General features: G+C 34.8%; 2 protein-coding genes across 2 annotated transcripts; one reads left to right on the top strand and one right to left on the bottom strand.

Annotated features, from left to right (window-relative positions):
• Window positions 1–37173: 37173 nt before the first annotated feature.
• Window positions 37174–60598, top strand: LOC108472009 (uncharacterized). Its single transcript, XM_053021281.1, has 5 exons — window positions 37174–37382; window positions 37853–37961; window positions 38059–38178; window positions 59607–59785; window positions 59939–60598. The coding sequence occupies exons 1-5, from the start codon at window positions 37174–37176 to the stop codon at window positions 60393–60395; spliced, it is 1074 nt and encodes a 357-aa protein (XP_052877241.1). The 3' UTR covers window positions 60396–60598.
• A 5305-nt stretch (window positions 60599–65903) lies between these two features.
• LOC128283863 (uncharacterized) lies at window positions 65904–66788 on the bottom strand. Its single transcript, XM_053021280.1, has 4 exons — window positions 66717–66788; window positions 66324–66641; window positions 66213–66275; window positions 65904–66098 (listed from the first exon to the last, which is right to left on the bottom strand). Exons 1-4 carry the CDS (start codon window positions 66786–66788, stop codon window positions 65904–65906), a joined length of 648 nt encoding a protein of 215 aa, XP_052877240.1.
• Between the last annotated feature and the right edge of the window lie 5301 nt (window positions 66789–72089).

Here is a 72089-nt window from a genome sequence, read left to right as displayed (position 1 = left end):
AAATTTTTGTACAAATTATAATGATTTTCAAAAAACAGAACAGGGGATTTCGGAGTCATTCTGACACTGTCCCACACAACTTTAAATATCTCTTTATAGGAAATTTCTTTGCTTCCACGGTCTCTTTTATAAGAAACTAGACTAACTAAGATTGGATTACATATTTTATTCAGCCTATAATTCCACACCAACAATTTATAGTGATTTTCTAAAATCACGTTACTGCTGCTGTCCAAAGCAAATTATTACAATTTGCTCTTAAATTTCCAAGTCCAAACACTTATGAACTTACCATTTGAGTTTAAGACATATCATGGCCACATCATATCTTATTAAATCAACTCATTATGTCCTATTATGATTGAATTTACTCAACGTTTAATCACTTAAAACTTACCTCGGAAGTGGTCGACGATTAGATGTCCACGGCTATTCGTTTACTTTCTCTTTTCCCCTATCCGACTTTGATCCTCTTTGCTCTTAAGCTTAAGTAAAACAATAGATTGCTTAAGTACTTAACTAATATTATTCACTTAACAATCACATTTGGCAATCACATATCATTTAATCTTTGATTAACCAATTTAACAAATACCAAAATCCAATCATACATCTAACCTTTATCTCAATACCAAACCGAGTTATAAGATCATACATTATACTAAGCATATCATTAAACATACCTATTCAATTTAGCTAATTTCATAGCCGATTAATCACCTTACCCCACATTACTCAATGCCGAATATTAACCCAACATCACAAGCATAATCACCATGAAACTTACCTTAATACACATTTTATCCTATTGCCGAATACATATATATATATCATCAAACAAATATTTATTCACATAACAACAATTCAAGCACATCAAAGCATAATCGAATGTATCATTCTTCTTAAATTCAAAAGTAAATACATGGGCTAACTTCAAAATCTATTTAACAACTCAACTTTATAAACACATATTCGGCTAGGAAGAAAGATTGATAATTTAACAGCCTTAGCTTAACATATAATTTGTTGTGACACATCTTTAAGCATTCTTTTATTCCATCAACTCAAAACACATTCATCACTCTCAATAACTAAACTCATATTCAGCAATGGCCTCCAATATAGTGACCGATTCTTCTCAACTAGCACCTAGTGTACACACATGATCATTTGTTTGATTCAAGCACCTATCCACCAAAAATTCATCCAAATTAACAAGAACAACAACCACATTCTTTGTTATCTACCATGACCGAAACCCATATTCATTCACCAAATATCAAAAATTTATCATCAATTTGACATATAAGGACATAACCAAATGTTTCTTGCAACACAAACTCAAAAATTAACACATGGATCTTGTTATGAGCACCAAAACAAACTCAACTTCACAAAATTTCCAAAAGAATCACATGATATCATACCTTAATTCCCCACACAAGATGGCCGAATGCCTTAGGTGTGCTTTCTTCCATTTCTTGGTTAGTTTCGCTTGAGAGAGGTAGGAGAAGAAGATGAACATTTTTTTCTTTTCTTTTTTTCTTCCTTCAATTCACGGCAATGGAGGGGGGGCATGGATGAGACAACTTTGTTTTCATCACCCTCTCTTTTCATTACTTTATTACTAACCTCTTATTTTATTCTTTCTAACATAACACACTAACACAACATGTTTCCAACATGTTTCACCCCATAGCATGGCCGCCACTAGCTCTAATTTTGGGTAATTTGACATGCAAACCCATCATTTTCATAACATGCATTAATAGGCCACTTTACATTTGCCTAGCACATTTCTAAATTTTCTCACATAAGTCCTAATTAATAAAATTCACTTACAATTAACAAAATTCAAACATGAAATTTTTACACATGCATATATACATATAATAAGCATCAACTATGACGGTTAATTATTTTTATGACTCGATTTTGTGGTCCCGAAACCACTTTTCGACTAGGGTCAAATTAGGGGTGTCACAACTCTTCCCCCCTTTAGGGATTTTCGTCCCCGAAAATTTCTACCAATGCATAGTTTAGGATAACGTCCTCTTATTGAATTATATTCATATATGTAATTCATTATTGATTTCGCATCGATCTATAAAATCATTTTCTTATCTTAAAACAAATACATAAACATTTCTACAAGTATGCACATATATCTCATTTTCTTGATTTCATAAGCAATAATCACTTAATTTAATTCACAAATGCATTTCAAACACATATTAAGCACATATTAACATGTATAATTCACATCATCAACCCACATTTTCATTCATGTATAAGCTGTAACCTGACCGAAAGTACACATATACTCAAACATCCCAATAAATATCCTTTATAACTCCATCATATCTCACTATTCAACTTAACCTATTTCCAACAGAAAATCAACTTCCACATACCTGAACATTGAATTCATTTAGCACATTCAATCATCGTTAACGATACCCGTATACAATCGATTTGGCATAAAGCCTCATATAGTATACCGGCATGGGATTTATTTTAGCACATAACCCATATATCCAAAATTATCAGCATTCATCAAAAATTCTTACAGACTTTCAAATGTCGAACTTAATCGAAATAATTTCTTGAATATGATTAAAAAAAATAGGGGTCATTTAGCAATAGCACATATGACTTCATATACCAAGCATTCCATAGACTAAATCCGTAACACATTTATAACATGAATTCATTTCTTAACAACATATCCACCATCTTTTACGTATTCACTTATTTAGCATACATAACATAATATAATATGAACTCACAAATTTTTACTTTCATTTGATTTTCACATACCTTCCGTACATACCATATCACTTATTCGATCTTACTTTATTTACCATCTTAAATATACCCGTTGAATCATTCAAATCATTACGGATACTCATTAAGCATATATAGCTCTTACAATGCCATATCCTAGATATGGTCTTACATATTCTCACATATCGAGCCGATGCCATGTCCCGACATGGTCTTACACACTATCTCAAATCAATGCCTTCATCCTGCGAGGTCTTACATGAATTCCACTTCACACACTTAGTGCCCATGACCAATCTCGCACTCATAGTGCTCGGTTAAAGGAATTCGCACACACACAAGGCCTCTAATCATTCACACACATAGTGCTCTTATTCATTCGTTATTACACATTGAAATGACTTAACCAAGTCTATAAACATCATGTATGTACACTTTTAAACATATCATCTCATTTAAGTTTGAATTGTATAGTAATGAACACTTAAACTTTGCTCAAATTACAAGACGAAGCCTACTAGGCACGAAGGCTCGAATACACGCCACCAAAGATGATTGCTCTTCGGGACCTAGCCGGATATAACACCAAAGACGAATGCTCTTGAACTTAGCCCGGATACATCACTAGCACGAATGCTCTTCGGGACTTAGTCCGGATACATCACTAGCACGAATGCTCTTCGGGACTTAGTCCGGATACATCACTAGCACGAATGCTCTTCGGGACTTAGCCCGGATATATCACTAGCACGAATGCTCTTCGGGACTTAGTCCGGATACATCACTAGCATGAATGCTCTTTGGTACTTAGTCCAGATACATCACTAGCACGAATGCTCTTCGGGACTTAGCCCGGATATATCACTCTCAATTCTCATGTACATATACACATATGGCAATACACATTAGTGTATCATTTACATTACTTGAATATAAACACAACATGCTTATCGACCATTCAACTTCCAGTTCCATAGCCACATACAAAAATCACATTTATAGTCATAACACTCTTTCAAAATTGCATCACTTATACCCTTATAATTCAATCCAAATCGAAATTCAAATACGAGTACATGATACGTACCTGATCAACTTAATAATTTAGGCATATCTAAGTGAAGTTATATCGCAAATTCTCATAGTCAGAAGCTTGCTCCAGCTCGATCGGGATCAAGATTCATTACAATACAGCAAACACATTTTAATAGTCAAAAATCATCACACTATCATTTTATCACTTTATGGCATGTATAAATAGACTCACGCGTGCTACGTTAGTCCTAGAATCGACTAAACCGTAGCTCTGATACCAATAAAATGTAACACCCCTATCCCGTAACCGTCGCCAGAATAGGTAAGGGGCATTACCGGACTTGTAACTCATGTCAGAACAGTAAAATTTTGAACTTTTTCTTGAAATAAAGATCGTTCATTTAAATAAATACTAAGCACAACCAGAGGTAAAATTTAAACTTCACTAAGTAAACATTCAAAAGATGCCATTTTTGCATGGCTTATATACATTAACCAAAAATATTCTTCCGCCACTAGTCTATTCTATACATGCCATAAAATAATTCTAAACATAACAAGAACAAGCGGTGGATAGTGATAGTGTGACTAGTTGTTGACGATCCCCGAGCACAGAGCTTCGCAATGAGATCTATAAAACAGAGGAAACAGAGTAAACGGAGTAAGCATTACAATGCTTAGTAAGTTTTAAGCAAGGTGTCAACAGATAACAATCAAATTATAACATAGTTGTTCAGATATTTTATTTCACTCTTCCTTCGGCATACCATCCCTTTACCGAATATGCACAACTCATCATATACAATAGGCGCTTAAACTTTCACATAAAAGTGAGCTCATGTGACATAAATATATTGTATGATTTCACATAACCTCTCACACTAATCCGATGTCACATAATCATAGGAATAGTCTCATAGATTGCTCTCGTATGCATCACATAACTACCTTATGATTTAGTTCAAATCAAGCTCACATATAAACTTGGAGTACATACCGCTTAACCTTTCGCATTGAATATATTTATAAGCAATTCTTATTACGAAGTCTTATAGCTTTAACCTCTACTCGGATTATCGGCGAGACCTTTAGCTCGATTTAAATCTCCACACGGTTATCGGGTCTTACCCGGAAAAAATCTCCACACGTAGTCATCGGGTCTTACCCGGACATAATCTCCACACGTAGTCATCGGGTCTTACCCGGAATATATTTCCAAGTTTCATGTACATTTAATCACATGTTACAACATTCACTTCGACTGTCATATTTGTAATTCATTTGCCTCATCAAATATCTAATAATACACACCTTTCACATTGGTCGTTCAGCCACAATATACGCACGTCGCCTACATATTTCACACTAGCCATTCGGCTTTACCACATATACATATCTCATATATATATTTCACATTGACCATTCGTCTTTACCACATATACATATCTCATACATATTTCACATTAGCCATTTGGCTTTACCACATATATGCATGTTCATATTCACCACATTGGCCATTCGGCGTTATCACACATATGCATGCTCACATTCATCATATTGGCCATTCGGCCTTATCTCATATATACACATTCACATTCATCACATAAAATCCTAAATCAAAATATAAATTTTCATGTATTCACATCACAATTATCCAAATATACTTCACATACCACATATACTATCATGTATACACTTTGTCTTGGCCGAATCTACATCAATCGTTTTCCAGTGAATAATTCAATTTCACGCCATACTATCATTTCATAATCACTCATAAACTTACAATTTCACAAATTTTAATATCAAAGATCCGTCTAACACTCATATATCGTTTTACAATATCACGATTTAGAATTCACCTATGGGTTTAATCAATAGTTTATGAGCAACTAAAACAAGTTTTATCCATGTTTACAACAAAATCACATATTCACTACGAGCTGTTTTCCTGAGCAATAGTCACTAAATTATTTATAATTGGAGCTAAAAAACTCCAAATCACTTGCCGTTAATTTTCCCTGAATATAGACTCGTATATCTTCCATTCATAAAATTTCCAGAATTTTAGGTTTGGCCAATCAATACCAGATTTTTCTTAAAATTTCCCCTGTTTCACTGTTTGACTAATCTGACCACTCTTCACTACGAATTAAATTTTTTATTGTACAGAATTCATAATGTGTTATATTTGATTTCATTTGAAACTAGACTCATTAAGGAGTCTAAGCATATAAATATTATCTTATAACCATTTTTGTACAAATTATAATGATTTTCCAAAAACAGAACAGGGGATTTCGGAGTCATTCTGACACTGTCCCACACAACTTTAAATATCTCTTTATAGGAAATTTCTTTGCTTCCACGGTCTCTTTTATAAGAAACTAGACTAACTAATCTTTGATTACATATTTTATTCAGCCTATAATTCCACACCAACAATTTATAGTGATTTTCTAAAATCACGTTACTGCTGCTGTCCAAAGCAAATTATTACAATTTGCTCTTAAATTTCCAAGTCCAAACACTTATGAACTTACCATTTGAGTTTAAGAAATATCATGGCCACATCATATCTTATTAAATCAACTAATTATGTCCTATTATGATTGAATTTACTCAACGTTTAATCACTTAAAACTTACCTCGGAAGTGGTCGACGATTAGATGTCCACGGCTATTCGCTTACTTTCTCTTTTCCCTATCGACTTTGATCCTCTTTGCTCTTAAGCTTAAGTAAAACAATAGATTGCTTAAGTACTTAACTAATATTATTCACTTAACAATCACATTTGGCAATCACATATCATTTAATCTTTGATTAACCAATTTAACAAATACCAAAATCCAATCATACATCTAACCTTTATCTCAATACCAAACCGAGTTATAAGATCATACATTATACTAAGCATATCATTAAACATACCTATTCAATTTAGCTAATTTCATAGCCGATTAATCACCTTACCCCACATTACTCAATGCCGAATATTAACCCAACATCACAAGCATAATCACCATGAAACTTACCTTAATACACATTTTATCCCATTGCCGAATACATATATATATATATATATATATATATATCATCAAACAAATATTTATTCACATAACAACAATTCAAGCACATCAAAGCATAATCGAATGTATCATTCTTCTTAAATTCAAAAATAAATACATGGGCTAACTTCAAAATCTATTTAACAACTCAACTTTATAAACACATATTCGGCTAAGAAGAAAGATTGATAATTTAACAGCCTTAGCTTAACATATAATTTGTTGTGACACATCTTTAAGCATTCTTTTATTCCATCAACTCAAAACACATTCATCACTCTCAATAACTAAACTCATATTCGGCAATGGCCTCCAATATAGTGACCGATTCTTCTCAACTAGCACCTAGTGTACACACATGATCATTTGTTTGATTCAATCACCTATCCACCAAAAATTCATCCAAATTAACAAGAACAACAACCACATTCTTTGTTATCTACCATGACCGAAACCCATATTCATTCACCAAATATCAAAATTTATCATCAATTTGACATATAAGGACATAACCAAATGTTTCTTGCAACACAAACTCAAAAATTAACACATGGGTCATGTTATGAGCACCAAAACAAACTCAACTTCACAAAATTTCCAAAAGAATCACATGATATCATACCTTAATTCCCCACACAAGATGGCCGAATGCCTTAGGTGTGCTTTCTTCCATTTCTTGGTTAGTTTCGCTTGAGAGAGGTAGGAGAAGAAGATGAACATTTTTTTTCTTTTTCTTTTTTTCTTCCTTCAATTCACGGCAATGGAGGGGGCATGGATGAGACAACTTTGTTTTCATCACCCTCTCTTTTCATTACTTTATTACTAACCTCTTATTTTATTCTTTCTAACATAACACACTAACACAACATGTTTCCAACATGTTTCACCCCATAGCATGGCCGGCCACTAGCTCTAATTTTGGGTAATTTGACATGCAAACCCATCATTTTCATAACATGCATTAATAGGCCACTTTACATTTGCCTAGCACATTTCTAAATTTTCTCACATAAGTCCTAATTAATAAAATTCACTTACAATTAACAAAATTCAAACATGGAATTTTTACACATGCATATATACATATAATAAGCATCAACTATGACGGTTAATTATTTTTATGACTCGATTTTGTGGTCCCGAAACCACTTTTCGACTAGGGTCAAATTAGGGGTGTCACATAGACCTTGTATTGTTGTGTGGATTTGTCATGTTAGATGATATGTAGGTTAGTGTAAGTAAAGGTGGTAAAAAGGCTTGGTAAATAGCCTTATTTTGTCTACACGGGTAGACACACGGGTATGTGTCTAGGCCATGTGTGATACATGGTCATCCCCATAGGCGTGTTATCCGACCGTGTGTCCTCTTACACGTTAAATTGTCAAATCAATATGCATGGTAGTAAACACACAGGCAGAGACACAGCCATGTGTCTCAGCAGTATGAAGGGCACGGCCTAGCACACGGGCGTGCCATTACCAAAAATGACCAACATAAAATATCCTAGGTACATGCCATTACCAAAAAGAAATTTACTTCACCACATTTTTGAGTTCAGGATTGACTTTGGATGATGAATCGATAATTTGACTTCAACCTAACCTGCGCACGGAAAACACACCGTATGCTAAGTATGTACTCAGTAGTATTTCTATAATCAGAATACTTTAAATAAATAACATTATATAAAATATACATTTAAACATTTATAAACATTAACTAATCAATAATTCATTTCATCCATTTTTACCTTTATTTCTAATCAGTAGCTTTCTCACTTTGATTCACATAACATTTAGCAATAGCAATACTCTTTTCATGAACCTTTGGTTGGTGCATTTCATTTACACAATTTAATTCAATGTCAAATTTCAAATTCACATTCAATATCAATCTTATTACCAATTCATTTATTTACCCCTATTAACATGACTCGGACTTTGGCGGATACACGAATCCAACCAAAACACACCAGTATAGCACCCAGTGTCTCATCGGATAATCCGAAGTATTAGATTGACACCCAAAGTATCATCGGCCTTGCCGAAGTAATAATATGACACCTAGTGTCTCATCGACTCGTAGTCAAAGTATCCCTAAACTTGTCCAATCCTATAGCATGCCAACTATATCCGAATCAGCTCGATACAGTTAATGGGATTTTCAATTTTAATTTCTCAATTCAATTTCAATCAAAATCCACACCAATCACAAATTTACATACATTCAATTCAATATCAAATAATCACATATACTCATGAATTTAATTCAACTCAATTCAATACCATAATATCAAGTACTCACCTCAATTCACTTATCATACATATTAAAAAATAATTACAACAATTAATTATTAGATTCAGATTATAGAAATACAAACCGTAATTCTCGAGCTACTCCTTGTTAATCTTGTCTTTTCCTTTCTTAGACGAGGTCTCCGGCTGAATGTTAGCTACGAAATTAAAACAATTAAAAATCATCAATACACACAATTTCACATTGAATATTTCAATTTATACACAACTTTTACCTAAATTCCAATTTAATCCTTAATCAAATTTAACCTTATTTTCTTTGCAATTTTATTCTTTATTTTCATTCAACTACCACTTAAACTAGATTTAACTCTCTAATTTCACCATAAATCCCTAATTTTGAAATTCTCTCAATTTAGTCCCTATTACTCAAAACTTATGATTTATTTTACAATTCAATCCCCTTTTCACTTCTAACTTGAAATTCTATCAATTTAACCCTAACACTTTAATTTATTCAACAAAAACAACATCTAAAAATTCACTAGCTTATAAAATTTCAACATTAATCAAGTAATATTTTGGTCTAGGATTCTAAAAATATCAAAATTTCAAGAAAAGAGACTAAATTAACTTACCAAATTAAGCTTGAACCTTAAAACCCTAGTTTTCCCCTTTTCTTTTTCTTTCTTTCTTTTTCTTCTATCTTTCCCTATTCTATTGTCAATTTTATTTCTTTTCTATTGTTTCATTTCTTTTATTTATTTTATTATTAAACTAATATAATATAATATAATATAATAATATTATTTTATATATACTTAAATATTAAGTATGTATTTAATATAAATAAATATATGTATATTATACATACACATAGAATTATAACTTACCATACACTTGCTATGGTTTAATTATTAATTTAGTCCTTTCACTTTTCTCTATTCTATAATTAAACTTTCATCCTTTATTCGATTTAATCCTTATACCTAATTAACCTTAATTCAAACAAATTCACCTAACCAGAACCTAATTAACTACACTACTAACTTCATAAATATTTTTATTAAATATTTATGAATCCGTTTTACCAAAACGGAGACACGAAAATTCACTTTTCTGATAACCATAAATTTCAGGTCATTACATAATTGATGATCCAAATGAAGCCTAAGTAAATAACAATATATTTTCTAAACTCCCAATGCTGTAGCAATTTACTATGTAGGGTAATTATAAATAAGCCTCCTCCTATGCATCTGAGAGCAAGGCCTTGATTACCATCTTCCTTGTGCCTCCCTCATGCATCTGGGCGTAGGGTCTTTATTACCACTTTTCGTAAGTCTCCCCCCATGCATCTAAGAGTAGGGCATTTATTACCTTTCGTACGCCTCCCTCCATGCGTCTGGGAGCATGATCACTTTATTATCTGCAACATTTGGGCCCCTTCACGAATCCTTTCGGCTCTTAACAAAGTTGAGGTATATCTTCATTATTCAAGCCCGTCTGTGAACCTTTTGGGCTCTCAGTAGAGATGAGGCATATCTTCAACATTGGAGCCTCTTTGTGAACCCTTTGGGCTCTCGGTAAAGGTAAGACATATAATCTTCAGATACGACACATTGCCATTGTATATATTCAGATCTTTTAATTGACAATTACACCACTCGAGTATATGTCATACATTTTCGGATTGTCAAGCCAATAGGTATACTGGCCACTAAATCACAAAGAAAAATCTATACGAGTCAACTATGAATCGAAATATCATCCACAAAACGCACTATTAAAAGGGGTAGGCATGAATTTAATAACCTTGTAAGGCGTCGTATATTCCTGAGGTATCTAGCTAATAAATTTTACTTTACACCCTGCTACTTTATTTGTGGCAACTACCACCTGCGAGGACCGCTTGCGGAGGGTCTTGAGGCATGATCACTTTATAACCTACCTCTCGACTGAGGGGACTATTGTTATATCCTTACCTCAATTTAGACCTAGTTGGACCCTCCATTGGGCTACTTCGGGCCCAATAAGTGGCATAATTGTGTAAGAATCTTCATTTACCTATAAATACCCCAAGATATCACATAGAAAGGGGACTTTCGGCCCTAGAACGGGTGAACCAAACTTCTTCATCTCCAACCTCTCTATTTCTCCACTTCCAGTTATATCATGTATCAATAATAACAAATGTCAGCTAATCCAATACCATGTTACTTTGTCTAATTTCATCTTCAACCTTTGGTTCATAAAATAGTGTAGTGATGGGCATAAAATACTTCAGCCTCTCTTTAATCTTTGCTTGATTTGGATGTTACTTAAGTTTTTTAATGAAATTGCTTCGCTTTTCTCATTAAAAAAAAAAAGGAAGAAAAAGAAGAAGGAATTGCAGGCCATGGCCGCTCCTAAATTTCTTTAAATAATTCTCCTGGGGTTAGCTCAACTTAGATCTATCTTTATAATATCATATTCTCCAGAAAATGGGTTAGTATAATATAATCTCATGAATTAAGTAGTGAAAGAAAGAAGTAGTTTACTGGTGAGTGGCTCAAGTCGTAAATCAATTGTTTTAATATCTGTCGAATGTTAAGTCAATTGCTTTGAAGTTTAATTCTTAGCCCATGGACAAAAATTATAATAATTTAAATATAAAAATTAAACCATAAGACATGTGGCTTTCTCTTCTCACCTAGGGACATTTGGTGAAGGAAGAAAGGTATTTGAGGTAAGAAGGAAAAGAAAATTTTATTATTTTAAAATGTTTACAGTATTATTATAAATTTAGTTGAAATTTTTATCAAATATCAATTAATAATTTAATTTATGTGTAATTTTACATACTCTTGTATTTATATTATGTTAAATTATTTTTAAAATATTGTATTTGTATCATTTAATATTTTGCATAATTTATTTACAAATTTTATATTCATATTCCTAGTCTATATTAATGTGATTTTAAATTATTTAAATATTTTGTTATAATGAGAAAAATAAATATTTTATTACTTAATTATTTGAATCGTTTTAAATTGTCTATCTAGAGTTAGTGTGTGCATTGATTGCCCATCGACCTGACCAGCTAGGTGTAATTGAAGAGTTATCTTCATGGTAACTTACAATTGAAAAATAAAAATTAAATTATTCGAATAATTATTTAATATCTATATATATATATATATATATATATACATTATGGTTTCCTTTGATTTTTTTAGATGATGTATTTAAGTAAATTAGTATTGTGGGTTGGTTGATATTATTCAAATTATGTTGATCGGAATTATGTACAAAGGTTGAACGAGACATATGTTTGTTCTGTTTTACTATTATTTTTGTATTGCATTGAGTTTTAATTTTCTCATATCATATTTTTATTGTATATTTGGCATCAATTATCATAATTACTAAATTTATTTACATAAAATATAAATATTAAATATTTTAAAATTAATTTTATTTATAATTAAATTTTAAACCCAGATATAGCCGGGTAATAAATTCTAGTTAGGTTAAAACCTTTTAGTACTTATTTTTATCTAATAAGTAATTTGTTTGTCAAAAAAAAAGTAAGAGTAGTTTGCTCGTTTGACTTTTTACTTAATTAGAGTTACATATAATTTAGTTGCAACTATATTCTGAAATTAAAAAAATTGATAATTAAACTAAATTTAAGAAATAATTAGGCCGCTTTTCTGAAATTAAAAATATGTATTGTATTGATAACTAAATTAAATTTAATAAATAATTAGGCGGCTATTCTGAAATTAAAAAAGTTGTCATAATTAAATTAAATTTAAGAATAACTAGGCGGGATATTTTTTTATATAGTATATATTTTTCAACCATAACATTATGTTTGCACCATGTTTGGTTCAATGTAATAGTTATGAAATTATGGTATGGTTCCAAATTTTACAGTAAATCAAATGTTTGGTTCATTGCAAAGCTCAAACGCCGAATGACGATTTTAACTTTATTCCGAAAATCACTGAATAGCCATTTAGGGGAGGAGGTGCCGAACTGGCTATTACAACCTCTCCATCGAATGGCCCTTCTTTTCTCCTCTGAAAATACCCTTAGACTGAAATTTCTCAATGGTTTCACCTTTTTTTTCTCTGGCCATCAACAATATCATGCTCAAATCAACTTGAAGGCCAAATACCCACACTTTGTTTACCACTCCTAAGCGACTCCAACCCGTCACTGGAGTCGCCTAGTGCCCACCAAGGCCCTACTTATTTTTATGGTCTCAGTGCTAAGCTTGTTGACAAAGCTGGCTTTCAGTATTATTTCACTAGCTGTACCTTCTCTTTCCTTTGCTTTCTTTTCCATTTTTTCATTGATTTAGGAACTTCAAAATGTGAGTTTCCTTCGATTGGACTTGTTGGATCTAAAAGTTTCAAATAATTCACAAAAAAGGCCTTTAAAATGTTAAATGATGAAATTATAAAAACTTAGACATGTAAATGTAAATTTCAAAATTTCCAAATAAAAAAGATTAACAATGGTTGGTTGAATCTTGGTGATTCTCCTATTTATACACATCTATATATCGACGGTGTTTACTCATTGTATACTCATCTTTTAGTTCTCATTTCTCCACTTTCTTTCTTTTATTTAAAGGTAAATTTTTATCCCAAATGATTGAAACTTTTTTATATTGATTAATATTTTGGATTTTGTTGTAAGTTCAATTCATTTAAGGTTGATTTTCCATTTTTATTGATTTTTTTTTTCTAATGATTTTGCATTAGGGATCATCATGTTGTATGGGCTGTCAATATTACTAATTAATTGGTCTTCTTTTTTCATCTTTGATATGGCTTTTGGCTCTTTTAGGTAATGCTTGCAAGCCTTATCAACACTGTTTTAACAGTTGGCCTTATTGCATTTTCTTGCAGGCATTAATAAGTGGTCTCCTTTTGAAGCTACCCTTTATAACCATATTTGAGTATCTTCATGTTGGCTTTAATAAACTTTCATATGACTCCTTGAGGTTCATATTAATGATCTATTGCCAATTTTTATATCTTTACATTTGGGAACTTATAATGCGTATTTTGTGGGTGAAGCTTCAAGTGTACAGCTAAATATGTTTAAAATTTTGGCCTTTATTATATGCTTTTTCCTAAGGGAGCTATCATTTTGGTTAAAATAATTTAAACTCAATGGTCTCTCTTTGCTTTTGGCAACACATAGTGATAGCTTTAGCCATTATTATATGCTTTTTCATGGGTGAGCTACCATTTTGGTTAAAATTGCTTTAACTTAATGGTCTCTTATCTTTGCTTTTGGCAAAGCACAATGATAACTTTGACTGAGGCCATGACCTCTCTATGTTGATGAATGCACTGGGAGAGATATTCTGAAGTAAATTTTAGGAGAAAATATTAGGCACTGTATGTTTTCAGTTTTCTTCAGATTTGGTAACCATATATAGTTCTCACGGTCATAAGATAAATAGCTTTTAAGTATGTTATTTGCTATTACACTGGAATTCATCATATACAATAACCATCTGTTAAGACCTGAATGGTTTTTCTTGCAAGTGAAGATGTCAAGGATTATTGCCTCATCAATGAGAACCCTTAGACCTCATGCAATGTTTTATCTTGTTGCTGCTGTCTCTAATTTTGGAAGAGATTGGTAATGGTTCAATATAATGAAATCATCATCCTTTTCTAGCATGGTAATGGTAATGGTAATAGTTCAATATAATGTATTTGCTTTGCCTTTTTAATGCTATATCTTTTTTTCTTTTCTTTTTTTGGTTCAGGAACTTGTGCCCCTAAAGAAACAGCATGCCATTGCCAAAATGGGTCTTTACCTGCAAAGAAAGAAAAACAAGCTAGAATTTCAGATTCTTTTGAGTCTAGTAGTGAGGAAGGTTCATCCTCGCATGAAGTTATTGAAATATGTATATATTTTAAATTTATTTAGGTAGATAAATCTTATTTGGATAGATAAGTTTTATTCATATTCTAGAAATATATTTTTTTAGTTTACTAAAATAAGGGAACTATTTTCTTTTTATGTTTTAGTAGTTTATTAGAATAAGGGAACTATTTTCCCAATTAGGATTAGGATTTTTTTTTCTCTATTTAAGTTCAATTCTTTAGTTAATAAGTGAAGTACAATTTTATTCAAAGCTCTCTTGAAATCTTTCATGGCATCTGAGCTAGGTTAAAATTTCTAGTAACATCATGGTTAAAACAGCCTTCACTGGAGATAAGAAATCCAGCAATCAAACAGAGGAAAAAAGTTCTACAGTTGAAACAACTACCGAGAGTACAATGACTCAAGGGACAGAGGCGTCTCACCTTTCTTTTCAACTGACATCTCACAAGTTGAATGGCAAGAATTATCTGGAATGGTCGCAGTCCGTAAAATTAGCAATTGATGGGCGCTGCAAGCTAGGTCTTTTAAATGGAGAAGTTGAGCAACCACGGTGGGTGATCCAAAGATGAGCAAGTGGAGGTCGAAAATTCTATGGTAATTATGTGGCTTATTAATTCCATGGAGGCTTCCATAGGTAAACCTTTTCTTTTCTCCCAACTGCTAAAGATGTTTGGGACTCGTGAAAGACACCTATTCAGATTTAGAAAACGCTTCACGATTTTTGAGTTAAAAATAAAAGCGTGGAAAGCTAGGCAAGGGGAAAAAGAAGTTACTCTTTATTATAATGAGATGATGTCTCTTTGGCAAGAACTGGATCAGTGTTATAATGATGAATGGGAGTGTCCCGGAGATGGTGTAAAAGCTATGAAAAAAGAAGAGAATGAAAGAGCTTATTTGTTTCTGGCTGGTTTAAATAAAAAATTTGATGAAGTGATATCTCGGATCCTAGGGAAAAAACCGCTTCCAAAACTTCGTGAGTTTTTTTCTGAGGTTAGAAGAGAGGAGACAAGGAGAAAAGTAATGTTAAAGCCAGGGTTTGAAGCTAATGATGATAATTCTGCTCTTGTAACTATTAAAAATAATGATGATAGTGAAAAAAAGAAAAAACCTTGGTGCGATCACTGCAAAAAATATTGGCACACTTGTGAAACGTGTTGGAAGCTCCATGGGAAACCGACAAATGGAAGGAAAAAGAATGGCAATGGTCGTGGTTCACAATCAGGGGATAGCAGAGCTTTCCAAACAACTAATGGAAATTATGAGGGCCAAAGTTCTTTGGAAGGGTCTCCATTCACTAAGGAACAATTAGAGCATCTACACAAGTTTTTTCAATCACCACAATTTCGGATGAATTCTTCTATTCCTAACTCATCCAATAATCCTTCTTCCTCTTTTGCCCAATCAGGTACTGATTTTTCTGTTTTTTTTCAGTGTCAAGCCTTGTAAAACAAACACATGGATTGTTGATTCTGGAGCTAGTGATCACATGACTAGCAGTCATTTTCTTTTTTCAACTTACACACCTTGCGTAGGAAACAAAAAGATCAAAGTAGTAAATGGGTCCTTCTCGGCAATAGCCGGGAAAGGCACTGTTAAAATTTCATCTTCTTTGGTTTTACATGATGTTTTACATGTGCCAAATCTAGCTTGTAATCTCATATCGGTCAAGAATTATCCCATCCTCAAATTGTCATGTTATATTTGACTCCTCTATGTGTAAGTTTCAGGACATGGTCTCGGGGAGGATGATTGGCAATGCTAAAGAATTTGGTGGAATTTACTTTCTTGAAGACGACCATCTAAGTCAACCAACAACTACTTTATGTTTAAATTCTGTTTCTGATTTTGATAAAGTTATGATTTGTCATTATAGGCTTGGACATCCTAATTTTTGTTGTTTAAGATATTTGTTACCTAATCTATTTAAAAATAAAAGTCCTTCTTCATATCATTGTGAATTTTGTGAATTGGCTAAACATCATCGGTCATTATTTCCACCTCAAAAATATAAAGCCTCCAAACCTTTTTCGTTAATTCATAGTGATGTTTGGGGACCTTCAAGAGTCTCGACTTTTTCAGGAAAACGTTGGTTTGTCACATTTATTGATGATCATACTCGATTTTGTTGGGTGTTTTTATTAAAAGATAAGTCCGAAGTTAAAAATGTGTTTCAGTCTTTTTATGCTATGGTGAAAACACAATTTGGTGTGAAAATAGAAGTATTTCGAACTGACAATGGTGGGGAATTTTTTAGCGACCAATTAGGTATTTTCTTAACCAAACATGGAATAGTCCACCAAAGTTCTTGTACAAATACACCATAACAAAATGGGGTTGCAGAAAGAAAAAACCGACATCTTTTGGAAGTAACTAGAGCCTTGATGTTCACTAGTCAAGTACCATGTTATCTTTGGGGCGAAGCCTTGTTAACAGCTACATATCTTATTAATAGAATGCCCAGTAAAATTCTAAATTATAGAACTCCTTTTAGTCTCTTTAAAGATAACTTTCCTAACTCTAAATTGATTACAGATTTATCCCTCCGAGTTTTTGGGTGTAGTGTTTTGTTCATCTTCACAACCAAGGTAAACTAGATCCTAGAGCAAAAAATGTGTCTTTGTTGGTTATGCTTCTAATAAAAGGGTTACAAATGTTATGATCCAATTGATAGGAAGATTATAGTTACCATGGATGTCACATTTGTTGAAACAAAATCTTATTTTCATTCTAATCTTCAGGGAGGGAATTATACTAAAGAAGACTCTATAATTGATCAAGAAGAGACTAGGAATATACAACATAGGGATTCTAATAATGGGGAAGGCGAATTTATAATTAACACAAAAATTAATGATGTTAATGTTAATGAAAAGGAGGATGAAGGTGTAGAGTGTGATCATGAAAATAAAGAACAAACAAAGGAGTTAATTGTTTACTCAAGAAGAAATCGAAATCAAAAAAGTGGAATCCACCAGATTCATCACCAAGAATCCGACCTGCAAGATCCTGTCAAAAGCCCAGGTAAAGCTCATAATCCAGCCAATGAATTTTCTGATTTAGATATTCCAATTGCTAAAAGAAAAGGTGTTAGAAATATTGTCAAATATCCCATGTCTAACTTTGTATCCTATAAAGCCTTATCTTCGACATTCTCAACCTTTGTTTCATGTCTCGATACTGTCCAAATACCAAAAAATGTGAAAGATGCTTTACAAGTTCCTGAGTGGAAGGAGGCTATTTTAGAGGAAATGCGTGCTCTTGAAAAAACAGGTACATGGGAAACAATGGAATTACCTGTAGGGGAAAAAACAGTGGGCTGTAAATGGGTGTTCACAACCAAATTCAAACCAGATGGATCTTTAGATAGATATAAAGCCCGGTTGGTAGCAAAAGGGTACACTTAAACATACGGGATAGATTATCTTGAAACATTTGCTCCAGTGGCCAAATTAAATTTCGTCAGAGTTCTTTTATCAATTGCTGTTAATCTTGATTGGTCTTTACAGCAACTAGATGTGAAGAATGCTTTCCTAAATGGAAAACTTGAAGAAGAAGTTTACATGGATCCTCCTCCAAGTTTTGAAGAAAAATTTGGAACTCGAGTATGTAAACTCAAGAAATCTTTATACGGTCTAAAGCAGTCTCCTCGAGCTTGGTTTGAACGATTCACTCAAGTTGTTAAAAAACAAGGTTACTCACAAGGACAAGCTGATCACACAATGTTCTATCGACATTCACAAAAAGGTAGAATAGCTGTTATTATAGTTTATGTCGATGATATCATTCTTACAGGAGATGATGTGGGTGAAATAAGACGTCTCAAGGAGCATCTAGCATTGGAGTTTGAGATCAAAGACTTGGGTCCTTTGAAATACTTTCTTAGAATGGAAGTTGCTCGATCAAAGAAGGGTCTTGTGGTCTCTCAGAAAAAATATGTGATTGATCTTTTAAAAGAGGCTGGGATGAGTGGTTGCCGCCCAGCGGACACACCAATTGATCCAAATGTAAAATTTGAAAATAAAAGAGGTCGATTAGTTGATAAAGGGTAGTACCAAAGATTAGTTGGTAAGTGTTGTAGGCCAATTTTGGCCCGTTTACAAAATACCCAGGCCCATTAAACCATTTAACCCATCCTCAAACCCAAAACCTAAAATTAACCTAGCCCAACATCCAAGCCCAATCCCAAAACCCTAGACTCCCACTTGCCTCTTCCCACTCTCCCATGCTGTCTGCCATCAGCACCATTCCCATTCTCCCATGCTGTCTGCCACCAATACCATCACACACTCCCACCGCACCTGCAAAAGACAGAGGAAGGAAGCAAACATGCAACAATAGTAAAAATAGTAAAAATAGTTTGTAAATAAGGCTATAAAAGCCGAATGAAAAAATGGTAAAGAGGGGACTCTTCTTATTTTTTTTTTTTCATTTTTGCAGAGAGAAATGAGCACAAAAACAAGAAAGTGAAACATTCAATCTCAGATTCAATATAGTGATTCAATCAGCGTTTAAATACAGAAATAGCATTCAAGCATAAAAAATACCAAGATCAAAGGATTGAAAGCTTAAAAAAAAACCTAAGGTGATTTCTTTTTCTTTCTATTTTAAATTCAGTTTTAAGTTTTTTTAACCTATATATATATTAAAACATAAAAAAAAAATATACAAAAAGATATACAAAAAAATATACAAAAAAAAAAATTTTTACCTTTTCATGGTGGTTTGCCATGGGTGTTGCTGAAACCTCCGTGGTCGTCAGGTGACCGGCCTGGCCGATTCCTCCCTTCTCTCTCCTCTCTCTTCCCTCTCTTTTTTTTTTCTTTCCTCTCCCAAATGATATTTTTGGTTATTTTAGGCCTTATATAGCCCTCAAAACGCACGCGTCGTTTTGGGGCTACACTTAAGCCCCAAAACGACGTCGTTTTGACTTGGACCGGTTCGACCCGACCCGACCCGCCTAGGATCCGCGTGTTTTTTTAAAGGAAGGGCAAGTTACGCTTTTAGCCCTTCCGCTTTTTATTACTTTACAATTAAGTCATTTTTTGTTTTTTTAATTTGGCCCTGGAATTTGTCACGATTTTCAATTTAGTCCACAATGATGTGCTGCATTTTATGGGAAGGAATATTTGCTATTTTGGTCCCCTGATGTTTCCGCGTGTGTTTAATATAGTCCTTTCCTTTTATTTTTATTTCAATTTTGCCCCAAATATTTTGTTTTAGCTCAACTTAATCCTTTTTAGTTATTTTACCGCTTAAATCAATTATTTTAGTATTATTATTATATTTTATTCACTTATGTAGTGTGTTAATATTTTTTATCATTTCTAATATGTATATATATATATATATATATATATTATGTGTATTATATATATATATTATGTATATATGCCATTAGTTATATATTTCTTATGTATATATTCTTAAATACTATTATATACATATATATATATATATGTATATTTTAAATTCCATATTGTGTATATATTATTATTACAAATTATTACTATTGCTAGTATTATTATAACTATTATTATATTAGTGTATATTTTATATACAAATGTATATATATATATATATATTTTTGCACAAATCATTATTTTATATTATTGTTGTAAATTTTTATGTATATATTTTTTATGTACGTTTCCCAATATTTTCTTTTATTGTAGATATTATTATTATTATTACATACTTTTATTATATATATATACATATATATGTATTTTATGTACATATTATTATTTTATATTATTATTACCAAATATATCATTTTTCCTATTTTATTATTAGTACATGACTTGTTTCTATTTTGTAAATATCATTATTATTGTTATTTTAATATTCTAGTATTCCATGTTAATATTTTTCATTAATGATATCATTTTTTTTATGCTCTTTATCTATTTTAATTTCTCACTTTAGGAATATTTTTCTCATGTTTTAATTAATTTCAAAAATAAGGCAATGTACCGATTTAATATTAAGCTATCGATTTCATCGCTATGTTGGGTGAAATTAAATTACGCTTGTGAAACAGGACACCCTTTCTAAAAAAAATCGAAAACTAAAAATTCCTATTTTTCAATCGATCACGATTAAATATTATATTGAACTCGTATTTTTGAAAATCAAGTCAATACATGTTTATGAGATACCAATTTTGGGCGTCGTGAGGGTGCTAATACCTTCCTCACAGAATCGACTCGAACCCCAATTTTTCTCTGAACTTTCCACGTAGACCTAAATTTGGCCTTCTTTTTGTTTTAAAATAATTTTATTAGGTGTCCGATCACACCTATAAAAAGGATCGGTGGCGACTCCTTTGTTAATAAAATCGGAAGTTGGTTTTCAAATGTTTAATAAATCACCATAATTAGCGACCAAGCGTAAAATTTTTTTTTCGTCAGCATATTTTGGCGACTCACTGGGGAAAAGCTTGCGAGTCGAGTCGAGTTAAGCATGTGTTGTTAAAATTTTCAAATTTCCTTGTTCAAAGTAAATATTTGGTCGTGATCCAAAAATCTCGTTTTCAAAATTCCTGCATTTGTATCTCTTCTAACTTGCTTATTTGTTTGTTTTTCAGTTTTCAACTTTTATGGTTTTGGTTTAGTTCCTTTAAGTAAAACACAAAGGTTTATGAGTTTTTCTCCCACACACCGTGCACTTGCATTTTCGCATAACATGAGTTCTCTACCCGGGCTCCGTCCGTTTAAGTGAAAGTAAACGCTACGCCTTCGTAAGTTAACTCGTCCCTCCGCACAGGCTAGTGAATACTTTCGAGTTACATATGACTTATGCTTTCGTGAGTTAACTTGTCCCTCCGCATAGGCATAATTAAATGTAATCCCTCGAATTGAACTCGTGAGCCTGTGACGGGTTATGACCGAGGCTTCGTGCTAATCTTAGTAGATGATAGTACGAGCAATTCGAGTATCTTTCTAGAACCGAGACTGCATATAATGAACCATACGAGCTATCCAATTAGAGCCATGACAAACCTCTGTCCGCTTATAGTCACCAAAATAAGTACACGGGGAAAATGCCTTTTACCTTTCAAGAGAATTGGATTGGGTAGTTTAATTTGTTTTTCAAATTATAATTGTTGTGTTTACTAACCGAGTTTGTTTGTTTTTATTTTTATTTTCATCATGCATCGTAGGCATCATATTAGGAAGGTGTTGATTAAAGGTTGGTTGCCAAAAACGGGTTTCGATGGAGGAGTCAATTACACAAATGATCGAGAAGAATGCCGTGGTTCGGACCGGTCTCTAAAAACTCGAGGGACAAGGGGATAGTCTTGTGGAAAGGTGTGCTGCCAATTTGCTGAACAAATAATCGTGAATGTTCGCCAAAATAACCTCAAGATTTGGTTCAAATTTGGAATCGATGGGATTCGGACATTAGAGACATTTTCACCGAGAGGTATGGAGATATAGCTCACCGATCACCATCCGTGTAGATGAACAGTTGATTCAAGCCATGGTTCGGTTCGGGACCCACTTATCGTTGTTTCACCTTCAATCAAGAAGACATGACTCAACTATAGAAGAGTATGTCGCTTTACTCCGCATCGACAATGTACAGTTCGGCAAAATATATGTGAAGGAGCCTAAGCCGATGACCTTCAAGAAAAAGTTAGTGAGACTGACAGACATGACTGATGCATGGACTGAAAGACAGATAAAGAAGAAGAACGAAACCATTTGCATTCTATGGTCCTCCCTACGAGATTTGACTCGAACCATCGACATCTTTGAAAAGGGTAAATCTATTCGCTGGCCATTTATGGTTTGGTTATTTTCCCAAAGGTTCTCGGACATCTCGAAGTGGTAGTAGTTGATTTCTTCGAAAGGTTAAAACAAGGAGTCAACCCTGTCCCAACCATCCTAGCGTAAACCTTCGTGTCCCCGAGTAGTTGTCGAAGAAAAGGGAGGACGATTTATCGGATCTGTAGCTTGCTCAATGTTTGGATTTTGAGTCACTTCGGAAGGTAGAGCGCACTCCATTCCATATGTTTTCTAAAACATTCTCCCGCTAAAGCTTTCCTCAAGAAAGAATGGCCAAGGAAGTCACCGAGCAATATTGGGTATCGGTCTTCGAATCTTCGGCGAGGATATAACATGGAGAGCACCACGGATTCGTCCTTCGATTCGCTATACAAATGTGGAAGCCAAGATTGGGTACCTTTACTTGGGTTATGGGAGGAGTTGGATATGCTCCGCTATTGGTTCAAAGGCAATTTATTTCACGACAATTCCTCCCATAACCGGAGGATTAGCACGATTCGAGTTCGCTTTTGCGGGTGAAGGATATATGAAGAGAGTCCGAGACACTGCAAAGTCTTGGAAGGAAATTCATTTCATGGAATTAGCTTTGTATGCTGATACCCTTACCCAAGATTACGGTGTATGGAGGAAGCAACGGGTAAATAGTCAGCAAATCTCGTCAACAAACCACCCCATCCAGAATCCTTTCTCGAAGGAAACACCGTCTGAGCTAGAAGTGGCAAGACAAGAATTCGAACGAGAAAAGGCCAAGATGTTTCGGGACCTTAGTGCCCTTCAAGAAGAAAACTATCAACTAAAGATTGAAGTTCAGGTTGAAAGGTACAGAACTGAAAAAGTACAAAGAGAAGCCGAGATTGTGAGAAACGACTTAAGGGACCTTCATTTGGAAAACAAGAAATTAAGAAGCACTATAAAGAATAGCGGGTTGGGCAAGTCGACAGCAGAATGGAAGGAAGAAATTAGCAATATCAAAGAAGGAATGGAGTTTTGGAAGGGAAAAGCAAAGAAAGAGGAAGAAAAGCATGCTGCTACTGATGTGATAGAGTTAAGAAGGAAAACGCCGAGTATGAAATAGTGATCGAGAATTGGCGAATAGTCATCCAACATCAAGAATTAAAAGGAAAACACGAGATCTAGAAAATATACGCAATCTCGTCAACAACAATTAGATAACCTCCCGAAGACTCTAGAAGAAAAGAGTGAGCGATGCGATAGGGACATTCACGCGTATGAAGGAACTCTCAAAGAAAAGAAATGCAACTCGACTTCTTGATCAATGAAATTCGCAGCGGCTATACTAGTTGTTCAATTATCGATGAAGCAAGCTCTCGGTTGCCAATTCCTCCGAGCGAAGATCGAGCATATCGAGTTTTAGAGCAAGTGAAGAAACAAGGCAATGTGGCTAGGAAATTTGTGTAACCGTTGGAAAAATGGAAACTTTGTGTAATAGACTATGTTGATAAATGAAATGCCTAAATATGGGGCTACCTTGAAATTAACACCAATTTTTTGCATTCCTTGCATAATTAACATATTAGCATTTTGACATTCGTGCATTCATTCATGCATTCATCCATACATTGCATATCCCATACTCGATCGTGAAGACAAAATATATAATTCGCAGCTTGTAATACCACAAGATCGGAACCACGTCATCAAGATAAAACGCTACCGACAAAGCTAGAGTGATGGAAGTGAATTCAATGAGAGAATTGAAAGGATGGAAAAGGCTCAAAGAGAATTGCAAGAGCAACTGGCCAAATCGCAACAAGAGACGAGAGACCTAATGGTGAGATATCGAGAGGAATCACTCGAGCAAAGAGATCAAATGGCCAAGATGATGGAGATGAGTTAAAGGAAAAGGACCCATGCGGAGCCCTGACATCGAGGAGTCTCGATCAAGAATTCACCATGATCAGGATCCACTCTATCCCCCAGGATTCACTCCACCACTCGCATATACAACACGAGAGGGTATACTCAAGGGAACCCACTTTGGATTGGAACATCGACCTATGCCACCTGCTCCACCCACTAATTTGGGGCAAGGAATATTCGCGTCAAACCTAGGGGCTAGTCCTGCTAATCCACTAGTCCCAGATCTGGATGACCCAGCAGAGGTAGCCAAGTTGAAATCGGATAACCATGACGCAAAATATAGGGGTCTAGAGAAAAGACTCAAAGCGATAGAAGGCATCAAGTCTTCTCCGCACTAGGTGCCAAAGAACTCAGTTTGGTACCTGATCTGATTTTGCCCCCGAAGTTCAAAGTGCCTGATTTTGAGAAGTATGATGGGACAAGATGTCCAAAGGCGCATCTGGTCATGTTTTGCCGAAAAATGATGGTTATGTGAATGAGGATAAACTACTCATACATTGCTTTCAAGATAGTCTAACAGGTCGACTCTTGGTGGTACAATCAACTTAGTAGAGAAAAGATTCGATCTTGGAAGGACTTGGCGTCGACATTTTGCGGCAAGACAAGCATGTATCGGATATGGTGCCGAACCGTATGACCTTGCGGATGATGGAGAAGAAACCAAGTAGAATCCTTTAGACAGTACGCGCAAAGATGGAGAGATATCTCGGCCCAAGTGGAGCCTCCACTGACTAAGACTGAGATAATGGTCCTTTTCATCAATACTTTGAAAGCACCATTCTATGACAAGCTGGTGGGAAGTGCTACGAAGGATTTTTCGGATATCGTAATATCCGGTGAACTCATAGAGAATGCCGTCAAAAGTTGTAGAATGGAAGGATCAGAAGGCTCAAAGAAAGCAGCAACCGTAAGGAAAAAAGAACCAGAAGCCCACATGGTGGGAACTGAGAGTCGTTACATTCCCAATTCATATCCTAACCAACCCCGACCTCGAAATTATCCACCCCCAAATTTCTATTATCCCCCTCAAACCCCTTACTACCAAGTACCACATCCGTCCTACCCGTATCGCCACCAACAACCAAAGACCCGTCACCACATTCCCACAAAACACTCTACCCACTCAAAGCCAACCCGAAATGAACCAAGACCAACAAGGCCCAATCCAGAGACGACAATTCACCCCTATTCCTCAGATCATATGGGGAATTGTACCCAAAACTTTGGAGAAGCAATTAATATCACCCCATTACATGGCACCCCTTAAACCTCCATACCCGAAATGGTACGATCCAAACGCTAGTTGTGCATATCACGCAGGAAACCAGGGGCACTCTACTGATAACTGTCTTGCTTTCAAAAGAAGAGTTCAAGGACTCATTGACGCGGGTATCCTACGATTCGATAGTGCCAGTAACACCACGGGGAACCCGTTTCCTAACCATACCGAAGGGAATGTGAACACAGTGGGGAAAGAGGATGAATGGAAGGACGGAGATGTGTTTGAAATAATGACGCCTCTACGAAAAATCTGGAAGGTATTGGTTAAGAAAGGATTGCTCACCACTCGATAGAATTTTTGGAGAAGAAGGTCAAAGTTTTTGCAATTTTCATGGATTGTTGGACATGACATTCAATCATGTGAGGACTTTAAAAGGTTACTTCAAGACCGGATGGATAATAAGGAGATCAAGGTCCTTAATAAGAGAGAAGATGCCAATGAAAGAGAAGTATGCGTCTCTGATAGCCAATCATCGGGCCTCCTTATAGTCTTGATCGACCGTTGATAATTTATTACGACGCGATGAGAGAGCCGTTGAAACCACAGATGGTAATTGAAGTACCGTCTCCTTTCCCGTATAAGGACAACAAAGCAGTACCATGGAGATATGATGTTAATATCGTTACACCGGAAGTTGAAAAGTCCAAAGCCATAACTGAAGATGTTGGGGAGGTAGGTCATTTTACTCGAAGTGGACGATACTATTCTAAAGAAGTTGAGCCGGTAAAGAAAAGTAGCGACTCAAAACAAAAGGGAAAGCGATGATGCACGAAGTCGAGGTCGAGCAAGAAATTCCACCCGTGCAAGAAACTAAAAAGCCTGTGAATGAGGAAGAAGCTCAAGAATTCTTGAAATTTATTAAGCACAGCGAGTATAGTGTGGTGGAACAATTGAGCAAGCAACCAAGACGAATCTCGCCTATCTCTCTCGTTAAATTCAAAACCACATCGAATGCTTTATTGAAGGTGTTAAATCAAGCTTATGTGGCCAACAACATATCTGTCGAGAAGCTTAATAGGTGGGTAAACAATCTGAATACGGACAATTTCATCTCTTTTAGTGACGATGAGATACCGCCAAATGGTAGAGGCTTGGTGAAAGCGCGCATATCACGACTCGTTGTAAGGGATACATAATACCAAACGTACTCATCGATAATGGGTCAGCGTTAAATGTTATGCCATTGGCCACGCTTTCTAGAATACCGATGGATTTGTCCTACTTAAGGCCTGTCATTCCACGGTAAGGGCATTCGACGGACGAGGCGCGAAGTCATGGGAAAGATCGAAATCCCTTTAGAAGTGGGCCCTTACATTTATGATGTCGAGTTCCAAGTCATGGACATTACACCTTCTTATAATTGCCTTCTGGGAAGACCTTGGATCCATTCTGCTGGAGCAGTCCCATCATCCCTCCATCAAAAGGTGAAATTTATCATGGATGGCTGTTTGGTCACAGTCGAGGGCGAAGAAGACATTGTCGCATCTATCTCTGCTGATGCGCCATACCGAAGTAAGCAAGGACGCAGTGGAATGTTCCTTCGATCCCTTGAATTCGCAATGCCACTTTCGTTCTTTGAGGAAACAGAATTCCAATGCCAAAACTGTCGAGAAATACCAGAATGGGTGTCAAGTTGACTGTAGGAAGGGGAGCTCGTGCGAGAAGAGGTTTAGGGAGACATCTGCAAGGAATAGTTAGGGCTTTAAAGCCAGTGCACCACAAGGCCCGATACGGTTTGGGGTTCCAGCCTGACATGCGTCAAAGAAGAAGACAGTGGAAGAAAGATCAAGAGAGAAGAATTGCAAGAACTTTGGGCCGAGAACCAGAAGGGGAACCAATAGAGTACTCTCCTTTGTCAAAAACATTTACATCTGTGGGAATGATGTACACTGGACAAGATGATCCATGAAACATACTGGGGTTAATTGAAAGGGGTTTTCAGAATGTCAGTATAAACGTCATTGACAAAGGGGCTGGTGTAAGTAAAGGTGTCTCGAGGATACGCCCTTGTCCCCAGGTTTCAAGTTGAACAATTGACCGCCGAGGAACTTCTTGTAGTTTATAAGTCTTGAGTAATGCTCAAACGTTAACATTCTGTTATGTCTTTAGATATAATAGAATTCTTTTATAAACTGCTCAGATTCGCTCTTTATCATTCAAATGAATATCAATGAAGATGCATTTCGTCATAATCTTTCACATTATCACTAATTTCATAATCATTTTCTCATTTCATAGCCAATCTTTACATTTGCCTCATCCCATGCCATAACATTTCAGTTGTTGGTTTCAATACTTGGATGCCCCTCTATAGTTCCTTTTTTCATTCAACTTTCAGGTGCTCAGATGTCAACAGCATGAACAAACCCGTTACAAGTCCTAAAATCGATTTTGAGAAGGCTGTTTGTTTAGGAGAATTCGAAGCCGAAGAAAATGCTGAAGACTATGTCTCGTCTCCTGATTTGCTAAGAATGGTAGAAAATGAGGATAAACAGATTTTGCCTTATCAAGAATCCGTTGAAACAATAAATCTGGGAACTGAAGAAAGGAAACAAGAAATGAAGATTGGGACTTCTATTTCAGAGAGTACCAGGCATAGTTTGATCACTTTACTCCGCGAATACAAAGATGTTTTCGCATGGTCATACCAGGACATGCCAGGGCTAGATGAAGATTTAGTGGTCCATAAGCTCCCATTAAAGCCAGAATGCAAGCCCATACAGCAAAAATTAAGACGGATGAGACCCGAAATGCTGCTAAAAATAAAAGAGGAAGTCAAGAAACAATTTGATGATGGCTTCCTACAAGCCTCCAAATATCCAGAATGGGTGGCTAACATAGTCCCGGTACCAAAGAAAGATGGCAAAGTACGAATGTGCATGGATTACCGTGACCTGAATCGAGCAAGCCCAAAAGATAATTTTCCCTTGCCACATATTGACACGTTGGTGGACAACACAGCAAAACATTCATTGTTTTCTTTTATGGACGGATTCTCGGGGTATAATCAGATCAAGATGGCCCCTGAGGATATGGAGAAAACTACCTTCATAACAATGTGGGGAACGTTCTGTTACAAGGTGATGCCATTCGGGTTAAAGAATCTTTGGGGCAACATATCGAGGGCTATGGTGACGTTATTCCATGACATGATGCATAAAGAAATAGAGGTCTACGTCGGCGACATGATTGCTAAATCACGAGGGAAGAAGAGCATGTAATGCACCTCAAGAAGTTGTCGAAAGGCTGAGAAAGTTTCAGCTAAAGCTTAATCCAGCCAAATGCATATTTGGGGCTACCTCGGGAAAGTTGCTAGGCTTCATTGTCAGTGAAAGAGGTATCGAAGTTGATCCAGATAAAATAAAAGCCATCCAAGAGTTACCACCTCCAGCACGCAAAAGGAAGTTAGAGGATTTTAGGAGATTAAACTACATCGCCCGATTTATCGCTCAACTTACCAACCAATGTGACCCAATCTTTCAACTTCTTCAAAACATAACCCGGAGAATGGAGGAATGCCGGTGGCCTTTGATAAGATAAAGCGATATTTGTCCGATCCTCCAAAGTGCTAGTACCACCAACTCTGGAAGACCACCGATTTTGTATTTAAGCGTGTTCGAAAATTCAATGGGTTGCGTCTTTGGGGCAACATGACGAGTCAGAAAGAAGGAAAAGGCGATCTACTACCTCAAAGAAAAGTTCACTGAATATGAGGTAAAGTATTCGTCCATTGAAAAATTTTGTTATGCTCGGTTTGGGTAGCTTAGAGACTCGGACAATACATGTTGTACCATACGACATGGTTGATTTCAAAGTGGACCCAATAAAATACATGATGGAGTCGCCAAGACTATCGGGAAGAATGGCACGATGGCGAGATCCTCCTTTCGAGAATATGACATTGCCTATGTAAGTCGAAGTCGATAAAAGGGAGCGCAATAGTGACTTCTTAGCAACTCGAACGACAAAAGAATATGAGCCTTTAAGATTCGATTTCCAGACGAAGACTTAATGTGCATCACGAAATAGAATTGAGTCATCAAAAGAGAAGTCATGGAAGATGTGCTTTGATGGTGCGTCAAATGCTTTAGGGCATGGAATTGGCGCAATCTCGTATCACCAGACGGAATCATTATCCGTTCAACGCAAGACCGAACTTCTTCGTACCAATAATATCGCGAGAATATGAGGCACAGTATCATGGGGCTTCGATGCGACTATCAAACGAAACATCGAAATCTTGGAGGTGTACGGGGACTCAACCTAGTGATTTACCAAATCCGTGGAGAGTGGAAAGTGAGGACTCAAAATTGATTAAGTACAATGATTTAGTGGTCGGATTGATCAAGGAATTCAAAGAAATAACTTTTCATTACTTCCCACGAGAAGAGAACCAACTGGTGATGCCACAGCCACTTTGGCTTCAATGTTCAAAGCAAGTAGAAAGCGAAATAATGCCCTCAAAATGAGCATATCGAGGTCCCCGCACCTTGTTGTAACATTGAGAAAGAAGTAGACAGACGGCCTTGGTTCCATGATATCTTAAAATATATTAAGAATCAAAGGTATTCGAACAAGCGAATGAGAACGATAAAAGAACAATTAGAAGAATGGCAGCAGGATTTGTTCTTGATGGGGATATCTGTATAAAGAGGAAAGGATCAGACGCTTTTGAGATGTGTGGATGATGTTGAAGCCAGAAAAATACTTGAAGAGGTCCATGAGGGAATTTGCGGAACGCATGCCAATGGTTTCAATATGGCCAGAAAGATCATGAGACTCGGTTATTATTGGCTGACAATGGAAAGTGACTGCATCAATTTTTCCAGAAAATGCCACAAATGTCAAATCTACGGCGATAAAATTCATGTAGCCCCTTCACCCCTTCATGTCATGACTTCTCCGTGGCCTTTTTCTATGTGGGGCATGGATGTTATAGGGCCAATTTCTCCAAAAGCATCAAATGGACATCGATTCATTTTTGTGGTTATCGATTACTTTACAAAATGGATAGAAGCCGCTTCGTTTGCCAATGTGACGAGGACTGCAGTTTGCAAGTTTTTGAAAAAGGAAATCATTTGCCGATATGGTTTGCCTGAAAGAATCATTTCAGATAACGCCACGAATCTGAACAATAAGATGATGAAAGAAGTATGCGAGCAGTTCCAAATAAAGCATCATAACTCCTCGCCCTATCGCCCAAAGATGAACGGGGCAGTTGAAGCAGCCAACAAAAATATCAAGAGGATCATTGGGAAAATGGCTGAGACATATAAAGATTGGCACGAGAAGCTACCGTTTGCTTTGTATGCATATCGTGCAATTTGTCGAACATCTACGGAGCAACTCCTTTCTCTCGGTCTATGGAATGGAAGTCGCTACCTATTGAGGTTGAAATCCCTCACCGAGAGTCTTAATGGAATCAAAGTCAGAAGAAGCAAAATGGGTTCAAGCTCGATACGATCAGCTGAACCTCATCGAAGAAAAACGTCTAAGGGCAATTTGTCACGGACAGATGTACCAGAAGAGAATGATCGCGGCTCATGATAAGAAGGTACGGCCAAGAGAATTCCACGAAGGAGAACTCGTGTTGAGAAATATTCTCCCAATACAAAGAGACCTGCGAGGGAAATAGACACCGAATTGGGAAGGACCATACGTCGTAAAGAAGGCATTCTCGGGTGGAGCTTTGATTCTCACTGAAATGGATGGGAAAGAGTTACCGAATCCAGTGAACTCAGATGCTGTGAAGAAATATTATGCCTAAAAAAATCAAGTTGAAAACCCGAAAAAGGGCATCTTAAAAAAAAAATCAAGGTGAAAACCCGAAAAAGGCGTCTTGATTAACACAAAAGATTAGGATGAAAACCCGAGAGGGCGTCCTAATGAAGTAAACCTGGCCCGAAGAGCGTGGCATTTCGAACAATGGGTCAAACAATGAGACTACAGTATTTGAAGCACTTCTGAAAGCTCGAAATTTTCTACGCAAGAAGCCATACTCGAAAGATTCTTGATTGAGGAACGTGGAAGAGTTCATGTGTTGAATATTTAGAGCATTTGTTGAATACGATCCTTTCTTTCTTTTTGACATTTTTACTCTCGTTGGTTAACTTGTTTTGTTTGCCACATTTGAAGTCAATGAATATGAGACATTATTTTGTTCCTACTTGACCTTTTCATGCATCTCATTATGTGTTTATTTACATGATAAATAGTGAAATGACATACTCTAAACAAAAGAAATGTTAAACATTACGGATGAAAATTTGATAAGCACAAGAGTCTCAAAGTAAGAACAAAGTTCAATCGAGGCGGAAGAATGATATCGAGAAACGTCGATTACTCGTGAAGCTTGAAGATGTATAAGGCATGAAGAGAAAGTCGAGAATTAAAGCAATGAACATAAATCCTCAACAATCGTGGCTAAATAGACATCGACAAAGCAGCTTAAGGAGCACCGCATAATCATGTAGGCATAAAAACATTTAAGACAAACATATGCATATCATGATAACATCATACATGGCATATCTGGTACTCCAACGAGTAAGAAATCTTGAATGAGAGTCGACTGAATCAAAGGAAAAGACACCCAAATTCTACCAAAAAATCAACTCATATTGCGAGAGGTGAGTTGAGCCTCACCACGCTACCGAGGTATTTTCAATTCTGTTTTTCAATTTCATTCATCAAAAAAATCAACTCATATTGCGAGAGGTGAGTTGAGCCTCGGACACGTTGAGGTAATTTTAATTTCATTCATCAAAAAATCAACTTATATTGCGAGAGGTGAGTTGAGTCTCACTCACGCTACCGAGGTATTTCCAATTTCGTTTTTCAATTTACGTTCGTCAAAATCAACTCATATTGCGAGAGGTGAGTTGAGCCTCGGACACGTTGAGGTAATTTTAATTTACATTCATCAAAAAATCAACTCATATTGCGAGAGGTGAGTTGAGTCTCACTCACATCTTGAGGTATTTTCAATTCATTTTTCAATTTACATTCATCAAAATCAACTCATATTGCGAGAGGTGAGTTGAGCCTCAAGACACGTTGAGGTAATTTCAATTTCTTTTCAAAATCAACTCATATTGCGAGAGGTGAGTTGAGCCTCAAGACACGTTGAGGTAATTTCAATTTCATTTTCAAAATTCAACTCATATTGCGAGAAATGAGTTGAGCCTCAAGACACGTTGAGGTATTTTCAATTTCTGTTTTCAAAAAAATCAACTTATATTGCGAGAGGTGAGTTAAGCCTCGGTTCACATGCTGAGGTATTCTCAATTTCTGTCTTTCAAAAAAAAATCAACTCATATTGCGAGAGGTGAGTTGAGCCTCAGGACACGTTGAGGTAATTTTAATTTCTGTTCATCAAAAAATTAACTCATATTGCGAGAGGTGAGTTGAGTCTCAGCTCACGCGCTGAGGTATTTTCAATTTCTGTTTTTCAATTTCTGTTCGTCAAAATCAACTCATATTGCGAGAGGTGAGTTGAGCCTCAGGACACGTTGAGGTAATTTTAATTTCTGTTCATCAAAAAAATCAACTCATATTGCGAGAGGTGAGTTGAGTCTCAGCTCACACGCTGAGGTATTTTCAATTTCTGTTTTTCAATTTCTGTTCGTCAAAATCAACTCATATTGCGAGAGGTGAGTTGAGCCTCAAGACACGTTGAGGTAATTTCAATTTCTGTTTTCAAAAATCAACTCATATTGCGAGAGGTGAGTTGAGCCTCAAGACACGTTGAGGTAATTTCAATTTCTGTTTTCAAAATTCAACTCATATTGCGAGAAATGAGTTGAGCCTCAAGACACGTTGAGGTATTTTCAATTTCTGTTTTCAAAAAAATCAACTTATATTGCGAGAGGTGAGTTGAGCCTCGGTTCACATGCTGAGGTATTCTCAATTTCTGTCTTTCAAAAAAAAATCAACTCATATTGCGAGAGGTGAATTGAGCTTGGATCACACTGCTGTGGTATTTTTTCAATTTACATTGCGAGAGGTGAGTTAAGCCTTTTATTTTGTTGTTCAAAATCAACTCATATTGCGAGAAGTGAGTTGAGCTTGGGACACGCCGAGTGAGTTGAGCTCGGGATCACATATCGAGTAAAGAATAAGATTGGGACCGATTGAAGACACCAGATTTTGTTTCCTTGAAGTTGCAGTGGAGCTGATCAAGGATATTAGATGATGTCCTTTTAAAGTTACAGAAGAGAAGACCACAAGCCTTATCTGACTAAAGCAACAGAAGAGCAAATTGAAGCTGTTAATCTTATATTTCTGAAGTCACAGTAAAGCAGATCGAAGCTACAAATCTTATATCCTTGAAGTTACATTAAAGTGGATTGAAGCCACAAAGCATATATCAGAAGATGCAATGGATTGAACTAAAGCTACAAGATACGGGGAACTAAAAAGAGACCACCTGGATGAGAAGATCACCAAAAGAAGTCAAAACTTAGCGAGACCGGGCAAAATTGGCCTTTCTTTGTATCTTTGCTCTATTCCCGTTACACGACAATAAGCAAAGAGGGGCAGCTGTTATAGGCCAATTTTGGCCCGTTTACAAAATACCCAGGCCCATTAAACCATTTAACCCATCCTCAAACCCAAAACCTAAAATTAACCTAGCCCAACATCCAAGCCCAATCCCAAAACCCTAGACTCCCACTTGCCTCTTCCCACTCTCCCATGCTGTCTGCCACCAACACCATCACACACTCCCACCGCACCTGCAAAGACAGAGGAAGGAAGCAAACATGCAACAATAGTAAAAATAGTAAAAAATAGTTTGTAAATAAGGCTATAAAAGCCGAATGAAAAAAATGGTAAAAGAGGGGGACTCTTCTTATTTTTTTTTTCTTTCATTTTTTGCAGAGAGAAATGAGCACAAAAACAAGAAAGTGAAACATTCAATCTCAGATTCAATATAGTGATTCAATCAGCGTTTAAATACAGAAATAGCATTCAAGCATAAAAAAAATACCAAGATCAAAGGATTGAAAGCTTAAAAAAAAAAAACCTAAGGTGATTTCTTTTTCTTTCTATTTTAAATTCAGTTTTAAGTTTTTTTTTAACCTATATATATATTAAAACATAAAAAAAAATATACAAAAAGATATACAAAAAAATATACAAAAAAAAATTACATTTTCCGCCACTGCGTGGTGCCAGCGAAACCTCGGTGGTCGTCGGTGATCCGGCCCTGGCCGATTCCTCCCTCTCTCTCCTCTCTCTTCCCTCTCTCTTTTTTTTCTTTCCCTCTCCCAAATGATTTTTTTGGTTATTTTAGGCCTTATATAGCCCTCCAAAGCAGCGTCGTTTTGGGGCTACACTAAACCCCAAAACGACGTCGTTTTGACTTGGACCGATTCGACCACCCGACCGCCTAGGATCCGCGTGTTTTTTAAAGGAAGGGCAAATTGTGCTTTTAGCCCTTCCGCTTTTTATTACTTTACAATTAAGTCATTTTTGTTTTTTAATTTGGCCCCGAATTTGTCGCGATTTTCAATTTAGTCCACAATGATGTCTTGCATTTTATGGGAAGGAATATTTGCTGTTTTGGTCCCCGATGTTTCGCGTGTGTTTAATATAGTCCTTTCCTTTTATTTTTATTTCAATTTTGCCCCAAATATTTTATTTTTAGCTCAACTTAATCCTTTTTAGTTATTTTACTATTTAAATCAATTATTTTAGTATTATTATTATATTTTATTCACTTATGTAGTGTGTTAATATTTTTATCATTTCTAATATGTATATATATATATATATATATTATGTGTATTATATATATATATTATGTATATATGCCATTAGTTATATATTTCTTATGTATATATTCTTAAATACTATTATATACATATATATATATATATGTATATTTTAAATTCTATATTGTGTATATATTATTATTACAAATTATTACTATTGCTAGTATTATTATAACTATTATTATATTAGTGTATATTTTATATACATATGTATATATATATATATATATATATTTGCACATATCATTATTTTATATTATTGTTGTAAATTTTTATGTATATATTTTTATGTACGTTTCCCAATATTTTCTTTTATTGTAGATATTATTATTATTATTACATACTTTTATTATATATATATACATATATATGTATTTTTATGTACATATTATTATTTTATATTATTATTACCAAATATATCATTTTTCCTATTTTATTATTAGTACATGACTTGTTTCTATTTTGTAAATATCATTATTATTGTTATTTTAATATTCTAGTATTCCATGTTAATATTTTTCATTAATGATATCATTTTTTTTGCGTTCTTTATCTATTTTTAATTTCTCACTTTAGGAATATTTTTCTCATGTTTTAATTAATTTCAAAAATAAGGCAATGTACCGATTTAATATTAAGCTATCGATTTCATCGCTATGTTGGGTGAAATTCGTCGGCTTGTGAAACGGGACACCCTTTCTAAAAAAAATCGAAAACTAAAAATTCCTATTTTTCAATCGGATCACGATTAAAAATTATATTGAACTCGTATTTTTGAAAATCAAGTCAATACATGTTTATGAGATACCAATTTTGGGCGTCGTGAGGGTGCTAATACCTTCCTCATAGCGAATCGACTCCGAACCCCAATTTTTCTCGAACTTTCACGTAGACCTAAATTTGGCCTTCTTTTTGTTTTAAAATAATTTTATTAGGTGTCCGATCACACCTATAAAAAGGATCGTGGCGACTCCTTTGTTAATAAAATCGGAAGTTGGTTTTCAAATGTTTAATAAATCACCATAATTAGCGACCAAGCGTAAAATTTTTTTTCGTCGCAACAGTAAGTTAATTTACTTATCACATACAAGGCCAGACATAGCTTTTGCAGTAAGCTTAGTGAGTCAATTTATGCACTCCCCAATGGAGGAACATGAAGAAGCAGTGTTTCGAATTCTAAGATACTTGAAGAGTTCACCGGGAAAGGGCTTATTCTTCAAGAAATCCGAACAAAGAGGAATTGAAGCTTATACAGATGCAGATTGGGCAGGCTCAATAATGCATGTAAGATCTACAACAGGATCTTGTACATTTGTTTGGGAAACCTTGTGACTTGGCGAAGCAAAAAACAAACTGTTGTAGCAAGAAGTAGTGCAGAGGCTGAGTTTAGATCAATGGCTCAAGGAATTTGTGAAATGGTTTGGTTAAAAAGAATTATGGAAGAGCTGAGGAAACCAATAACTTCACCAATGAAGTTGTACTGTGATAGCAAAGCTGCCATTAGCATTGCTCACAACCCAGTCCAACATGACAGAACTGAACATGTTGAGATTGATAGACACTTTATCAAGGAAAAGACTGAAGAAGGCCAAGTGTGCATGCCGTTTGTTCCTTCAAAACAATAGATTGCTGACATACTCACCAAAGGACTCTCTAAGACAAGCTTTGATTTTCTTGTAAGCAAGTTGGGCATGATTGATATATATGCACCAACTTGAGGAAGGGTGTTGAAATATGTATATATTTTAAATTTATTTAGGTAGATAAATCTTATTTGGATAGATACGTTTTATTCATATTCTAGAAATATTTTTTTTTTAGTTCACTAAAATAAGGGAACTATTTTCTTTTTATGTTTTAGTAGTTTATTAGAATAAGGGAACTATTTTCCTAATTAGGATTAGGACTTTTTTTTCTCTATTTAAGTTCAATTCTTTAGTTAATAAGTGAAGTACAATTTTATTCAAAGCTCTCTTGAAATCTTTCAGAAGTGAGTGTTACGCCCATGCTTGTAAAAGTTGCATGGTTGCACGTGTTCTTTATATGATTATTTATGTTGCAATTTTTCCCCAGGAAGCCCCTGCTAAGAAAAAAAATACTTGTTGCTAAAAAGGAGTCTGTTCCTGTTGCTAAGACAAAGAAAGCAGATAGCAGTTCAGATTCTTCTGATGATGATGGCTCTGTTGAAAAATAGGTAAGTACGGAGGCTAATTATGGACTGAACCAAAAAATTTTATACAATCTCCTGATATTTTATCTTCTATTGAATTTTGATATAGGAGTCTGCTGTAAAAACAAAGGTATCAGTTGTTAAAAATGGCTCTGCACCTGTTAATAAAGGCAAGTCTTCTAGTAGTTTGGATTCTTCAGATGAAGATAGCAGCTTAGACGAAGATGAAGTAAGTATTTGATTGTTGAACTGTTGAACGATCTTTGGTTTTTAATTTATCAATTTGACAGCTCTTCTGATGAAGAGGATGTGAGTGCCGAGATGCCACTAAAGTCACAAAAGAAAAAAAAATCCATGGAATATTTATCAAAGCTTTCTAATCATGAGCTTTAAAAAAAAAAAGAGCTTTCTACTTATGCAAACATGCCTCGAAAGCCTGTAAAAATATGGGTTTATGATAGACCAAGATGTCCTTAAAAAACCTATAGTTTTATTGGTATTGAATATTATTATGTTTATATAATATATTCTTGTATAGGAACCTTAAAAAGGTTGTTTTGCACAATTCAATTTAAAGACTTAACAAACATCTTTAATGCTGCTAATAAGATCGGGGAAAGGCAATGGAGTTCGTCTTCTGATCTATATTTGGCAAGTTCGATATCCTTGTATTGGTAAAAGAACAATTCAACTTCACCAAATTAAGACATCTTAATTAGAAATCACATATTGCATGCTTTGAAGATGCATTTGTAAAATTTTAATCAGCATAACATTTTTTTTATGGTGGTGATATGTATCTTTTAATCTAAAGAATTATACCAATAACAATGTTAAATACAACCTTAATATGAGACCTTTCTAAATTTAATACAAGTCAATGACATCATGTAATTTTTGTTACGGTATGAACATTATGCTTCGATGTAAAATATAATTCTCAAGCTATTTATTATTTCTAATTTTTACTTTTTAGTTTAGAAGATAATTAAATTATTTATTTAGCTAATAATATTTTAGCACATTAAATATGTTGTTTAAAAATAATAAAGTAGGCTATATATTATTTTTTAATATTATATATTAGTATTTCATATTTTAATAATAATTATATTAAGACTGTTATTAAATTATATATTATTTTTATTAAATTACATTTAATAATAATCCCACTAAAATTTAATAACAATAACAATAATCATCTATCTAAAAAATTCTGCTAAGGGTACTCTAGTCATTTTAGCTTTTTTTCTTATGCTATTACAACATCATTCCATTCAACCAAGCACAAATATATTATTACAGTTTATTCCATTCCATTCAACCAAACAATTGAATTACTGATTATGGGTCTGTTTGTTTACATGTAAAAGGTTTTACGGAAAACATTTTCTGCATTTTCCTGTGTTTGTTTCACAGAAAATAGTTTGGTCAACGGAAAATGACTTACAGGTCAAGGCAAAATAAGTCATTTTTCCTGTAAAATGACTTACCCTTTTAAAAAACGCAAGTCATTTTCCAGAAAAGAGCTCATCTATAAATAATTTTATTTTTATATAAAAATTAACTTAAATCAAGCTTAATATTATTATATTGATAATAAATTTTATTTTATTTTTAAAATTTTTAAAATATTATATTTTCAATACTATTAAACATACATATTTAATTATTTATATTTAGTTATATAATAAATTATTAATATAATAAATATATTTTATTATTTTAATAAATTATTTAATATTTCAATTTTATTTTAATAATAAATTTTAAAAATAATAATTTTAAATAATATTATTCACATATTATTGAAAATATTCAATATTAATATTTTAATAATAAATATTTATTACAATTTTAAATATATTAATAATAAATGTTTTGTAGTATAAAGGTTAAGATATGTCATAAGTCTATATACACTTCATAGATATGTAATTTAGTCTTTGTACTTTTATTTTCAAGAATTTAGTCCCTTTATTTTTCAAATTTAAAAATCAAGTTTAATTATTGACATTGTTAACTTTTTTTGTCAATTTTGTTGATGTCACATTTTAAATAAAAATACTCACTTAGTAATCATGTAATTAAAAAATGATGTTGTAATGAATCAAATTAACATAATATTTTTAATATATGCAAAAACAATGTAAAATATAAAATTATAGATAAAAATAAATTCAATTAAACAATGAAAAATAAGAAAATCTCAAATGTATGTTTGTTTAGTTGAAAACAACTTTTATGAAATATTATTAAGAAATCTACCAAACAACAGAAAATATTTTACACAAATTCATCCAAACACTAGAAAATATTTGCTTTTCCAGAAAAATAAATCATTTTCCAGAAATCATTTTTCGAAAGTCATTTTCAGTGAAACAAATGGAGCCTATAACTCTATTCCATTACAGCGAACCAAACGTAGTGTTGGTTTATTAGAATGGAATAGGGGTGTCATGGGATAGAGTTATAATCAATAATTCAATTGTTTGGATGAATGGAATAGATGTTGTAATAGCATAAGAAAAAAGTTGAAATGACTAGAGTACCCTTAGTAGAATTTTTTTAATTATATGATTATTGTTATTGTTATTAAATGTTAATAGGATTATTATTAAATATAATTTAATAAAAATAAAAATAATTTAATAATATTCTTAATATAATTATTATTAAAATATGAATTAATAAAAATAAAATATATAATATTAGAAAATAATATATAACCTACTTTATTATTTTTAAATTGCAATGCATATTTAATGTGCTAGAATATCATTAGCGAGACAAATAATTTAATTATCCTTGTGACAGCCCAAAATTGACCCTAGTCGGAATGTGGTTTCGGGACCACAAAACCGAGGCATAAAAATAATTTAAAATTTATTTTGATGCCTATAATATGTGTGTGCTCATGTGTGACATTTTTTGGTGATTGATTTAGTGTTATTAAGGTGAATTTCACTAGAAAGGACTTAGTAGTGAACTTTGAAAGTACGATAGGGAATTGTGTGATGACTAATTAAAGCATGCATGCAAAACAATGGACTTGCATGTCAAATTCCCTTTTATAGGTGGTGGCGGCCATGGCAAGGAATTATGGGCAAAGAAAACATGTTATGACATGTTTTGTTAATGCATGATGTATTAAGTGATAAAATAATTAGATGAGGAAAGAAATAAAAAAAAAAATGTGTGTGAGAGTGTAGCAATCCCCCATTGCCGTGCAAGTGAAAGAAAAACAAAAAAAATTGTTCATCCTTGTTCTCTCCTTCTTTTGGCGAAAATTCTAAGAGGAAGAAGAGATTTTTGCTTCATTTTCTTTGTTTAGAAGAGATCTAGAAGGAGATTTGGCTAAACTTGCATCAAGATTAAGGTATGTATGAGGTTGTGTTATGAGTTTCATGCATGTTTTAGTTGCTAACTTGATGTTCATGTTAGCCATGGTTCAAATCCTTGTTATGCCATGGGAATGGTATTTGGCCAAAGTTGTTATTGTGTTAAAGCCATTGCATGCTAAATGTGAAGCTTGCTAATGATGCATGCAATGATGGATTGTCTACTCTTGAAATTTCTTTGTAGCAATCTTGAGTAAGACATTGAGTTTTCTTTTTTGTTTAACCATGACCGAAGTTGAAAGGGGCATGATTGTGATGTATTCGGCCATGAAGCATTCATGAGCATGGTTTATGCTTCTTGCATGTTAGTTAAAATTTGTGCTTTGGATGGTTATGGACACCTTGAAATTTGGCCTTGCACCTATATGTGTATATATGTTTGCACATGATATTTTGGTGATGAAGAAAGTGATAAATATGTTTGTTTAAAGAAGAAATTTGTTGAAGAATGTTGTGAAATTTGCATGTACATTCGGCCTAGTACATGTATAGGGTGAAAAACCTTGAAATTATTTTTGATTTTGTGTATTTATGACCATGTATAATCGGCCACATGAGCAATTTGAGCACTTGATGTTATGTTAAAATTCTTGAGCTTAAGTATATGGATGTATGTATATGTGGCCATATAATGGCGTTTTGGTTCAAAGGTTGAATGATAAATTATAATAAAGTGAGATGATATGAGATGCGAATGTGATTGACTAGTAAACATTATTGAGAAAATATTGAATACTTCTACTTGTATTCGTTAAGCTCAAGAGCAAAGGGAGCTAAATCCGATAAAGGGAAGGAAAAAGTGATCGAATAGCCGTTGAAGCCGTTCGACAACATCCGAGGTAAGTCCTCAAGAAATGACCCTACTCGAATTATGTGAAATGAAATATGGATGTGTAATGATTATTGATTTATGTGTGTATGAGTATTTGAATGATACCGGGCTAAGTCCCGGCGATTATGCAAGTGATATGTTTGTGTTTGAGCCTTAGTAACGAAAATGAAACATGGATGTGTAATGATTATTGATGTATGTGTGTGCATGAGCAATTGAATGATATCCGGGCTAAGTCCCGAAGACATTTATGCTAGTAATTATATCCGGGTTAAGACCCGAAGGCCATTGTGCTAGTGACCACATCCGGGCTAAGACCCGAAGGCATTCGTGCAAGTTGTTAAATCCGGGCTAATACCCGAAGGCATTTGTGCAAGTCGTTCTATCCGGGCTAAGACCCGAAGGCATTCGTGCATGTGGTTATATCCGGTTGTATTCCGAAGAAGCTTGGGCTGAAGGTGAGCGTTGGTTGCTGTAATAAATTTAATTAGTACGCTCGAAAAGCCCAAAGGATAAGGTATGTTTATATGTGCATTGGAAAAGTCGATATGTTTGAGTAACATTCGTTCAATCGACTAACGAATTTTCAGCTATTGAATTGGTTGATATCTTGTGAAAGTATACAGTGATGAAGTGTGAAGTAAGTATGATTATGTGAATGTGTATTAATGGAATGATTCATTTGGCTATGTGAATGTAATGCTTTAGTTAAAGCTGATTTTATTGCTTGAGACTTACTAAGCATAAAAATGCTTACCCCGTTGCTTTGGCTCTCTGTTTTATAGATTTTGCTCGTTAGCGATCAGATTCGGGATCATTAAAGTCGAAGTCATCTACACTATCAAAGCCTCCATTTTGGGTATAATTTTGGTTGAACTTTGAAATGGCATGTATAGGACTACCCTATTGTAGAAGGTCATGTACCTTTCGGTTTTATGTAAGCTTGGATAGCCATGCGAAAATGGCTTATATCGTTGTTAGTATGATTCTATAATCGTTTGTATGATGATCATTATGGGGTATGGAATGGTTTTGAAAAGATTAGCCATTGGAATGGTTAATCATGATCACACTTGTGCTATGTATGCAAAAAGGGCCGATTGAATCGTGGAAATCATGAAATAGGTAAAGGTTACCTTGAAAACAGATGCTGGCAGCAGCAGTGGTGTGGTTTTGAAAAATCACCAAAATTTGTAGGAATGACATTAAATAGTGAATAAGTTATGTAAATGAACCTTGATGAGTCTACTTTCATATGGAAGAAACGAAACGGTCATAGGAGTTACTTGTTAAGAGATATTAAAGTTATTGTGAGACAGGGCCAGAACGGTTTCTGGGTCCCCTATCGCGACTTTAAAAATTTTATATAAATTACCCAGAAATAATTAGAAGTCATGCCTTATATGTGCAGATTCCATTTTGAGTCTAGTTTCATTAGAAACAAACGGAACCAGTATTAAAGCCCTGTACAGAGAGATATTCAAGTTGTAACGTGCGAAGGTCAGAGCAGTCGATCCCTATAACATGGGTAACTTAAACTAATAAACTGTACCAATTGGCCCGACCAAAAATTCTACAAATAAATCCATGGAAGGATATATGAGTCGAAATTCAGGGAAAATTTACGGAATCAGTTTCCGAGTTTTGAAACTCGAGATATGATTTTTAAGGCGACAGTGACGCAGTTTTCCAGCCTGTCTGGAAATGCCAAATTGGTCGGTGCTTTAAGAGGATTTAGCTCGTCAACCCCTCGCGTCCGACACCGGCGATGGTCTCGGGTTCGGGGTGTTACAATCCTCTAAATTAAAAACCCAAAGATTAAAAGTAATAAATATATTGAGAATTAAATTTTACATCCAAACATAATGTTCATACATTAACAAAAACTTACATGATGTCATCAGCTTATATGCCATAACCTATATGTTAAATTTTACAACATCAAAAAGTTATAATAGTCTGTAGCATTCTATAATGTCATTATACAATCCAAATCTTACATATACAAAAAAGTTACCAAAACATCACCAACACAACCATGATTTTTAACTGATAGAAATAAAGCTTCTCATCCATTCCATTCGCACAAAAGGTAGATTTAAGAAAACGAGCATTTGTGCTAGATCGTCTGGTATTTTGTTCAACACAAGAAAGCACTCATCCTTAGTTAATCCTTTACTTCACATAAGGTTGAATATAACTTTTGGGCATTTTCTTGAGTGATTATTTCTAATTTCTCTTGAATTAGCACTTCGAAGGTAATGCTACTACTTAGTTCAAGGCTAATAGCCCATATGTTTTTTCCTAATAACATGGCAGCATTAATATGTGAAGCAGAAGAAATTTGTACTATTAAAGGCAAACGAGCCATTACTACAAGATATTAAAGTGTTACATATATTCACATCATAGTATAAATTAATCTCAAAACAAAATGTGATGCATAAATTTAAATCATAAATACATAAAACTTACAATATGATGTTAATGGAAACAATAGATACTAACTATGACCCTGTTATTTAGTAGTGTACAAAATTCTTCAAGCTTATATTCTTAATTGAATTATTGCTATAAAAGCATAATATACCTTTAAAAGAATACATAAAGATACCATTATTTTCAATGAAGCATCAATATAAACCTTACAGAGTAGCTAGGACAATATCGCAGGGAATTATTATAGTATATCTTAGGTATCCAAGTTAAAGTTATGAGTATCACCACTAGAACAACATAAATCCTATAGAAATTGATTCTTTTTACACACCTTTTACATACATTAGATGGATGAAGATGAGAAACATTATTAGCTTGTGTATAGTAACAAGCCATCAAGATTGCCTTTGCCAATTCAATTTTATATTGACGTGAATAATTAACCAATAATCCACAACTAGAGGCCAATTATGTATCATAAACATAAACAGACACTACCTATGCAACTATTAGATACTATATTTAGTAATGTTTGATACAATACGATCTCACGATACAAACATAACACAAAAAGAACAACTACAAAAGCAATACGAAACACGCACTGACACGAAAGCTAAATATATTGAGAGAAAATGATCTGCTATAATTTGGTGTAGCATATTAAACTAGTTTTCGCACTTTAGGAGCTTGAACATGAGCATTTTAGTTAAGTTTTAATTACATTTCCATAAGTATTATTGTGTTATTTGAGTCTTTTATTTGCCTTAGGGGCTGAATGAGGCCTAAGGGTGAGCTAATATGTTTTGTGAGCATGCAGGAGACGATTAGAAGGAATATTAACTCAATATTGGTCACTAGGTTGCAACATGAAGCATTAGATGACGTAGCATAGGGAGCAGAACTAAAGAAGCCTAAGACTACCTTCAATGTTGCGACATACCCTTGAAGACACCCTGAAGCTGAACATACTACCTTCAATGTCATGACACAAGACTTGGTGTGTTGCGACATCTCCTCGTAAGGGAAATTAATACGAGCCAAGAGCATTTTGGTCCACACAATCCAACTTTAAGCTTAGGAACGTCAGTTGACCTAGGGTTAACGATGACAACCACTCTAAATCTATGAATAGGCCCAGTTAAACATGTTATAGACAACTCTTTCTATTGTATAATTTTCTCTTTAGTTTTATTCTTTAGTTTTTTTTTTTCCTTTCTCTTAGGTTTTAGACTTTATTTCCATTTTTATTATTTACTTTCAGGAAGAAATCAGATTCTGAAATTGTTCTCAAACTCTATGAAGACTTTATGCTTAAAATCAATATAATCAAGCTTCTTCTAAACTCTATTCTTAAAATAATTTTTTATGTTCATTCTTTTTTTCAAGTTTACACAGTTTACTAGATCCATGAAGAACTAATCCTTCTATGGGGGATTAATGAGCGGAGATATGAATAATTAACTATTTTGTGGGGATTTCTTAACAGATCAACTAATCAGGATAGAAAGAACCTATACCCTAGGCCTGACAACCCTAGGAAGTCATCAAGGTGGGAATCAACCCAAAATTGATATGGCCTATCCATGAATACTTCAACCCTAAATCAGTTTGGACTGTAAGGTCAGAAGATAAGTAGTCCTTGCCGATTTCGTATTTCAGTGGGCATATCGAAAGATCCTGTTGGGATATTAACTAGTTGATTAAATAAGAAAGCCCAAGATGACAGTCGATTAGAATTACCAAAGCGAGTTAATCACCCATGTCCATATTTGATACATGTTTCTTTATTTGATTTCTGCTTTTCATTTATTTAATTTTCTTGTTCTTGCTTATTATTAGTATAGTTTATCAAAAACTCTTCTTTTGATTCTTCATACTATAAACTGATTAAAGTATTGATTAGATCTATTTATGTTTAAGTTAGAATTAATTTAGTGCTCGCCTCCCTTGGGTACGATCCTCGGAGTACTCACCTATTCCATTGTAACTATATTACAACCTAACCTATATACTTGCGGATATCGTTTTTCTACATCTTTTGTGCAAGATTTTCTACTCTAGATGTTGGTACGTCCAGAGGCGGTCAAGTTGTTAGCGCCATTGTCGAGAGGCAACATCACTATTTTTATTTTAATCTTCGCATATTAATAGAATAATTAGGAAATATTTAGATTATAGATACGATTTTAATTAGTTAATTATTTATTTATATTACTAACATTTCTCTGCTTTTCAAAAAACCTTTGTGAATAGTTTTGTTCAAAGATACTCAACAGTAACCACGGGAATTAGCTAGTATAAACCATGGATAATTTTGATTATATATGGTCAGATGAGGAATTAAATTATGATGTTGATATTTACAAAGAAGGAGTCAATGGAGAATAAGAAATTCAAGAGAACGAATGACTATTGATGCTTGAATTAAGTCAATTTCGAGAAAAAATTCCTACTCCCTTACAAGATGATGACATCAACATCGATACAAATATGAAGGGGTATTAATACAAGCAATACCAAAGAATGAACAAGGAGAAGAATTTAATGGTAAGCACTCGTGAGGAAGGGCAGATCTTGAATAACTGGTTAACCCTGAGTATGATAGAATATCAAGGTAGAATAGAAAGAATAAATCCCAAGAAGCTATAGAACAGGTTGAGGAAATGGTGAGAGGACACAGGAATCAATTAGGAGTTAAACTCACATGTCTAACAATGTTAGATTCTTTCAACGAAGACAGTGTACAAGATCAGTATGTTATAGATCTACCCCAACAATCAGAGCTACTAATATTCATTGCCAAGTTAATGGAAGAATGCCCGAAGTCTAGGAAACTTGTAAGAAAGAGCGATTATAACCACACACTTTTAGGGGATATACTTAATTTGAATATTTTTTGCAAGACATTAATCCTTAATCAGATGTCCCAAAAGTTTAATGTTTTAGGGATCTTCCAGATGTTAACAAAGATAGAAAAATATACATTGATAGGACTTATAACCACACAGTAGGCATTATCGAAATGATACCACTTATAAGCATGGAAATAGGACTAAAGGAACCACGAAGTACTCGATTACCGCGAGAAACACCTAATATAATGGTAATACAACCTGTAGAAAGACTCGAAGGACTCTAGAACCGGAACTTAAGTTATGTGGTATGAAATGGCACACTAATCGAGATGTCCAAGGAAATCCCTGTAATGCCATTTTTGTTAGAAAGGTTATTTAAGTACTTTATGTATAATAAATATGAACAACAACCCCGAACCTTTTGCAAAACAAGGACGAAAAATGAAAGTTAGGATGGTTGTGTTGTTCCTTAATTCTGCAAGTGATTAATAGTTATGATCTACAGAAGGAATTTCCAGTGATTAGTGCAAGCCAAAAGGGTAAACTCCGAGAGCGGGATAAATGAAGAAGAATAGAATGGCACGATAGGTGTTGGACTAATACAGACAAAATTAAACAGCAAGAAGCACCCAATGGTGTACTAATTAACTTGATCGATGAGTCTGGAAGCAAAACCTAACATGTTTATGTAACTTTCACTAACTGTACAAAATTGTATATTTCACTGACCAATTAATTGAATTGTTAACAAAAAGATCAAACACAGAACTACCATGCACCTGAGGCGCCCAGAAGATGAAAAATTTGTGAAAAATGGAGTCAATGTAGCAACATGGTAATGCAACACCATGAACAACAGCAAAGAATCCAAGAAAATTATCTCGATGTAGCGACATGGTATACAGTTCCAAAAATTCTAAACTACAAAGTGTGTCACAACATCGAACCCTTGCGTCGCGACATCAACAAATTGATAAGGATGTCGCGACACAGAACCCTTGTGATACGGAATGAGATGGATGAATGTGAAAGCGGATCTTAAAGTTTGTCAAAGTCATGGATTTATCTTAGATCTCTAGAAGAACGTAAACTGAAACGAGAAACAACAAAAATAGATTAGCTATCATAAAAGAAAGTCAAACGAAATTAAAATAAAAGAAAGATGAACTGGCTGGTAAAGAGTCCAAAAGAGAATGAATTAGGGTTTTTTGAATGGAAAGAAACTGTCCTTGGACCTCAAGAAAATGCCCTAATCAGATCTGGAAAAATAAAACACAAAAAGATTTGTTAGAAGTGATTTTAAAGACAAAAGCAAACTATTTTGTGCAAGAATGTTTGAAACAAAAAGAAAATATTAAAACTCATAATTTTGATGTGTTTCTTGATGGAACAAGATATAAAAATGTTTTTATTGAAGCAATTTTATCCTAGAACAAAAATCAATAAAATTAGTAAGCCAAAACAGCAAGAACTAACTTAAATAAGCAAGAAATGATAAATTAAGGATAAAAAAAAGAAGATGACGTCCTAAGAAGCCTTAGAAACATTAAGAATCTACAACTCATTTTAATGGCTCTAACTCCCCCTCCAATAAAAAGATCTTGGCAAGAAAAAACTTAAAGATAATTCTCGCAACCTGAAAGATTGTTAAAACAGCTTCTAAAAGAAACTCAAGAGCAATTCTTGAAAAAAAAACACTCGAAGAGAATTATTATTAACTCAAAAAAACATAATTAATTGTGTGTGTATAAGGGTGAACGTCCATGCTACTTATAGACCCCCAAAATAAGTTTTTCCAACCCTAATGGAATAACTAACATGACAACTCATCAAATAAAAAAATAAAATAATTCTAAGTATGAACTTTTAATGGGAATTCATCCAAATGAATTAAATGGGCTCCTTGTGCTAAATTCTTACATGATGATCCACCTATTAAAAGAAAATTGGACCTATAGTTGAAATATTTTACAATTTGGGCCGCTTTCATAATTTGGCTTGATATTCAATAAAATTACTTTCCAAACTTTAGGATGGGCTTGTAGACATCTTAATGGGCCATTTTTACAAGAATTTGGTATTGTGATATGTTTGCTCTCGAAATTAGCTCGTTCAAACTTGTACCTGAAATCCAATGTGCCTTGGCTGCAAGATTCGGTTTCTTGGACTAAGATTTCCAAGATTTGAAATCTTGATTTTCTTGATTCTTGAAATTTTCCAAAACAACAAAATTGGACCAAGATCCAATTTCTTGATTTTCTTGAAAACAAGAAAGTGAATATTGATTTTCTTTTTTGATCGTGTGTATATCTAGGGCCTTGGTAACGAACTCTTGGATGGTCTCATTCAATCTTGCTTAGATTTGCTTGGCCTTCAACCTCGTTATTGGGTCTTAAGGAAATTTAAGCCCATTACATTCATGAGCCTGATTTTGGGCCTTGAAACTCGAATCACCTTGTGTCGTGACATTGCTGCAATTTTCTATAAGGTTAACCCAACCTGTTTGCGTAACCCGGTGACATAAACCTTTTTTCACCTGATTTTTAACTTTATAAACCTCTAATTTTAACCTAAAAACACTTCCAATCACCATCTTAACCCTTCTTAACTACTAAAAACTCTCTATTCTCCTCTATCCACAAACCCTAACTAAACCTATCTCTTTGGTTGATTTCAAAAGTTGAAGTTGGGTAAAAAACCACTCAGGATTCGGAAAAGGAACAAGGGGGTCGAGGTTTAAGTATTTCTTTCTCATTTTACTGTTTCATTGATTATTACTGAATTGTTCTTTTTTTATTTAATATAGAATAGTAGAAAATGCCTCCTAGGAAGAGTAAGAAAACTACGTTCCAAAAAACTCTGGTAGTTTTAAACCCTGCAACATTTGACAATCCAAATGCAGAAAAATATTTTTCCGATTACAGAGTAAGATTTTCATCCAAGAGTGAGGGTTCGAACCCTCAATGGTTTTGTGTAATGAAATTTGGACTTTAGTTAGGTACCATCGCTGGGAGCGATTTTGTATCACTCCTAAGGAAACTATAGTGACCTCGGTAGTGCAAGACTTTTACACTTCCTTTAAAGACCAAAAAATACAAAAAAGACTAAATTGGGACATTATAACAGTGAGAGGTAAAGAGCTGTCGATCACTCTTTGAAAGATATGTGAGTTCTATGATGTACCTTTCTATAGCAAAGACTTCCTTAATAGCACTTATTTAGACAATTTTGAGAATATAAATATAGAGGATGTCATTAAGTACTTAAGTCAAGATAAAGGTACATGGAACTGTAGGCCAGATACAGATTTGCTAACTAACTTCAATCAAGCAATAATGTTCCCAGTAGCAAAAATATGGATGTAGCTCCTAGGCACTAGCACCCGCATTAAATGTTTCTAATGTTAATACTCTTCGAGCTATTTTTTCATGACATGTAACAGCCCGATTCTGGGGGCTAGTCAGAATAATGGTCTCGGGACCAAAAATTCGGATTCAACTAAAATATTTTATTATTATTTTGGAATCATTGCATATTTATATTAGTGTACGAAAAATTTGGTGAGTTAATTTTGATGTTGTGAGCCCAACTGCAAAAAAATGGGACTAAATCACATAAAGTGCAAAAGTCCTAATTTGATAGCTAAATGTGTTATTTTATTAGAGAATCAATATTGGGGGATTTTAAAGGGCAATTAGACCCTTAAAGGAAAGCACAGCCGGCCATAGAGTCAAAGAGGAGAGAAAATTTTCAAATTTGGTGAGTTAGGTGGCTTATTTTTTACTAAAATAGAAATAAATAAGGAATGATGATATCATCCCTTTTTTCATCTTCTTTCTCTACCAAAAATTATCCATTAAAGGGGTTTGAAATCTTAAAATTTTCAGCAACTTGAAGGACTCACAAGTAAGTAATTTCCATGTCTTTTGTTGATGATTTTTATACTTTTGAGACCCTTGAAGCATGAGCTTTCAAATGAGGGGTCTATTTTGAAAAATGGTTGAAAGTCTAGGGTTTTTCCATGAGTGAATCTAGGGTGTTTTTTGAAATTTTATGGAAGAATATGAGTCTTGGGTGTGACATAAACAACTTTTGTGAAAGGTGTTAGCATGAAAACACCTAAAGGGTTTGCATAAGTTGTGAAATAGATGAAAAATGTATGAAATAGTGGGAATTTGGAGTTTCTATAAAAGTCAAAGAGGTTCGACTAGTCTTGAGAAATAATGAAATTCGATAAAAATCAATTTTCAGGTCGAGGGGTAAAATGGTCATTTTGCAAAAGTTTAGGGACAAAATGGTTATTTAGCCCAATTATGAATTGTTGAGTGCTTAGGTTGATAAAGTGACTTACTAAGTGTATTTTGTTATTATAGCTCAAGAAATACCGAGTCCGAACCTAGACCGGGGGAAAGCTAAGCAAACTGACTAAACCGGCTAGTCGCCACATTTTGTAATCCGAGGTAAGTTGTATGTAAATAATACAACTATATTGTTAATTATATGTGCTTAAATTATTACAGCATAAAATGCTTGATTGTGAAATTGAGAATGAATAATGATAAATGAGATAGTAGAATTTTCGTTGGAACCTTAGGAAGTAAATCGGATATTCATGCCATGAAATTTGAGTCATTTGTGTGTGAGCTAGTGTAAGACATGTCTGGAACATGTATCGACCACATTATGAGAGCCAGTGTAAGACCATGTCCGGGACATGGCATCGGCATTAAGACGAAGGCTAGTGTAAGACATGTCTGGGACATGCAACGACCTCGAAACGTAAGCCAGTGTAAGACATGTCTAGGACATGCATCGGATACGAGATGATTGTCAGTGTAAGACCATGTGTGGGACATGGCATCGACTTGAGATATGAGCCAGTATAAGACCGTGTCTAGGACATGGCATCGGCACCTTACCCTATGCTTGAGGCTTATATAATATCCGGTAGTATTCCGAATAGTTCAACGGTAAAAGTTATGTTCTTAAGCTAGTGAGGAAAGTATAACCGTGTTGTTAGTGGTACAGGTACCTAATTGGTATGTATGATATATGAGCTCAATAAATAATATGAGATATGAGATATGAGTAAGTTATGCTTATGCCTACCTTGGTGTTATGAGCATGTTGATTATTGATAAATTGTTGCTGTATACTTACTTATATGCAGCTTACTAAGTTGTTATGCTTACTCCCTTCCCTTTTCATTTCCTTATAGTGCCGCCTAACTAGTTCAAGGATCACCAGAAGTCAGAGATATCGATCACACTATCAACTGAAGCATTCGGTATAGTTGGATTTATATTTTTAAATAGGGCATGTATAGGACTTAGACTTTATTATTTTGTCATTGAGGTTTGGCCATATGTATTGGCTTGGGTTGGAAACCCTTCAATAATTATTAAGCCTTGAATAATGGCTAATATTCATTTGGAATTTATAAAAGATGCATTATCATGGTTGAATGAATGTCTATTACGGCCGATTTGGTTATAAGAATTATGCTTGTTCTGGTATTGGTTGGTATTTGTATAGAACTACATATGTCAAGGTGGCAATAGGGCTTGGTAACTAGCCTTATATTGTCCACAAAGGTAGGTACACGGGCGTGTGTCTAGGCCGTGTGTGACACATGGTCTACCCCTTGGGCATGTGGTTCGGCCGTGTGTCCCCTGCACGTAAAAATTTTAAGTCAGTATGCATGATAATAAACACACGGGCAGAGACACGGGCATGCGTTTCAGTTGTGTGAAGGGCACGACCTAGCACACGGGCGTGTGCCTTGGCCATGTGACATTTTGGGGTTGCTGACATCAGAAACAAAATGTTCTTATTTTTGTACACGGGTGTTTGTGGTCGTGTGAAGGACACGGGCCAAGTACACAAGCGTGTGCCAGGCCGTATGAAAACCCTTGTAGGTGCGCATTTAAAATAAATTCCACATGAGTGGAGGACACGGGCGTCTCCCTATATTTCTTAGGCCGTGTGAGCCACACGGCCTATCAACACGACCATGTTGAATTGGCCACACAGGCGTGTGCCTCTTTCACATGGGCGTGTGCCCCTAAATCAAGTGACATTTTTCTATAGTTCGCAAAAGTACCCGAGTTGGTTCTGAGTGATTTAATATGTGTGTTTTGGGCCTCGAAGGCCCATATTATGGATATGTTGATAAGTTTGAGAAAGTTTTAAATTTTTTCAAGTCTTGGAGACTCGAAAATGGTTGTAAGCATGAGTTTAAGTTGAGTAATGCCTCGTATTCCATCACGGTGTAGGATACGGGTATAAGGTGTTACATGACATTTTGTAACGCAAGCAGATATGTGTGGGTAAACGAAGTTACCGTGAAATGAGGCATTGTGCGTACAGCCAAAAAGTCAGAATCTTCTTTCCCCATTTGGTGATAGAGCTATATTGAAGGGTAGGATTTCCAATGGGCGAGAATGAACAATTCATGAAACTAACAAAAAGCATCATCAAGGATTCATTGTATACACAACACATCAATCTTCAAAGGAAACAAATCATGAACTGGAATCAAAAGAGGAAAGAAAATATGGATGTCCCAGTTTCACTTATATAGAAAGAGAAGACGAAAGCTCGAAGAGGGGCAAGCGGGGGCATGAAGGAGAAGATTGATGGGATAATTAGGTGGATGTAGAAAAAAGACCCAGTACTCTAAAAATTTTCCCGATTGAACGAGTTAAGAACTCCAAATTACAGCTAGACATGTTCGGCCAAACATAAACACATCATGAAAATGTAGAAATGGAGGTAACTCTAGAGAATGAAAGCAAACACAATATTCCTTTCAGCCGCAATATTATACACCAGAAAAGCCTGTCATCTGAAGTCTAAACCGCCATGCGCCTTCGACAGGTGGGAGCTCTCACCAAGAATATAGTTCAAAAAAGGGAAAAGCCCCAATGAAAATGAGGCGTGCGCCACATTGGGATGATTCGAAGGAAGATTAATTTAAACTCTTTAATGTTTTTAAGGATTGTATTAATTATTTTTAAGATGGTTTTAATTTAATTTTTTTAGGAGTAGGATTAATAGTAGATTATTAGTTGTTTTGTATCTTGTTCTAATTTTCTATATAGAAACCCCCATATGGAGGAGGCACAAAAATTAAAGCTTTAAACAATCAACAGAGGAAGTACCCACCAATAGCTTATGAAACTATCATGATCAATCGGGTAACTTCTTTCGTTATCTTTGTAAGGGCTACACATTGAGGACAATGTGTTATCTAAAGTATGGAGAAGGTAACATAGAAAATTTGTTCTTGAATTTTTATGCTTTTCTTTGAATTTTTTTTCTGTCATTTGTATGCTTGAGCTTTTAGAAATACAAGTGATTGCTTAGGAGCATGTACATAGGTTAGTTGTATTTACAAAAACATTGGCATGATTATAAGTGATTTTAAATTTTTGATTATTAGACTATTAAGTTCTATATATTACACTGTAAATAAGCATTAAAGCAATTGAATGTACTAGATGATATAGAGAATATAAGGAAACGAGCATGCTAGTATGAATGATAAATTGTTGAATTTGTGGTTGTTTGGTTGATTAGAGTTGTGAATATTAAGATACCTAAGGATGACCTAAGGCATTATTTGGAATACACCCAAAGCCAAAAAGCTAACCTGTTATCTATCTTTAGTACCTATTTCTGAGCCAAAAGACACTTCTTGAAAAAACTTTATACAAAATCTTAGCCAAAATATAAATTTGTACTTATCCTTTTCCGTTTGTCTTAAACTGCACAACTATAGACATTTGGCCATACGAATTAAGGGTTAAGTAGATACATTATGGAGGATTTTGTAAAAATAGAGTGAAATAGGAGGGATCAGTGTGATATTGTAATTATAAGTTAGCCAATATATACAATAAAATAAAATTTCAAGAAGAGAATCAAAACGAGTAGAAAAGGTACTTGAAAAGTAAGAGCATTTGTAAGTGAGATGTATTGAAAAAGAAAAAAAATTGGGACAAATTCACAAAAGTAGAAAAGCTCATTCATTAGTGCACAAAAACTTGTAAGCTAACCATAATTGTTATATTATGTTGTGACTTCCTATAAGGAAAAATAAGGAAGGAGAGAGAAGTAGACATAAGGTGGTAAGCAGGAAAGGGTTACTAAGGGGGAGAATAGGGGACAATATGATGTGCCAAACTATTTTTGTGCTTGAAACTATTTGATGCTTACTATTATTAAAATCCATACATGTTCTAAGCGTCAGAATGTTACAAGCCGAAAAGTCCTATGATCTAGGTAGATTTATTCACAATTCAAAATTATACTGAATAATTGCATTTATGATTGCTTGCATTCAACTAAGGTAATCAAATTACTTGTATAATTTATTGATAGATTCCTACATTTAAGACCCTTAATACTTTTATGTTTTGTAATATACCGAACTTAGGAGTCTAATATCAAAAGTGGTAAGTCAGTTATATCTCATGCCAAGATTATATGTGAATATGAATTGCCTAGTCATGTGCTCCAAAGCTAACATTTGTATCATAATTGCTCAAGGGTCATCTTTTCATTTGTTTTTTTTTTTTGTTTGTATTGCTCGAGGACAAGCAATAACTTAAGTGTGAAGGAGTTTGATCTATCGTAATTCGGTGTAGTAGATTAAACTAGTTTTCACACTTTAGAACCTTGAACATGAGCATTTTAGTTAAGTTTTAATTACATTTCCGCAAGTATTAGTTAATTCAATAAATTGTGTTATTCAAGTCTTTTATTGGCCTTAGGGGCCAAATGAGGCCTAAGGGTGAGCTAATATATTTTGTAAGTGTGTAGGAGACCATTAAAAAGTGTATTAACTCAAAATTGGTTGCTAAGTTACAACACGAAGCATTAGATGTCACAATATAAGGAGAAGAACTGAAAAAGCCCAAGACTACCTTCAATGTTGCCATACAGCCTGAGGATGTCGCGACATACCCTTAAAGACACATTGAAGCTGAACATACTACCCTTGATGTCGCGACACAGGACCTAGTGTGTTGCGACATCGTCTCTGTAAGGGAAACTAATACGAGTCAAGGGCATTTTGGTCTGCACAATCTAACTTTAAGCTTAGGAACATTAGTTGACCTAAGGTTAAGGACAACGACCACTCTAAATTTATAAATAGGCCTAGTTAACACATGTTATGGACATCTCTTTCTATTGCATAATTTTTTCTCTTTAGTTTTAATTTTTTCCTTTCTATTAAGTTTTAGACTTTATTTCCATTTTTTATTTACTTTCGGGAAGAAACTAGATTTTGAAATTGTTTTCAAACTCTGTGAGGATTCCGTGTTTAAAATCAATACAATCAGGCTTCTTCTAAACTCTATTCTTGAAATTGTTTTTTATGTTTATTCTTTTTTTTCAAGTTTACACGGTTTACTAGATCCATGAGGAATGGGGGATTAGTTAGTGGAGGTATGAACAATTAACTATTTTGTAGGGATTTCTTAACGGATTAATTGTTTAGAATAGGAAGTTTAGAATAGGAAGAATCTAAACCCTAGGCCTGACAACCTTAAGAAGTCATCAAGCTGAGAATTAACCCAAAATTGGTATGGCCTATCTGTGAACACCTCAACCTTGAATCGATCTAAACTGTGAGATCAGAAGATAAGTAGTCCTTGTCGACTCAGTATTTCAGTGGACGTATCGGAAGATCCTACTGGGATATTAACTAGTTGATTGAACAAGAAAGCTCAAGACAATAGTTAATTAGAATTACCAAAGCGAACAAATCACCTATGTGCGGATTTGATACATATTTCTCTATTTGATTTTTGCTTTTCATTTATTTAATTTTCTTGTTCTTTATTATTAGTAGTATAGTTTATCAAAAACTTTTATTTTGATTCTTCGTACTATAAACTGATTAAAGTATTGATTAGTTCTAGTTATGTTCGAGTTAGAATTAATTTAGTGCTCGCCTCTTTTGGGTACGATCCTTGATGTGCTCACCTACTCCGTTGTAACTATATTACAACTTGACCCGTATACTTGTGGATACCATTTTTCCATATCTTTTGTGTAAGATTTTCTACTCTGGACGTTGGTATGTCTAGAGACAGTCAAAAAACTACACAAGTCATTAATTCTTCCAAACTGCAGTGGATAAAGTCTTAAGCCTATTATGAAGCCATAACCAAGTTGGTCACTAAAAGAAAAAAAATAATTTAAAAACAGAAGTCATATACATTTGGAGGTGCAGTAAGCATAACAAAATAAATAAGATAGCAGAATTGACACCCTAATTATTAGAGTGGTTCTTTTGTTGGCGTACTTGGATCACGTGGATATTTTCTTGGTGTAGGGTGATTTGTTAAGAAAATGATAGCAGTTTTTCGTCAATGTCGGCTGTGTGATTCCACTACATGAAATTGGCAAAAAAAAAAACCATAGAAAATGTTAATATCACTTCATAAAGACATATTATAAATGCAAGGTTTGTTTTGAAAGTTGAAGTAAATAATTAAATGAATGAAAAGAGCAAATGATTATAAAGTTAAAATAGATATTGTTATCTAAACAAAAATTAAAGATCTTATTAAAAGGACATCCAAAATGAGAAATGTCATTTTGGCAACCAGACATTTCTTACAAAGTCAAAATCCCTTCACTCTTCCATCACATTAATATTATCATTTTCATTTTAACATAAATAACCATCGTTGTAGGTCCCTCAGATCCAACCTATGACAAACTGAATGAGAAAATTTTGTTTTTCTAATGCATGAATCTCTTCTGCCATTTTTTGTCTTTCTTTATATTTAAAAAGGACTTTACCCTCTTTTATCTCCCTCTTTAAAAAAAAACTGAAATAATATTATGCTAAACAATATAAAATTAGCTTAAAATTTTGGTTTCATTGAAATCAAGAAACCAATCAAAGCTATAAACAACCATCAAGAAGGAAAATTTGGATAGCCTTAATCTATTCTCCATCAAAATAGAAAAAGATAATTAATCACTTGAAATGAAACCTAACAAATCATCCCCACACTTGAAGAGCCAAAAAAAAAAAAAAGGAAAAAAAACTAAAAAATAGTAAAAGAAAGTTAAATTTTCAATTGAGAAAGACAATTTAGAAATTCATATCAAACCCAAGAATCAAATACTGATATTTTTCAATTTTCAAGTTCTTGAACAGTTTAAGAAAAAAACGAATCAAAAACTCAAATTAAACTTAAAGTATCAAATACCCATATTGTTCAATTTTCAAGAAGCTTGAATCTTACCCATGAAAATTGATGCTTACCTGGAGACAAATTTTACGTTCTGAGCTTTCCTTTCCCTCAATTTGATAGAAAGATGAAAAGTGAAAGTTTGAAAAAAAATGGTGAAATAGTAACGTCCCAGGTTTTTACCAAATATAAGCTTGTAAAATTGTGATTTTTTGACGGGTACATTGGGAAGGAAAAATTTTTTTGAGTTATTCCTTGTATTTGCTGAATAACCATTACATGGGCTAAGTGTTGAATAACCATTCAACGTTTTTAACAAATGAAGCGGGAATGAAGATTACGTAATTTGTAAGATGATTTGAACCAAACAATTGAATGGTGGTCACCTCAGAATTTGAACGTAATTGCATAGTAATTCCATTGAAGCAAACATGATTTAAGAAAAGAGATAATTAACTGAAAAGTTATATAGAGGATTGACTACAGTATTAAAAAAATAAAATTTAAGAGTGAATTCGAGATATTCCATTATTTAGCTTATAGAAAATTTATTTATTGTTATATATTTAATAAAAATGAAATTAATTAAAATTAATATAAACCTAAATACCAATTAGAAATGTTTATGCATCAAATTATTAAATCAAAGTTTCTAGTAATATTTAAAGTTTATCCAGCTAAGATAGTTAAATTAATGCTTGCTTGACAACTAATTAAGCAGCCTGCGTAGTACCAAAGATTTAATTTTATATTAATACTATTACTTTATTTCTCACATGTTAGCCTGTGTTAGTATTCAATATCATCTGAAAACTCACTAGATCTAATTTATAATGGACAAAATTTGAGTATGCGGAGAGATAAATGGTTCAACATTGCAATGAAATTGTTGACTTGAATCCTTGAAGCTTTTGAGACAGAGAGTTCCAGGTTGGAGTTTCTCTTTTGTCTTGTTATACCTTGATTGGATTCTGAAAACAGACCTTCCGCTTTACCTTGACAAATTCCATGAACTCCTTATAATATTTCATATTCGTTGGAAACTGCAAAATAGATTTCATGCAATTCAAAGATTGGCCGCTGCCCTGTAATTATAGTGCTCCATCTTTTCCTTTATAATCCTTCTACACCAACCCTCTTTTCTCTTCATATGTAATGTATAGCTTTCAATAGATCTGACAGTTTAAATCCATTGTTTCTTAGTCTTTTTCTCTCTTTTTGTTCTTTTTTTTTTTAACAGCAAAATGAGCAAGAAGGGAAGCAAAGAAAGCAAACTAAGCAGGTATCTAAAGGCACCCATTAGGTTTCTCATCAAGGCCGGGGAATTCTATGTAAAAAGCTTGACGCAATACTCGGAACGGGTAGGCTATGGAACCGTCATGGGGTGCTCGACTGGCCAGCTTAATACTTTTCCAAGGAGCTACAGTGTCAGTTCAACGAGATCGGGCAATGGCAATGATGACTTGAGGGAACTTATCAGGGCCGCTTCCACGAGGAGTTTAGACAATAACAACAGGGTTCAGTTGGACCTTGTTCGACGACAAAAGGCCAGGCAGTCTCTGAAGATGCCTAGAAGTCATAGTGTTGGCATTGGGAGGATTGATGAAGACAGGCCTTGTGACTTTGATGAAGATATCAAGGTCAACATCGATTACTTGCCGAGGAAGAGCCATGCTGTGGTAGTTTTTTCTAAGTGAAATGGGGGGTGATTTATTTAATTTTGTCAATCTTTAATAGTACCATCTGGTTTCGGCTTGTTGAATGAGGTTTGCAGTGAAAAATATCGCAGTGCCCAGGGGAGAAATCCAATGTGTCTCTTAACATAATTTTAATGAATTGTATATGTTTCAAACCTTGTTATGTTCTCTTTTAAGGTAAATCAGAAGATTGAAATTCTAAATTGTACTTTTGTAAAATGGAATTAAAGCTTCTGCCTGCAATTAATTTGGAGTCTTGGAGAAGGTGTTAAACACAAGCCTATAAACTGTATAGATTACACAAATGTTCGTAGTTTGACTTTATTGTAGATCGTAGAAGAGAGAGGATGGTATTTTCAAGGAAGGATTCTGAATATGATAGGACAGAATCAACCTATTAGTGTCAGAATCCTAACCTTTGGGGGTTTTATTTAGATAAATAACCTAAAAAAAATTTAAAAAAATTATGAAAATAATCTCATTATTAAATTATTTAGAAAAATGATTTAGTTTCTATAGGTGCCTTCACCTCCCACGGCCCCTTCATTCCAAAATATAGTTGAATCATTATTTCATTATTACAAAAATATAGGATGAAAAAAATACATATCTTTTTGGTGCCGTCATTTTTAAAGCTGCACTCATATAAATTTTTATATTTTTACGTGTATTTTCATAATTAAACAAAAAAATAAAATATATTTTTATATTTTGGTGCCATCTTTTTTAATGGAAGCATTAATATCTGGAAAAAAAATTATCCCTAATGACTACACGAGATGTGGTGGCATTAGTATTATTTTTAGAATTTTTTTGTGCCGTCACTTCACATGTTTCCAAAATGGCTTAAAAAATTTTCCCTCTGATTCTTACCATAAATATAGCAGCACCACCAACTATATATACCTTTAGCCTCAACTTAACACAAATAAAGGTCTTAATAATTTTTTTATGTTGAAAGAAAAAAAAATTGTTATGTTAAAGGAAGGAGAGAAATTATTATTATGATGTTCTTTAACAAAAAAATTGTTTCCTCATGACCATTATATATAAATGACACATAAAATATGTCATTTTTAGGGTAGTAGTTACGCGGTTAAAAGTTTTTTGTTGGTAGTGGTTACGTGGTTAATAGTCCATCCCCTATCGAAATACCCCATTTAACACAAAGGGAGATGGGCTTTTAGTTAGTAGTGGTTACGCGATCAAGAGTTCATGTTAGCAGTGGTTACGCGGTCATGACCGCAAATTGATTATGCTGTCAAGGTAGAAGCGTCTATGTGAGAAGTGCTCTCAGGAGGGAGAAATGCCGGCAGAATGTTGTACCCTAAGAGCAACCAAAGATGAATATCGTAAGGTTCCTGATTGACCTGATTCAAGTAAAAGTTGATGGAATATGGCAAAATATTGATTTTACTAGATTATCAACTCTATAATTTACTAGATTATTAACTCTATAATGTGATGATTTCAATTGAAATTTTATTATTATTGTAATATTTGAAATGTTATTATGTTAAACAATATTTAATCCGTTAATTATGTGTATAAAATACGATTAGTGGAAGGAAAAATTGTTTAGATGATGAGAAAAATAAATTTATTATTCCATATAATCTAATACATAAATAAAAATATGTTTGCTTTTACAATTATTTTTTGCTTTAAAAATTTAAGATTTCATTTAATCCAATGAAAATAGTAAATAAAAGGAAAAAAAGTATACAAAATATATTATTGGGGTTTAATAAAATAAATCCGAATTAAATAAAGAAATTTGAAAACAATAAAAAATGAGGAAAAAATAATATTTGAAAATAGAAAAAATGAAAATTTAATTGAAAATTTTGATGTATTAATGAAAGATGAATTAATAAGAAAATGTTAGTGATTATATAATGAAAATGAAGAATAAATAAATAAATAAAGATTGATGGGCTTATGACGGACGGACGGGTCACATCAGTGCAGGTTGTTAGCTGACAACTCTATTTAAATGGAAATCTTTCCCCAATATAGCTGTTAATTGAAAAAAGAAAGAAATTGTCCCCATAACTCCACATCCTTACTCATCTAATAAAAAATTTAATATTTATAAAAATGATTTTGATTAAAAAACATTCATCCAAATGACTTGGAATGAACAGTAGAATTAGATTATAGAAAATTGATGGCTGGCAGCACTATTTTTTTCAATTAAAAAAATAATTTTTGGGGTTGTGGACATTAAATGGCCAATATCCCTATTTTTTTTTAAAAAAATTTTGGGTGCTAGCACACTGATGGCTGGCACCGCTTTATCTGATTAAAAAAATCATTGTTAAGGGGGTGTGGTGCCGGCCAACAAATGGCCACAATCACCGAACAAAAAAATTTGGGAATATTGTAATATAACCCTCCTTGTTTTTTCCATCTTTTTATTTCCCAAGTTTAATTACATATTTTATATTTTAAAACAATATTGAACTACTTATTTTAAAAAATAATAATTAAAAATATTTTATAAAATATGTAGTTTAATATATCTTAAAATTAATTTTCAAATTTAATAATAATGTGAGTGATGCAATAATAATTAAAAAACATGATAAATAGTTCAAATAAGGAGGGGTTATGTTGCAATATTCTCAATCTTTTTTGTTGGGTGATTTTGGCCATTTGTTGGCTAGCACTACATATAACACCCCAAACCCGGCCTAGATATTATGACCGAATCTGGTGATATCATAAGAAATGGGTTTTGGAAACCGTGTTGACTTGGTAAAATATCAATATTTGAAATACACTAAAAACTACAAATTAGCCAGTTTCTTTACCAAAACTTATTACAGCGAAAGCTTTAATCGTTATAGTTTGAAAACGCAGTCATGTTTTTAGAAAAAACGTTGTTTGCATAAAACCATCGTTTTAATAAAACAATTATACCAAAGCAATCAAATTGACAAATAATCCAAAAAAAAAAACAGTTAAAAACCAAACAGTCCAGAGAGTCCACAAAAAAATTACAACTCTCAAATAAGTCCAAAATTTAAAATAAATGAAAAGAACTAAGTTTAACTGTTTTATGTTATAGTGGTCACCGCTGTGTCTCCGCCGCACTGATCCGTGTAAGTCTGTGGATTACCAAACGGAACAGACAAACAGATGTGAGTTTACGTAAACTCAGTGTGTAACCCAGCAGAATTAAACAAGCAAACATACAGAAACATTTCAGACAATCAAATATAGAATCGAGCTTATGCCCATCCCAGATACAGTTACAAAAACAGATGTACAGATCATATAGTAGATTCAGATATGCAAAGTCCTACCTTCATCCTCCACACACCAACTTCGACCATCCCATCATACCATGTGGAGTTAAAAACACCCACCCATCCCTACACACCACATTGTGTTGTTAAAACACGTATCAGATATATTGCAACCAAGCTGTCAGAATATACGCGATGATCGCCATACAGAACACTTCCTCCACATATATATAAAACCCACCCCAAAATAGATGCAGATATCATATACAAATTTATCAGACTAAACATGCTCAACATGTTTTATACAAATAATAGATACACATATATCAGTATAATCAGGCATACATTAGTATCCTAATCAGATCAGTCTAACAAAATTTCATAGCATACAGATAGGGGTTTAATTAGCCCTTATTGACCCTACAATAAGTCCACAGTCGAACGCACGACCCTAGGGAATATTTCAGAATTATAGGCCCACATACCCATGTGGCTTGCCCGTGTGGGCCCACACGCCCAGATTGGTCTTGCCCATGTGGCCCATACGACCTGACCCAAGAATCCACACGCTTGTGTGTCATACCCGTGTAGGCCCACACGCCCGTATGGCCTACACACCTAACTCGGCCTTGCCCGAGTGGCCCATATGACCACACTCGAACCACCATACGACTGTGTCTTGTGAACGACCACTCTAACGTCAATCACACGGCCATGTTCTCGTACATGGCCTATCACAAAAGTGATCACACGCTCGTGTGGCGTCGACAGTATGGTTTTTTAGCTTTTATCGACATTCGTTTTTTTACGTTTCGAGTACACACCTATTACGATTTCGTTGCGAAAACACTCCCGAGCCACCCGACACCTAAAAATTGACCAAAAAAACCACCGAATTAGTCGTTTAAATCAAAACTAAAACTAAAAACAAGTCTCCCCTCAATCCAATAAACAACCGAATTCCTTACTGTAAAACAAATACGGTGATTTCGCTAACTACAGTACCGATGAGAAGCCCCTAGCCCTTTGATCTACTTCTAAGCAATAAGATACACATCATTAACATAACTGAAACATCCAATAATTGCACAAAACTTCCGAAGCACTTACCAAACACCACGCGAGTGAAAGACACAGGACCCAATGCAGAGAACGACATTAGTTTGAATAGAAAAGAAAGGTAACAATAAGAGAAAGTACAATTGCTGACAAAATTTCTTTGAGAGGGAGAATAAACCAAAAATTCCAAAAAAAAATAATAATAATATCTGATAACAACAATATATCAATCCTACAGTAACATCTCAAACTCAACTTCCTCAGAATTCAGATTCCACTGAAACTCTTTCAGATAACCAAGCAAAAAGAAAATAACTCTTACCCTTGTGCGAGGATTCAAACACAAGATCTCCAACACACCAAATCCCTTACCACTTGAACCAGTAGTCTCATTCTGATACAAATTTACAGAAAATTAAAAAAAAACCACTGAACAGGGATAAGGCTTGGATTTAAAAAAAACAATCAAAATTTGCCAAAGGCAAAGCTTAAACTTGGGACCTCACACACACACCTAGAACACTTAACCACTGAAGCAGATACTATTTGTGTCAAAACTATACAAAATTAGACATAAAAAGATTTGGGCGTTACAACTCTACCCCCTAAAAGAAATTTCGACCTCGAAATTTACCTGATCAGAACAGGTGAGGATACTGCTGACGTATCGAATCCTCAGGTTCCCACGTGGCCTTCTCAGTACCATGATTCCACCAAAAAACCTTCACTAACGGAATAGGCTTCCTCCTCAGAATCTTAACATTGTGATCCAGAATTTGAACCGGCTTGTCCTTGAAAGTCAAGTCTGGTCTAACGTCGATCTCCTCAATAGAGACTACGTGAGATGGATCTGACCGGTATCACCTCAATATCGAGACGTGAAACACATTTTGGATACAATCTAACTCTAGAGGTAGCTCCAACTGATAAGCAACCGATCCTACACACTTCAGAATCCGATACGACCCAATGAACCTAAGGATCAACTTGCGCTTACGGCCAAATCTCAGAACTTTCTTCCATGGTGAAACCTTAAGAAAGAAAAAGTCTCTCACAGAGTACTCAATATCATGCCTCTTCAGATCCACATAAGACTTCTGCCGATTAGAAACAACTTTCAGTCGATCCTGAATTAGCCTAACCTTGTCTTCGGTCTCAAAAACCAATTCAGGACCCAAAGTTCACCCAACTCAGTCTAATACAGCGAAGTACGACATTTACAACCATATAATGCCTCGTAAGGTGCCATCTGAATATTAGACTGGAAGTTGTTATTGTAGGCAAACTCTGCTAACTGCAGATAATCCTTCTCACTACCTCGAAAATTAATCACGCAACTCCGAAGCATGTCCTTCAGTATCTGAATCACCCTTTCCGATTGACCATCTGTCTAAGGGTGGAACACAGTAATGAAGTCCAACCTTGAACCCAAAGCCTCATGCAACTTTTTCCAAAATCGAGATGTGAAGCGAGGATCTCTATCAGAAATGATCGAAACAGGTACCCCATACAGTTTCATAATCTCTGAAATGTAGAGCTTCGCTAGCTTTTGTAGAGAATAGTCCGTCTGAACCGGAATAAAGTGAGCAGACTTGGTCAATCAATCCACGATAACCCAAACAGAGTCCTTCTTAGTGGGTGTCAAAGGTAACTTATTAATGAAGCCTATCGTCACACGTTCATATTTCCATAAGGGAATCTTAACTGGCTGCAACAAACCCGAAGGCAACTGATACTTATTCTTAACTTGCTGACACGTCAGACATTGAGTAACAAAATCAGTACCACCGGGATGCATAACATAAGGGCTACTATGCACCTCCCTCAGAATCGACTGTCTCAAATCAGAATCATTTGGCACATAGATCCGTCCTTGAAAACATAGCACACCATTATTATTTAACCCAAAATCAAAAGTAGTACCACTCTCACCCTGATAGAATCGCACACTCAAAGTCTCATCCACTAAATGTTTATCTCGAATCTGATCAATCTAAGCCGGCTTAACCTGCAACTCAGCCAACAAACTCCCATCGTCAAACAAACTAAGACAAGCAAACATCGCCCTTAAATCAGACATCGCTCTACAACTTAGAGCATCGACCACCACATTGGCCTTACCAAGATGATACTTTATCTTACAGTCATTATCTTTAAGTAGCTCAATCTATCGCCGTTGTCTGAGGTTCAACTCTTTCTGAGTAAGGAGATACTTGAGGCTCTTGTGATCGGTATAGGTAATACACCCCTTACTATATAGGTAATGCCTCCAGATTTTTAATGCAAAAACTATCGTAACCAACTCTAAATCATACGTCGAATAATTTCCCTCATGTGTCTTAAGCTATCAAGACCCATAAGCCATCACCTTACCTTCTTGCATCAGCACACATCCTAAACCGACGTGCGATGCATCACTGTAGACTACAAACTCTTTACCTGATTCAGACTGTATCAGAATAGGAGCCTGAGTCAAAACAAACTTGAGCTTCTCAAAGCTCAATTGTTGCGTATCAGTCCCGACAAACGGAACACCCTTACGCAGAAGCTTAGTCAATGGAGCTACAATCAAATAGAACCCCTCAACAAACCACCGGTAATATCCCGCTAAACCGAGAAAGCTATAGATCTCAGATACATTTTTAGGCTATTTTTAACCAAGCACAGCCTCAATCTTTCGAGGGTCAACTTGAATCCCCTTAGCAGAAAACTACGTACCCCAGAAAAGTTACCTCTTACAACCAAAATTCGCATTTACTCAACTTGGCATAGATTTATTTCTTACGGAGGATTTGAAGCACTACTCTAAGATGCTTATCATGCTCATCCTCAATCTTAGAGTAAACCAGAATGTCGTTGATGAAGACTACGATAAACTGATCCAAATAAGGTTGAAAAACTCGGTTCATTAGATCCATAAATGCGGCCGAACCTTTTATCAGACCAAAAGGTATAATTAGGAACTCATAATATCCATAACGAGTCCTAAATGCAGTCTTATGAATATCAGCACCCTTAACCCTCAACTGATGATACCCTAATCGAAGATCAATCTTAAAAAACACTGAAGCCCCTCGAAACTGATCAAACAGGTCGTCGATCCTCAGAAGCGGATACTTATTCTTCACGGTCAACTTATTTAGTTGCCGATAATCGATGCACATCTTCATGGTCCCATATTTCTTTTTAACAAATAGAACTGGTGCTCCCCACGAAGACACACTAAGACGGATGAAATCATGGTCCAAAAGCTCTTGTAGTTAAGCCTTAATATCAATAAGCTCTTTCGGTACCATACGATAGGGAACGATGGACACCGGAGCTATACCCAGAAAAAGCTCAATCCCAAACTCAACCTCTCGATTCAGAGGTAAACCAGGTAACTCCTCAAGAAGAACATTTGGAAAATCCCTTACAGTTCTGATATTCCCAATAGAAGAGTCCCTAGAACCAGAAATACTGACGTAAGCCAAGTATGCCTCACACCCTTTCCGAACCAGTTTCTCAGCCACAAGAGCGAAGATCACATTGGATAGATAGTCTCAATGCTCGCTGATTATGACCACTTCCCTATCATCCTCAGTCCTCAGAACGACCCTCTTAATCATAAAGTCTAAACTAACTCGGTGTTTAACCAACCAATCCATTCCCAAAATTAAGTCGAACTCCCCAAACGGAAGCTCTATCAGATTTGCCAGAAAAATAATACCTTGTACCTCTAACAGAAAATCCGTATAGAGTTTACTAACTTGAATAGACTGCCCCAATGGACTCAATACAGTAACCTTACTAGATGTGCTCTCCGCAGAAACCCCCAAGTTTTCAGTTACAGTGCTAGCTACGTAGGAGTGTGTGGATCCTATGTCTACTAGAGTAGTATAAAGTACATCAAAAATTAAGAACGTACTAGTGATAACGTCCAGACCATCTCTGTCCTCTCGGCTCGAGCAGCATAAGTGCAGGATGCCTCACCTCTGTCTAGTTAGCACCTCTGCCCGGTATTCTCTGTCCACGACCCGAACCATTACCACCCCTAGCTACTCTGCGGCCTCTAGGTCGCTGCTGAACTGCCCTCTGAGGCTGCACAGAACCCGGAGCATGCATCTGATCTACCCGCTATAGACAGTCTCTAATAATATGCTCTAAAGATCCACACCTCAAATAGGCCTCAATCCTTCTCCAACATTCACTTGGATGGAGCCTACCACAATCACCATATGGCTACAACCCAGTTGGAGCAACAGGAGCCCCCAATCTATCTAACCATCAGATCTGGAATTTTTCTTATGCTTTGGAACAGAACTAGAGGGCTATAAATCCCTCTTGTTTTTACCCCTCTCTCGATCCTTGTTCTGGCGCTCTACGAGCTTAACATCCTTGAAATAGAACCGTAAACTCTTGCTCCCTCTGTGGAGCTATCAGTACCCTCAAATTATCCCTTAAGCCATCCTCAAAATAGACGCACCTCTCATACTCAGTCGCTACCATGCCTCGAGCATAGTGGCTCAGCCTCAGAAACTCGGCCTCATACTTGGCCACAGATCTATCGCCTTACGTCAAGTTCATGAACTCATGCCTCTGACCATTTACATAACTAGCTCCCACATACTTGCTGTAGAAGGTAGTCTTAAAGAAATCCCAATTCAGACGATCAGGCTAGGTACCCTCCTCAACTATCAACCACCACTGATATGCCTTATCGTGAAGCAAAGAGACTATACCTTTCAGTTTCTGCTGAGGAATGCAGTCCAGATCATTCATGATCCTCTTGGTGGCATTCAACCAATACTCAGCCACATTAGAGGCGACTCTAGTGACGCCCCTAAACAACTCAGCACCGTTAGACCAGAGTTGTTCAGTTACTAACCCCCAGCTCCAGAATGAGGTCCAGCGACCCTCTTCAAGATCTTCAGTATGGTTTGGGACAATGCGTCATCCTCAGCCGAGCGATTCTGAGACCCAGTCTCAATAGCAGGCGAAATTCGTGTCTCACTCGTATCTAGATTTGGGATACTGCCTAGAGAGGAAGATTCAGCTTGAGCCCTCTACGGCCTCTTCTATGTCCACAAGTACCACGTCCGTGAGGTCTACTAACGCTTATTATGTAATTTGAGTTTTATCTACATTAAAAGTTTTATGCATCAGTTTCATGCATTAGTTTCAGTATTTATTAACAGGTATTTCATGCACAATTTATCAAAAGTTCAAAAGTGTATTCAGAGGTTTTAGTCTCTAACTATTTCAGTACAGTATCAGAAAGTACTAACTACAGTGTTTCAGAACTGTTCTAACTAAGTTTCAGAAGTACTTACAGGATCGGTGCTGGAAACTTGATGTACCACATACTTTCTCAATTATTCAAATCATTTTAAATCCCATACTTTTAAAAAAAAAATTGGAACCCAAAATTCATAGCCAAGTTTTATAACCTAGCTCTGATACCACTAAATGTAACACCCCAAACTCGGCCTAGACATTATGGCCGAATTCGGTGATGTCATAAGAAATGGGTTTTGTAAATCGTCTTGACTTGGTAAAACATCAATATTTGAAATACACTAAAAACCACAAATTAACCAATTTCTTTACCAAAACTTATTATAGCGGAAGCCTTAATCGTTATAGTTTGAAAACGCAGTCGTTTTTTTAGAAAAATCGTTGTTTGCATAAAAATCGTCATTTTAATAAAACACTTTTACCAAAGCAATCAAATTGACAAACAATCCAAACATAAACATTTAAAAACCAAACAGTCCAGAGAGTCTACAAAAAAATTACAACTCTTAAATAAGTCCAAATTTTAAAATAAACTAAAAGAACTAATTTTAACTGTTTTACGATATAGTGATCATTGCTGTATCTCCGCCGCACCAATCCGCCTAAGTCTGTGGATTACCTGACAGAACAGAAAAACAAATTTAAGTTTACGTAAACTCAGTGTGTAACCCAACAGAATTATACAAGCAAACATACAGAAATATTTTAGACAATCAGATACAGAATCAGGCTTATGCCCATCCCAGATACAGTTACAGAAACAGATGTACAGATAATATAGTAGATTCAGATATGCAAAGTCCTACCCCCATCCTCTACACACCAACTCCGACCATCCCATCACACCATGTAGGGTTAAAAACACCCACCCATCCCTACACACCATATTGTGTCATTACGACACATATCAGATATAGTGCAGCCAAGCTATTAGAATATAGACGATGATCGTCATACAAAACACTTTCTCCACATATATATATAAATCCCACCCCAAAATAGATGCAGATATCAGATACAAATTTATCAGACTGAACATGCTCAACATGCTTTATACAAATAACAGATACACATATATCAGTATAATCTGACAAACATTAGTATCCTAATCAGATCAATTTAACAGAATTTCATAGCATACAGATAGGGGTTTAATTAGCCCTTACCGACCCTACGGTAGGTCCACAGTTGAACGGAATAACCTACACAACCCAGGGAATATTTTAGAATCATAGACCCAGTGTGGCTTGTCCGTGTGGGCTCGCACGCCCGTGTAACCCACACGCCCAGATTGGCCTTGCTCATGTAGCCCACACGGCCTGGCCCAAGAATCCACATACCCATGTGTCATGCTCTTGTGGGCCCACATACCCGTATGACCCACATGCCTAACTCGGCCTAGCCTGTGTGGCTTACACGGCCATACTCAAGCCACCATTCGGCTGTGTCTTGCACACAACCACGCTTACATTGATCACATGGCTATGTTCTCACGCACGGCCTACTACACGGGTGACCACATGCCCATGTGGAGTCGACATTATGGTTTTTTGGCTTTTGCTAACGTTCGTTTTTTTTTGCGTTTTAGGTACACACCTATTATGATTTTGGTGCAAAAACACTCCCAAGCCACCTAGCGCCTAATATTGACCAAAAAACCACCAGATTAGTCGCTTAAATCCAAACTAAAACCAAAACCAAGCCTCCCCTTAATCTAATAAACAACCGAATCCCTTACCTTAAAATGAACATGGTGATTTTGCATAACTACAGTATCGATGAGAAGTCCACAGCCCTTTGATCTACTCTTAAGCAACAAGATACACATCATTAACATAACCGAAAAATCCAACAATTGCACAAAGCTTCCGAAGCACTTACCAAACACCACGCGAGCGAAAGACACATGACTCAACGTGGAGAATGACAATAGTTTGAACGGAAAAGAAAGGTAATAAGAAGAGAAAAAACAATTTCCGACAGAATTTCTTTGAGAATGAGAGAAAACAGAAAATTCCAAAAAAACAAAAATAATAACTGATAACAACAATATCTCAACCCCTCCCCCCACTAACATCTCAAACTCAACTTCCTCAGAATTCAG

This window comes from Gossypium arboreum, chromosome 11, assembly GCF_025698485.1.
Source record: "Gossypium arboreum isolate Shixiya-1 chromosome 11, ASM2569848v2, whole genome shotgun sequence".
Classification (NCBI taxonomy): domain Eukaryota; kingdom Viridiplantae; phylum Streptophyta; class Magnoliopsida; order Malvales; family Malvaceae; genus Gossypium; species Gossypium arboreum.
The sequence above is the reverse complement of the archived record's forward strand: the minus strand, read 5'-3'. Positions and strand labels throughout refer to the sequence as shown.

Bases quoted from the DNA above. Each gene is read 5' to 3' on its own strand.
- LOC108472009 (XM_053021281.1), top strand. From the start codon at position 37,174: ATGGCTCAAGGAATTTGTGAAATGGTTTGGTTAAAAAGAATTATGGAA. The intron at 37,383-37,852 runs GTTTGTTCCTTC...ATTTTTCCCCAG, and splicing joins GAAGGCCAAGTGTGCATGCC to GAAGCCCCTGCTAAGAAAAA. The intron at 59,786-59,938 runs GTAATTATAGTG...TTTTTTTAACAG, and splicing joins CAAAGATTGGCCGCTGCCCT to CAAAATGAGCAAGAAGGGAA.
- LOC128283863 (XM_053021280.1), bottom strand. From the start codon at position 66,788: ATGTCTGATTTAAGGGCGATGTTTGCTTGTCTTAGTTTGTTTGACGAT. The intron at 66,642-66,716 runs GTTAAGCCGGCT...CGATTCTATCAG, and splicing joins GTTTGTTGGCTGAGTTGCAG to GGTGAGAGTGGTACTACTTT. The intron at 66,099-66,212 runs GTACCTGTTTCG...TTCCACCCTTAG, and splicing joins AGATTATGAAACTGTATGGG to ACAGATGGTCAATCGGAAAG.